Source organism: Mytilus edulis, chromosome 1 (genome assembly GCF_963676685.1).
Source record: "Mytilus edulis chromosome 1, xbMytEdul2.2, whole genome shotgun sequence".
In the NCBI taxonomy this organism is placed as follows: Eukaryota; Metazoa; Mollusca; class Bivalvia; order Mytilida; family Mytilidae; genus Mytilus; species Mytilus edulis.
In genome coordinates, this window is record NC_092344.1 from 100,485,868 (window position 1) to 100,557,956 (window position 72,089).

Below are 72,089 nucleotides of genomic sequence, written 5' to 3' on the forward strand. Positions count from 1 at the left end.
TGTATCTGTTATTTACATAAATATATCAGCTTTAAGCACCCATTTGAACACCACCACGTCTTCAGTTCATAGGTGCAATTTGCATCATTCACCGCAAACCTGTCGAGAAGACTGGAACATGCTAATACAAGTAGGAAACGTATTTTATAAACAGAATTCTGCTTATGTTTGGTAAATTATATATCAGTTTTATTAAATTGTACATGACCTATTAAATTAATTTACTTAATGCACATAATTAGCATACCTGTTGTTATAAATCATTTGTATCATAACATCAAATAAGCATTTTTTTATTATGTAACTCGGTAAAGGAGAAGTTCTTCGATAAATAAATAAGAAGAAAATTCATGTCGTGTTTTCTACGGAAGCGTATTAGTGCCACACATTTTTTATCTTCCTATCTATGCGTTATAATGCAAACCTTTGCGTTATAACGCAAACATTTTCGTTATAAACCTTTGCGATATAACGCCAACCTTTACATTTGCGTTACTACGCAAACCTTTTGCGTTATAACGAAAACATTTGCGAAATAACGCAAACATTTGTTTTATCTTATTTCTTATTTAAGATTCAAAGGAAAGAGCAGTTATTAATGGAGGAGGCTGTATATATTAAAATTTATCACCATTGTTGTCATTGCAAAGTAAAATGCTTGAATAATTAAAACATATTATTAAAGTCATAAGAAACGAGTGAGCGGTGAAAAATAATGTTCTTCCAATTTTTGAACCAATGCATACAAACATCATAAACTAAGTCTTCTGTGCTCGAATTTATCATTTTTTTCGTGTAAATTTCGAATAATTGTCAATTTTTTTTTCAATCGGTCAGTGTTGTTGTGAAAATATGGCAGGTAATTAAAGTTCGTGTTTTGAAGCCGAAGTTTAACGATTGTCACCTGTTTGTCAACAATTGACGTAAAATAAACAAAAAAGCATGGAAATTGAGCACGTGTTTAACATATAAAATCAGATAATAGTTTATTTTAAGGACATCCATGCGTATTGTGGTCACCGGATTTTTACGAGACGGGTCACACTGAGGTCACCTTGCATACGGAAAATATGTCGGGGGAATTGCTTGCTGGAAGGAAGCTATTCAAATAAAGTAAACTTCTGCTAAATGTGAATAAATTAAAGAATTTTCTTCAGAAAAAAGTATATGTATATAAGTTTTATAATGAAAACTATCCATTGAGTTATAAAATCATATGCATTATTTTTTTTTGATTTGAGGTTTCTTATGACTTTAACTAATAATGAGCAGAATAATATAAGAAGATGAGTGCCAATAAGAAAACTGTCGATCTAAGTCACTATTCGTAAAAGTAAACCATCATAGGCCAAAGTACGGTCTTCAACACAGAGCATTCGCTCACACGGAATAGCAAACTATAAAGGCCCCCAAAACGATATCCATGTTACTACTAGTATATATATAACAAAGAAAATTGAGTAAATTGAGGTTTTACCGAAGAAATAAAATCAACCCTGCTAATATAGCTGTAACCGAATATAAATATACTTGCGAATTAAGCTCTCGTTTGAGTACTGTGTAAAGTTGGTTAGATTCAAACAAGCTACCCTTTGGCAGTAAATGTATAGAATGAAGATATTTTATTAATAATTACATTAGATGTATGTTTCATTATAATACGTTATTATGATTGGCTAACTAGCAATCTCGTGATATTCCTTAATCAATTGCATTACACAATGCAACTTTTCATTCATGATGACACGAGGTCCCACAATAAAGTGCACAGGTAAATGAAATAAAAACTTGATAAAAGGCGTGTTTTCATGATCCTATAGGTAAAAATGTAATTATAAGTATTGAATGCTTTTTTTTGGTAACTTTATAGGGTTGTAAAAGCGTTGACCTTGCGCACATTTTTAGTATAAAGCGCGGAATACAAAATGTACTTCGGTCAACGCTTTAACACCCCAATAAATTTACAAAAAAGAGCATTCAATTCTTAAATAAAATTATGTTCTCTCCATTCAAATTGCTACCCAAGTATCTTCAAAATACTTCACTATATTGAAATGAAAATTCAATGACTTTCTATCAAAGAATCTTTATCATATTCTATGATTTAACTTTGTCTATTTGACTTTGAAGTTTCACATTTGTATCACATTATTTTTTATCGTTCAATTTAAAAGTATTCCATTATTCCTATGCATATTTATTATAATGATTTGGCTTGTATGTATGTTTTTTTATCTGCTAGTAAATCACAACCGAAATGAATGACAGACGGACATTTATACAAATCTTAATGAATAATTGAAATCAAGATATTTGCGTTGAATTATGCCTGTCAATATTTTTTTTAATTTATCAATTCAATGTAATCTAGACGGATTATGGCAATAAACCGCGATTCATAAAAATAAAATTACGCTAGGATTCCTATCAACTAGGAAATATGTAATCCAAGCTTATATGCATGCAGATTTAAATGTATATTTTGTATCTTTTATTTTAAGCTTAAGGTGATAGCTGCGAATAGTATAGCTCACTACTTCAAAAATGTATAAGATTCATATGAATACATCATTTAAAGATTAATGAGTCTAATCTTGAAAATAGATGAATATTAAACTACTAGTCCGCTGTTGGTACATGTAATCTTACTAAAATCTCACCCATTGCGCCGCAAGGAAACTTCAAAGTCAAATAGACAAAGTTAAATCATAGAATATGATAAAGATTCTTTGATAGAAAGTCATTGAATTTTCATTTCAATGAAAAGTTGCATTGTGTTTCTTCTTACTACCACCGTGATGGCATACACCTGACTAATCAGGGTACAATTCTTTTACCTAGGAACATAAACAGAGTTGTAAACATTTTCAACAGAACAACTATTTCTCAGTCCAATAATGAAAGTAATGAACAGCTTGGTAAAAGACAAACCATTGCAAATACATTCAATGGTATCTGCTTTAATTGTGGCTTTTATGGTCATCATTGTAAAGACTGTCACACACTTTAGGATAAATCTGATGTATTTCAATTTGTAGACAAATTATCAAATCATAGTAAATCATTACTACTTCATAACAATTTCGATATACTTCTCAATTTATGTCCAAATTGTAATACATCAAAATGTATATGTACTCAAAAATGTATGTCTGTAGCTAAAAATTTTGAAAACAAAAGTTCTAGAGAAAATTGTCATAAATCAAAAAATGGTATATGTGCTAATAGCCTCAGCTCAAAACCTAATTATAATAGAAACAAACATTATCAAAAAAACTGTCTTAATCTAAAATGTAAAGGTTTCAATGCTGTATGCCTTAATGTTCGACATATTCTATCTAAATTTGACGAGTTAAAAAATATGATTACTATAAACAACAAATATTTAGATGTATTTGGATTAGTTGAAACATTCTTAAAACCTGACATTAACAATGAACAATGTAAAGTGCCGGGATACAAAATTTTCAGAAAAGATCGCCAGTGTAAGGATGGTGGTGGCCTATTGGTTTACGTCAAAGATTCTATTGCAGTTAAAAATAGATCTGATTTATCAATTAATACATTAGAAACTTTATGGTTAGAGGTAGAATTTCCAAAATCTAAACCTTTCTTTATTTGTACTATTTATAGACCACCAAATTCCCCTAAGTCCTGGATAGATCTTTTTGAGGAAGAATTTAATGCAGCTCTTTCAGAAAACAAAGAGATAATTTTAATGGGGGACTTTAATATTGACTTGATAAAAATTGAGAATAAAAAATGGATCAATTTCATAAACAATTTTAATCTTCAACAACAAATTTGCACTGCAACACGTATTTGTGACAAATCTGAAACTCTAATTGATCATATTTACACTACTAATCCTGAAAATATTGTCCATTGTCATGTTCCGTCATATGCTTTAAGTGACCACTATCCTGTATGCTTAAATAGAAAAATCAATATAAAGATAAAAAAAGAAAGTCATATCGAAATAAAGTATAGGTGTTTCAAAAAATTTAATGAAGATGCCTTTTGTACAGACTTACATCAAACCCCTTTTGATATTGTTGAAATGGAAGATGATATTGACATTGCTGTCGACAAATGGTATGAACTTTTTAATCAAGTTATTAACAAACATGCACCAATGAAAACTAAAAGAGTAAAAACATTTAAACAAGCCAAATGGTTTAATGAAGAAATTAAAAATTCCATTCAATATAGGAATATGTATCATTCAAAAAAAGATTGGGTAAACTTTAAAAAGTGGCGTAATAAAACAACGTCGTTAATATTTAATGCAAAAAAGGAATATTACCAAAACGCCATAACTAGTTCCAAAAATAGTAAAGAACTTTGGAATCATACTAAAGAGTTAAATCCAAAAGAAGATAATATTTTCCCACCTAAAATGCAGTATGAAAATCAAACGGTTTATAACAACCAAGATATTGTAAATACTCTTAATGTTCATTTTTCATCCGTAGCTGAAAAACTTATTGGAAATAATACTTCAGATATGGATTTTTCTATGCTACAAAATTTTACTAGTGAAAAATTAAAGAAAACTGAAAATTTTCATTTAAAACTCATTTCCGTTGGAGAGGTGTGTTCTCAACTAAAACATCTTAATATTAATAAATCCGCAGGTTTAGATGGAATTGGTCCCAAATTTTTAAAGCTAAGTGCAGAAATAATATCCCCATCATTAACTTTTTTAATAAACAAAAGTATAACTTCAAATCGTTTTCCGCAAAAATTAAAACTTGCAAGAGTAACTGCTATACATAAAGGAGGACCAAGAGATATTCCCTCAAACTATCGTCCAATTTCTATTTTGAATACCATATCTAAAATTTTCGAAAGACATGTATGTACACAGTTATATGAATTCCTAAACAATAATAAATTGTTACATATCGCCCAGTCAGGTTTCAGACAAGGTAATTCCTGCCAAACAGCGCTAACTAAACTAATTGACGAATGGTTAAAATATTTAGATAATGGAGAAATAGTTGGTACAGTGTTTTTAGATTTCAGTAAGGCTTTTGACCTTATTAACCATGCCATACTTTTAGAAAAGTTAAAATTTTATCATATCGGAAAACATATAATAGATTGGATAAAATCATATTTGTCTGACAGACAACAAGAAGTCCAATACGCTAACATTAAATCTGATAAATCGTTTGTAAAGTATGGAGTGCCTCAAGGTTCTATTTTAGGTCCGCTGTTATTTTTAATATATATAAATGATTTACCACTTCATGTTAAACAATCCAATATGGATTTATATGCTGATGATTCAACATTGCATTTTCATGATAAAAACATTGAAAAAATAAACAGCATATTACAAAATGATTTAAATGCTATACAATCTTGGTGTAACAATAACAGTATGAAAATCAATGCACAAAAAACTAAGTGTATGAAATTGGGTTCAAAACCAAAACTTAAACAACTATCAGAATTATGCATTACCGTCAACGAAACATGTATTGAGAATGTCCATTCTTTCAAATTACTTGGAATTGACATTGATGAAAATTTAAGCTGGGAAGATCATGTTGATCGTGTATGTAAAATAATCTCTTCTAAAGTATCACTTTTATATAAAATTAAAGTATATTTGCCAATACACACAAGGCAACTATTTTATAATGCATATATTCTACCATATATAGACTATTGTAGTTCAGTTTGGGGAAATTTATTACAAAAAGATTCAGATAGAATCATAAAACTTCAAAAAAGAGTAGCAAGAATTATACTGGAATGCGATATTTCTATTCCATCTAATTTCATGTTTTCTTCTTTAAAATGGCTATCTTTTACCAAAAGAATAAAATACCAACAATCAATTTTAATGTATAAAATTGTAAATGGACTAACACCTGATTACTTAGCAATTCTAAATATTGATGATGTGCAACGCCACAACCTACGATCTGTCTCTAATAATGATCTTTTTGTTCCAAGGCCAAATACAAATTTTTATAAAAAATCTTTTCATTACTCTGCAACCAAAGTATGGAATAATTTACCACTCGAAATAAAAAAATGTCCTAATGTGGAATTATTCAAGAAACATAGTTATAATCATTTTCTTGAAAATTATATGCAAGTCAAATAATTTGTTTTTCTCTATGCCCGCGTCACACTGTCCCGATTTTTATATACGATGGACTCCCGAATGCGAAAACTGTAAGTTCGTACGAAGTTGGTCCCGATCTCGTTAAAATACCAAAAAGTGACCGAAGCAAGTACGATGAATAACGAAGTCTATACGATGGTGCCGAAATTATATACGATAGCAAAAGATGGACATACGAAGGTTAACCGAAGACGGGTATTTAAACTTCATATCTCAGCCGAAGCCTACACGATGGATCACGAAGGCTACACGATGGATCACGAAGGCTACACGATGGATTACGATGATGGCGCGATGGCCATACGATGTATAAAAGATACGAACAGAATTTCGACAACATATCGTTTCTGTACAAGTCTGCCATGCATGGCGGGAACTCGATCTTTTTGTTTAATTCTTATAAAACTTAGTTTATTATCCCCTCGCCTACTACATGTAAGTTGCGTGTAGATAAAATTGTTATCGACACTCTAGAACCAAAATGCTCAAAACTTGGTATGGTGTTACTCGTTAAGAATATCTTAAGCGCTATTGACTTTAAAGTTCAAAGGTCAAGGTCACAGTGGCAGTTGTAATACAAGGCAATATCACCCTTGTGGACACTCTAAAACCAATATGCTTCAAAAGATTTTAACCACATTTGGTATATTGTTCCTCCTTGTAATGATCTGACATTTTTTACGTTCAAGGCCAAAGGTCAAGGTCATGCAGATGGAGTTGTTTTTTTCTCCTTGAAATAGAATAATACACAGAATTTGGTTGCTTATTTTTTTACCTGCTGGTTCTATAGACAATATTAAAGGTATTTCCAGTTACTGAATGTTTTGGTTGATTTCTAACAAATATAGTATGTATCAAATATGCATATTCAATTTACCATTTTCTGCATGTGTCATATACAAATAGTGTCCATATTTGTCCCCAATATGTTACATACGAGGGGATGCCACGCTCGGCATTGCCTTGTTTGAACTGTAAAATGTGTGCACTAGTCTGAATAATCACCCATAAGTATGCCCATGTTTACTGATCTATCTTAAAGGTAAGATGATGGGTTCGTTGATCCCTTTTATTCAAAAAGAGCTCTTTCCAGGAGAATATCATAATAATATAGACAAAAGGAAGGATGTGGGGAAATGCAAAATGCGGCAAAATATGACATATAGAAAACAAAATGGTTATGGAGTAAACATTCGTGTGACAACAACTCAGACGATACATAAAAAATGAGAATAAAGTGGAAAAAGTTGGTTTCCCTATATACGTGTACCTGCAGTGTTGGTGTACGAGGCGCGTTTATGATTTTCATTATGTTACTTGATATGAAAAATTGAAAAAAATAATATTTTACTTGTAAAAGTAAATCCTGAGCCTGTAATAGCTGCTCTTGTTCCATTTGAATTAATAAAAACAATGCTGTCGCCTTTCTTGTTCTCATAGAATCATATGATACGAGCTCCATGTTTTGTGAACGTCTTTCTTAACTGTCGTATTGAATTACCAGTGCATATCGCGCATGGCACTTTAAATGTATTTTAGCGAGAAAATTAACTTACATTTAGCTGGATTTATTGCCGTCGTAGTTCCATCTTGTCGCCTTCGTACTTTTATTCGATGGCAACACGACGGGATTACGAGGTCTTCACGAAGTCGTGTTGCCGTCGTAACACCTTCGGGTAGCTTCGTGATTCATTCGTGTAGACATCGTAATGTCAAAACTGCCAGATGGAAACGATGGAAACACGAATGCAATACGGTGTGCAAAGATGCATTCCCGGTGTCATTACGATGGTGAGGATGGTGATACGAACTCAATACGAACCCTCAACATCGGACGCACCTTCGGGGATTTTTTAACATGTTAAAAAATTTAGAACCCTTCCCGACGTTGTCCCCGAAGGCTGGAAAAAGTGGTCGATGGTTCTACGATGGTTAAAGATGGTACTACGAATAGCCCGATCTGGATACGATCAGTCCCGATTTTGAACATTTCCATTATCGTGTTGCCATCGGCGTAAAAATCGGGACAGTGTGACGCGGGCACTAACAAAACTATATCAAATATTGTCATTTATTACCCTTTGTATATTTTAGTGATTGAATTGTTGTATATACTAGTAATATATATTGTAATTTAATGTATCAATGTTAACTGTATGCATGTATTTTGTTTGAGGGCCTCAATGAAAATTAGAATTTTTCTAATTGAGTTACCCTCTTTAAATAAAGAATTTATTATTATTATTATTATTATTATAAGGTTCGTCAAGGGTATAGAAATATACCTACATATGTTCACCCTTCTAGTATTACATCACACATGATAAAGTTGTGGTCTTTTGACTGCACAATACGTCACTCTACTACAAAATGAAGGTTTTGAATCCGATGCCTGTAGTAAGCTGAGTAAGTAACTTTTTCTGAATATTAATGAACCTTACTTTTAAGATGTTCGTTTAATGTTGGCAAATTATTGTCATTTTTTTTTACATTTGTTCAATAACATAGATGTGAACTGCTATATGAGACATCGGATTTATCTTTTCCATTCAGAATAGATGTGACTGTTTTTTTCACACGAAAAGTCAAACTTATGTAAAATAACAAAAATACTGAACTCCCGAGGATAATTCTAAACGGAGAGTCCATTATCAAATGGCAAAATCAACAGCTGAAACATATCAACTATATGATGCATTGGCTTTGACGAATATTTACTATACGAGGCATAGGATTTGACGTCCCAATTCAGACTAGAGGGGACTGTTTTTATTTTGTCACGCAAAGCCAAACGAACGCCTCTTATATTCAATAGTAGGTTTACTGCTGGACGGAAGAAGTCCAGGCGACCTGATTATGCAATAGTGCAAGTGATGTAAGTTTATATAAAATTATTTTCAGAATATTTTTTTTAACTTTCTCAATCCGAAAGATATTTTAGTACTGATTATCAACGATGCAATTACCGACCATTTGATTTTTACAAAATACTTTTAAGACTTAAAGATTATATAATTCAGTAACATGTTATTTTAAAAATAATAATGAATAACAATTTTCCAGTAGACGCATGGTCCACTTTTTTTTTATTTGAAATGTTTCTATGTACTTTGAAGTGAGTAAGTTACATAAACGTTTAATATCTACAAATCTTCATTGCAACTTATTATTATAGTGTATTTACACGACAAATCAGCATGTAGTACATTCGTGTATGTAATAAAAATGATTTGTATAGAAATCCTTAGAAATAATTAGAACGTAATACTACATAAACATCAAGGAAGTGTGCATATATATGTAAACATGTCCTTTTATTAGAGTATATTTTAACCTTGTAAACAAGTCAAAATAATAATACACATATTTGTGCTGAAACATAAAGACTTAATATATATCGGTTGTACAATTATTTTTTTTATTAAAAATTGTGTCTTACTCCGTTAAATTATGAATAAAACATGTGACACCTTGTTTTTTCAATGTGTTGAAAATTGTTATAAAAAAAAAACCAGATCAGTATTTTTTTCATTGTCATTTATTTGTTATAATTAATCTCATTTCATGTACTTTCAACAGAGGTTTTGAACAGTTGAGCGTTCGTCGATAAGTTAGTGGCATCCAAATCCACTGTAATACCATCATTGAAATTAAAGAAACCATTTAAAAAAGATGGGAACGCTTTGAGTTTAAATTTGACACCTCGTCCACCCATATATGGTAAGTAATCATTAAATTTTACTATTGTCGAGTCTCAAGTAGACGAAACCCGATTTAGGCGGACACAATTGCAATCCTAGTTTCTGTGATGAGTTTAAATACTTGGTCGATACACGTGCTGCTGTTAGAGTTTTACCACAAGGGCATCGACAGGCCAGTAGTCCGCAATCATGAGTTGAAATGCATAATCATTGATATGGTAATATTTATAAGAACGCATTGTAAGAAACAAGTCAATGAGTGAACGAGGTATCGTATTTTTGATGTACAAGAATCTATTCTGTTCCTTAAACTATGATTTTTCGAAATTATAAGGATGCTCTATCCCAGGAATAGATTACCTTACCTGCGTTTAGTCTAAACTTTTAGAAATTTTCGGTTCTCAATACTCTTCAACTTCGTACTTTACTTAGCCTTTTCTACTTTTTTATTTAGTCATTGGTGAGTCTTTTAATAGACGAAACGCGCGACTGACATACAAAATTTTAATCCTGGTAATTATGATGAGTATATTGACACTTATTTTGACAAATGCCTACATACACGTATTTCTGAGAAGATCAAAAAAAGTCTTTTTGAAAAAAGTAAAAACAAAAATAAAAATACCGAACTGCGGGGAAATTCAAAACGGAAAGTCCTTCATCAAATGGAATAATCAAAAGCTCAGACACATCAAACGAATGGATAACAACTACTAATTCCTGACTTGGAAGACACATTATCAATGTAGAAAATCGTGGTTTGAACCTTGTTGTATAGCTAGCTTAACCTCTCACTTGTACGACAGTCGTATACATTTCCCTTACATTGCCAAGTATTTGAAATGACTGTTAGAATTAGTGTTGATTTGTTCTTTGTCATTGCCTTTATTTATCTTACAATGCATTCACAATCATCAAATTACTCAAAATTATTCCAGCAAACTATTGATAGTAGGATTATAAAATGCATGATCAAAAATATATTGGTAATAGTAAAAATGTCTTGTTAAAAGTTTAAGCAATACAATGTAAACACTTCAGTCACTTTACATTTTTTCATGGCAACATAAAAAAATGCTGTCATATTTATTTAAATGTTATTCACGATAGAAAAAAAATAATTTTAAGTATATTCCATAAAAGTGGCTACTTTGTCTGTCTGAAACAAATTATTTGAGAAGATTAATTCGATTTACTTTGTAAAAGAACGTCATAATTACAATTTCCAATCGAAGTATTGAAAGATGCAAATATTACATACACATATATATATATATATTATAGTTTACACTAATACCCCAGTCCCACTAGACCACGATCGCACTACGATCTGTGAAAAAAATGAAAATTTTGACGAGCGTAGTGCGATCGTGTAGATCGCAGTGAGGTCGTAATACGGTCGTGGTAAGGTCTTGGAGATCGTGATGAGCGTGGCCAACTTTGAACATGTTCAAAACAAGCGTGGTGTGGTCGTGGCGAAATCAGGTCGTAGTAGAAGCGTAGTGAGAGCGCACTAAGGTCGTGGTAAGATCGCAAAGGTCGCTGTATCATCGTAGCGAGAGCGTGATTCTATTCGGGGAGACTACGCTACGATCTCACAGCGACGTTATCACGACCTCTCTACGATCATCACGTTCTCACCGTGACCCAACTACGTTCCCACTACGACCATACCACGTTTACACCACGCTGTTCAAGACCATAGTACGATTCTAGCACGCTCATGCCGTCCTCATCACGCTCTTCTTACGACTATTTCGAGTTCTTGTCATGCTCATTATCATTGTCACATAAATGTATAAAAGCTCTCCAGTTTTTGTTTGAAACATCAATTTCAATTGAACCATGGAAACACAAGACCATGTGCATGTAGTAATGCTTCTTCAATCAATAACTCAGATACAAAATCTTAACGACCAAGCCATGATGTTGTTATTGAGAGAGCGAAGAAGAAGGATTTGAAGAACATTTAGACGGCGTACGGTAGGTCCTTTTGGATTCGTCCTTGGTTAGCAACGGATAGGAGACTCCAGTTTGGTCATTATGATCAGTTGATGAACGAGTTAAGAATTGAGGATGAACCTTCCTTCTTCAATTTTTTAAGAATGCCTCCAGTGATGTTCGATGAACTTCTTAACCGAGTTGGTCCAAGAATTAAGAAGATGGATACGCTATTTAGAAGAGACCTATCGCCCGGTCTTAAACTTGACGTCACTTGAAGACATTTAGCTACTGGTGACAAGTATTCGACCTTGCAGTATGACTTCAGAGTTGCTCGCAATTCTATAAGTAAATTTTTACCCGAGGTTTGCCGAGCAATAGTTGACGAATATAAAGATGAGGTGATTTCATGTCCAACTGACCCAAATGATTGGAGGGCTATAGCAGACGAATTTCAGAAGAGATGGAATGTTCGACATGCGTGTGGTGCATTAGATGGCAAACATGTTGCTATTAGATGCCCACCTTAAACTGGATCCCTTTACCACAATTACAAGGGTTTTTTCTCACTGGTACTCCTTGCCTTGGTTGATGTTGACTACACGTTTTTATGGATTGATTAAGGAATGAAACAGTAATAATATGGAGTTCGGTGCTGACATTATTGTTTAGAGCTAGCGTAGTAAGATCGCGGTATGAGCGTGGTATGGTCGTAGTAAGATCGTGGGACGAGCGTGCTATAATCGCAGTAGAAGCGTGGTAAGATCGTGTTGTAATCGCATAAATCGTGGTATGGTCGTAGTGAGAACGTGAAGAGCGTAGAAAGGTCTTGATAAGCGTAGTGAGGTCGCAGAATAAGCGTGGTGAGAACGTGGTATAATCGTAGCGGGATCGTTACATAGAAGCGTAATGAGGACGTAGTAGCATCGTGAAAGCAACGAAAATTTACATTTTCATGCCGCTCATACCGCGACCTCACCACGATCTGATTTTATTTTAGATCGTGGTGAGCGTAGTGCGATCGTGGTCTAGTGGGACTGGGGCTTAAGCTGGGTATAACCGTTATCATATTAATCAATTCAAATTGAAATGGTTTAGAAGTCTAATATGTTTGTCCTTAGTCCCTGTCATTCAACCTTGCAGAAGCTGTTGTATTGTTAGAAGTTTTACTTGTCCCAAATACTCATGAAATAATTGACACCAGGCATTAAAAAAGCAACGACATCAACAATGACAGTTAAAATTGTCCCGTCCTACAGCCCGGTCCACCTACAGTGCAGACACCACCTACTGAAATATTACTTAATTTGTTCTTTTCTGAATAGGTCCTTTATAGCTTGCTGCTCGGTGTGAGCCAAGACACCGTGTTGAAGACCGTACTTTGACCTATAATGGTTTACTTTCACATATTGTGACTTTAATGTAGAGTTGTATCATTGGCACTCGTACCACATCTTCTTATATCTTTAAGATTTTTGCTGCTGAAAGTTACGCAAGCAAACATCATTAAATCATAAAGACTCAACCTCTGTGTTCTCTTTCCGACTTTAAAAACCTTTTTAAAATACAATGTATTTGATGATTTGTAAATTAAGAATTATATGAAAGTAAAAATGATCTTACTCGAGGCAATTGCGGACAATACTATTGGCTGAAGATACGAAAAGATAATCAAGTGATGTCCGAGTAGTCTCGAGGTAAACTGCTCCTGGTCATTTTTTGATAGTTTGCTTTAAAAACTCACAGATTGGTCGTATTCGATGTTAAATCTTTCAATGCAAGAAACAGAGGGTATTGGGGTTTCGATGAATGGACCAATTCTGAAATAAAAGGATTTTTTTTTTTAGATAATATTAAATTTGAACCGTAGTTCGTTAAACACTTCTCATTCTGCTTAAAAGTACAGACTTTCTAACGACTTTTGTTGCTGCCATAAAAAAAAAACATACTACATTTTTTTCCGACCATACCTCGGTCCGACAAACTACATCATCATGTACAAAATACGTTAATATGCAATGATGACAGTTTGGCCGTACTGACACGAACTAGAGTGCCCGAGTTAGAGTTGATAGTATTTTGAATAAATACAAAGCTTTTTTGAAAGATAAAAAAAATGCCTGAAGTATCATCAACCCAAATATACCAATGTATTATTTACGTGTACAGAAAAACCTATAGAAGATTATGAATGAAGTTTAAAACATTTGCAGAAATAATTTCAATTCTCAATTTTATTTATATTACTCAGCTTGCATCACAAAGTGTGTGCTGAGAAATGTAAAATTAGAAATCGAAAACCACAAAGTTGGAACAGGATATATTAAAATAGATGAGGGACGATTGGTAGGATTGCCAATGAGACAACTCTCCACAAGAAACTAAATGTCAAAGAACTTAACAGCTATAGGTCACCGTACGGACTTTGGTACAATAATAAGAAAATCGTTCACGACTTTTAATCTTGGTTAATCATTGAATATGCATTACGCATATGGGTTTAAAAGTCCTGTAAAAACTTGGCATAATCATGGGGTTTGTATGTGCTCCATATAACGGGCTGGTCAGATTGTTCAAAAGCTTATCCGATCAGGAGTTTCACAAAATTGAGAATGGGACATTCATTCCACGATTTAAATTATCTGGGTGTTTATCTCCTAGTATTGGGAAGTAAGATTCATTCAAAAAGAAGCAGACAATGTTTACAATAATACGGCCATCAGAGATGGTAAGGATACGTTCCAGTCAATAGCCAGGCTGCGTTTCGGGATTTCCTTCAAATTAATAACCTTTAAAGCAACTCGATCTCAAGCAGCTGTTTGAACCAAAGTGTATCATGTCAAAAAATAGGAAACAGTAGTTCAATAGTCATTAATCGATTGAGTGAATTCAAATTCGGGTTCACAAACTAAAACCTAGGGAAGCACATCAATTATAAGGAGACTGGAAAATGTGCAAACAAAAGAAATAAACTGGCTTTAATCTGGTTTATCTTGATCCTGGTATCTATGATTACACAAAAGAAGATGTGGTATGATTGCCAATGGGGGCAACTCTCCAAAAGAGATCAAAATGACACAGAATTAAACTTAAGGTTGAGGTTTCCCCACCGAGAGTAGCACATGCCAAGTTGTTAGCACTTCTGTTTACAATAACACAATGAAGGGATTTATAAGTACAGAGCCACATCATAGATGTATAAAAAAAAACATAAAAAGTCATCTAGAAAAAGCATATTAGCAAAAATGAAAGACAATGCAAAAATGTTTTACAATAGCACAGTAACGGGATGTATAAGTATAGAGAAACAGAATAAACAGTAAAAATAATATTTAATAATTAAGATAAATAAAAGAGTAGTAAAACACGTTATTAAAACGTCAGTACCCGGAATCTCTACTTCGAGACCATCGTGTATTATGTGTGAAGTTGATACGTGATATTTATCAAGAAGGTCTTGGTACTTTCCGTTGAACTTTAATAGAAAAATGAGACGGTTCTTTGACATACCCCATGTTCATCAACGTTCTGCTCAAACAATGAAGTTTTACAAAGTCTTGGGTAGGAGCTGCAAACTTTTAAATACCGAAATAAGTTTGGAAATGTTTATCCCATATGCAGGTGAAGTTGGTATATTGTTACAAGCTGAGTGAAATTGATCATTTCAAAATCAAAATCGTCTCGTTTAACTAAGTTTATGGTACTGAGATGACCGTGTATGTCAAATTTGAGGTATAGGCATTAAAATGAGGCAGAGAAGCCGTGTATGTTGTTTCTTTTATTTCAAGTTTTTGGGGATATATCAATGGAATTCAATCAGAAACAAATAATTTTTAACGGAAAGAAGATCATCGATATGTCTGTAAGTAAAAATAAGTTACCTGGCTTCTATGATCTTCTTGTTTTTGATATGTGTCTGAATGAACTCCGACTCATTTGAAAATAAGAAGAGTTCGGCAAGAGAGGCGCACAGTTCGTTTTCATAGGAATGCCGACAATTTGTTGAAAAAGTCTAGCTACAAATTCAACAAATATGTTGTCAATAAAAAAAACTCCAGCATACTGATCACTTGTTCCTCTGTGTAGCATCTTTTACCTTTCTGTTCACTATTAACAAAATATGCCGTAGGTTGTCCAAAAGTAATAAATTTATAGCGTATAGTATGCTACCGTTTTTGTGTTGAAAAGTATTGCGGATATTTCTTTTAGACGATATTTCAATTTCACATTGAGAATGGTTGTAAACACGGTTAACAAAAAATCAAAAGTTTCAATAGAACTTATTTCAGAAAAAGATCGATATTTAAAAAAAATTGAAAACAACACGTTTAATGATTTCTAGCGTTTAAAATTATCTAGGAGTTCTTTAGAGTTTTTTTAGAATCCACGTATGGTTAATACCACTACGCGAGTAAACATTTTCACAGTATTTCTGAAAACCCTCTTTGAAGCATTTATTTAGAATTTTCTCTTTAACGACCGGACAAAATGAAATCTACATATTTCCCCTTTCGTGTGTTGGGTAAGTGTTATTACAAATATGTTTTAGGCCTGAATGTCACTCGCATTAACATACTAGATCTATTTGCAAAACTAGAATGTGTCCATAGTACACAGATGCTCCCTCCGCACTATCATTTCCTATGTTCAGTGAACTGTAAAAATGGGGTAAAATCTCCAATTTGGCATTACAATTAGAAAGCTCATATCATAGGGAACATGTGTACTTAGTTTCAAATTGATAGGACTTCAATTTCTTCAAAAACTTTAACCTCAAGCGGGACAGACGGAAGGACCAAATGGACGGAAGGACGAACAAACAAATGAACGCACAGACCATAAAACATAATGCCCATAAATGGGACATAAAAATAAGATAGACTTAGAATGAAAGGATACATATCTTTTCAGCAAAAGTAAAATTGATATACCTAGCACACTAGTGGTAAAACAAAATCCTGTTGAAGTCGACCTGATTATTAAGTGATTACATGAGGTATACAAAGGCGACGATTTTGCAGCACAATACTTTGTTGTGATGATATTTTGATACTTTAACAGATGTTTTTTCACTGTCCGTACATAACTACCCCCCCCCCTTTTTTTTTAGTAGATACAATGCAGTTCCATTATGTTGAAGAGTGGAAATAAACAAATTAAATAATTTTGTACTTATGTATCTTCTGTCACCGTACAGTTTCAGCGGCACATGTGGATTATATTTGTCAATGCTTCCTTTATAGAAATGAACAATTTTGTAACCTTTGTTAGCTTGGGTGTATTCTACAACTATGTGTTGTGTATGCCTAAAAAATATAAAACTTTATGCGTAAGCTTGCATAAAAATAAATAGGGAATGGGACACAGATGATGTCCCCGCTTGCATAATAATAAAACGGAACAGTAAAAGTGACACTACCCAAATGTCTACTTGATCTGAGTTGTGTGGTAATTCTGCAATTTTTCTACATGTATTTGTAAAGGAGCATAACAGTAAAAGTGAGGCCACCAAAATTAAAACTTGTATTTTGGGGTAATAAGCAAATAAGGGTCATTACATCTGGTTGAGGCAAACTAATTTTAAAGACGGAAACAAAAAAATCAGCATTTCTTTCATCTCTAAAGGGGCATAACTCTAGAACTATAAAAGTGACGCTACCAAACTTCCTTACCTATGTAATAAGCATTGTGTATAAGTTTCATAACATTTGGTTGAAGCAAACTAAACGGAAATCAATTTTGGGACGCACGGGCGGACAAGGGTAAAACTTTTAATGTCTCCTCCGCTACGGCGGGACAGAAAAAAAGTTGTAATCCGTGTATTCTTCCCATACGGCAGTAAAACCCATCCGTAAATACGGAATCGGTTTTGTTTTGTGGGATGTATAAATACACAGCCACGACCGTTCAAAAACGGGAATATCGATTAACAGATTCTCTAGATCTGCATATTGATATTGTTAAATATTAGTTTTAAGTCACAATATGAAGCTTTTTGCGGAGTGAGCATTGCGAACAAGTTCAGAAAGGCTTCATATTGACTGTGTCTAGCAGTTAATATTTTACAGTATAAATATGATGAAAATCAGATAATCTACTTATCGGATTGTATTTTGCATGACAGAAACTAGTCTTTTTGAATGTTTTACTAGCAAATCGGGATATGACTTGAGAAGTCCGGGTCAATGTTATTTTGGCCGGGTTAACGTATTTGACATCACCAAGCCATGATATAAAATTTTATGAAGAGCTTAGCAGAGTGATAGGTATTGACTATCGGGTTTTCTACACATTGATATCGTAAAATATCAGTCGCGAGCTAAAATGTGAACCTTTCGGCAGTGATATAAGTAATATTTTTCTGTAATATCGGCAATGAATATAAAATCATATTACTTGCAATCAGCTACATGTAACTGAACCCTATAGTCATGTTGTTTAAGATAAAAAAAAAAAAAAAAAAAAAAAAAAAGAAGATTGCCAATGAGACAACTCTCCACAAGAGACTAACGGCCTAATTTATGTACAAAAAATTTATCGAAAAACAAATATGTAACACATCAACCAGAGAAGACGTGGCTGGGTACTTGTATATCCCAACAACAAACAGACAAGAACAGATATGAGAGTACTCGCAGTTACTGACTGCAAGTTCAAAGCCGCTAACAACTTTAAAAAATAAATCATGCATCTAAGACTAAGTTATCAAACAGTACACATCCAACATCCAATGGATTAAGAGTTCATTTCACAGATACTAAGTGGCCTTTTATTATATCACTTAATTGATGCATATACAATGTAGATAATTGAAACAATTTCGACAGTATGACTAAATGCGAGAAAACTTAAAGGAACGATGTACATTGTATAATTAGTTCTTATAAGAAGTCAGTTTGTTTGTCGAAAGAACCTTAAAAACTTTGCCGTCACATTATTGACATGCAAGGCATCATTTAGGTTAATTACAATGTTATCTTTGTTAGAGATGATTGTGCATTAACTCGGCAAGTTCAGTTACTAAAAGAATTTCGGCTAAGGATTCACCAGGAAGACCAATAAGTTCACTGATTCGACAGGCAAAATCTTTGTTCTGTACGTAAGAATGAGGATCAAATCAGTCAACGTATTGGTCCATCGGTTGAATCCATAGTTTCACATTTAAAGATTACTGATAAAACAATGATGTAAATATTTAGAAAAAAAAATATATGAAATTAAAATCTTTTTTTTTTACTATTGTTCGTGATGTTTACTTTTTTTTTTTTTTTTATCGTGGTCTGATGTCTATTGGCGATCTTCGGAGGTCACATCCGTAATATTTATGACGATGCTTTTTTGATTCCATGAACTGTCTGTTGTTTTATGGGTCTTTTGTAATCATAATACCTGTTAGATATGCTATAGATAAAGTTTAAGAGATTGAGTCAATTATTTATATATAAATTCGGCAGATATTGCCCCTTTGAAAACCGAGATCAATGCATAAACGACAAACGAAAAAAAAAAAAAAAAAACAGGGTCGTGCAAAACTACGGAATTGCTTGAGTTAAACAAAAATGACCACCATGAATATGGTTTTAACTGTGTTATTGTTGAAATAAATAATAATAGATGTTTGTTTAAAGTCCAGGGGACAACATTTCATGCATATTCAGGACTATCGAGAAATTGTCTTTAAAATGCCTACACTACTTAAAGATTGTCAATGTCGATTAGAATTAGATGAAACCCGACTGTTCTTAACCATAAATCAGATTTTAACATATCATTTATTGATAAATTTGCTATATATAATGAACAATTTTAATATTCTTGTTCAATTTCAGGAGCAAATTAAAGCTTTAATTTGTAGAATACTTCTTTTTAAAATAATACTCCAAACTAAAAAAAAACACGAGCTAACATAGAATATCAAATGCTGAGATTACTGTAGATATCAGGTACACGAAAAAATTGTCTTGGTACTGTATTTTTTCTATTGGCGAGTTTTTGAAAGGCATGCACTAAATAATATTTATTTGAAGTTTTAATCACCTTAAAACGTGTATTTGTTGCTTGCATTTCGATACCACCAGACAACATTCACGGTGGGTATGGTTGTCCTGCGAGAGAACGTTCTGTGCTGGTGATTTGGTCCTGTCAGGTGCTGGTGGGTCCTGATTCTGTGCTGGTGGGTTTGTTTACATTGTATCAGAACGGCAATAAAACGACTGTTTTGTTGCTTAATTTTTCTCTGATGCGTCATAAGTACCATGCAAAGTATATTACAACAATATTATATTGCAAAAGTCGTGCAAGTTCGTTAAACGGAATTGTCCTGACGATGTGCTGGTGATAAGAAAAACGGTCCTGGTTCTGTGCTCCTATGTCCTGGTTCTGTGCCTTTATATTTTAGTTAAAAGTGGCATATATTCAAGATCATTGATGCTGTACTGTTATTGACTAATTAACTGTTGTCTGCTTTCTTGAAATTGACATTGTTGTGAATCTGTTTACTGTTATTATGAGAGTAAAAATACCCCATTTTTTTTTTTTTTTTTTTAAATTAACTGTAATCTTATTTACTGGCCTGATAATGCAACCCTTCTTGCCCCCTTTTAAGATAAGAAAATATGTTTACGATTTTCGGGATTACGATCATTTTGCAAGATCACCAAAATACGTTGTAATTTATACAATACTTATATAAAGTAGATGATGTGGTATGTTTGTTGTCAATGGACAAATTTCCATAAGAAACCAAAGGAAGTATGTGTGTACGGTACGACCTTCAACAATAACCCATAAAATAAAAATGTAAAAGGTTTTGCATAAAAATAGAGAGCCAAAATATAGAACAAAGGACTTTCTGAGCGTTTGAATCATATGTCTTTAGCAGCTTAAAACACATTTGTTTGTGAACAATTTAGTGCTGACTATAAGAATGACAATAATATTGCGGGTTTGTTTGTTTGGTGGGTTTTTTTTTTTTTTTTTTGGGGGGGGGGGGGGGGATAAGTTAGAGCGAGGCTACAGTGAAAGTTTTAAGCTTGGAATAGTTTCCCGCAAGATTTAAAATGTATCTTATAGCTATAAGACTCACTTGCTGTATCTGTAAAAATTTCAACATATTTTTTTTGTCTGAACGGTTATCAGGTATTTTTTTTTCGAAAGTTCGATAGAACACTAAAAAATCACTATTTTATGAAAGGGCAGACTAGAATATGTCAATTTCAAAAATTAAAATATTTCGTAGCTTCATACTACCAATTGAGTATAAAACAAGTATATAATTTTAAAAAAGAAATTCTTAGATTAAATACCTACATTTAACTTTAAAAGGTCATAACAGTTTAAAACAATAATAATATGGTATACATTATGACTTCATACACGGTAGCCGATTATTTTCACTTTTTTTTCTGGCTAAGGATCTATTACAGACTATATACGAAGAGTCTTTACATGTAACATTTGAGCGAACTCAATGGACTTGTGATTCTTTAATGGAGAATTTAAAGTATAATCTTCAAAAGTTCCGCGGGTGCCATCACGACTTGGTATGTCATTGGTAGTTCAAAACACTATAAAGCACCTGTCTCACAAAAGTACACGTTCGTGGGGGGTGTGCTGATCACCGGGTTTTAAACTCTCATGAGCACCAATAGAGTCATAGCAAAGCCTTTCTGTGACATGGAAATTCCCGTTTTTTGCAGAGTTTCGTGTTGCTTAGTTTTTATTGTGTTATGAACTTTCTGTTTCTTTTGTTAACTTTTTTTGTTTACGTTTTCTATCCAATTCCTACTAATATTATGTCTGCATGTCTCGACTCTATCTTTCTGTACAATATACGATACTTCCTAATTTCCCCTCAACTACAATCCATATTTTATTTTAAATGTCATTTTGTGAAAATTGATAGGTATGAACGTTTTGAGGGGGTCATTATTAATCGCATATATTGAATATTGCACTTAAACAAGTCTCCATGAAATGGGAAATCAATATTTATACATACAGAAATTACGAGGAAAATGTATACAATTACGCATGTTGAAAATTGTTTTGGTTTATTTAAGAACCATAACTATAGCCATTAACTTTTGATTCTGTTTCAAACAGGTGAATGTGTACTGAAATAATGATTCCATTATCCCAAATGAGCCTTGAAAAGTAATAACAAATATAATGGACATACAGCTGTACTGATATTTTTTACACTGGGGTCAAACAGAGGATAAATCGACGGTCCATGCATACAGACAACAGTTATCACCAGTGGCCGGAATTGACCTTCGTGTCATCCATCCATTTCAAATCGAAATCGATACGCAAGTTTCTATGACTACACGATCATAATAATTGCATTAAAGTACTGTGTAGCCATGCATGTTCCTTTTATCTTTATAGATTATTATATCAATTTTGCTTTGATATTTCTGTAAAGAATTTAATGTTTTTATGTTTTAGAAGACAACATTTCAAACGCGACTATAAATTCGCGAATCTATTTACTTTCTTGATCAAGACTACGTTGTCAGTTATCGATTTATATGTTGTTGTGAAGGGAAAAAATACGGTCAATTATCCAAGGCCATGTATATTTTTAGTTACAATATGTGTAATGTTGCATAATAATATGAATCGTAACACTTGTACGCACAATATTTGTTCATCTAATGAAGGTCATGTGATAACCGATAATACATGTTCTTATGTTTGGATACCGCAAGTCCAGTAAGATGAGGACTTGTGTCCGTACATATACTAGTAATGATGATTTCTAAAAAAAATTCTAGTATTTAAATTACGTAAATTTAAGGATTTGTATAGTAAATTCTTGGTAATATGTATAAAAACATGATATCTGTATCGTGTGATGTGTTATTTAATCTCTGACTTCTGTTGTGGATTTGAATATTGCCAATTTCATTTAAATTATTGACAGTTACTCAGATTGGTTGTCCAAATTCGTATCTTTTTTCTCTCTCTCTCTCTCTCCACACAAATATTTTATGTATGACTCGACGAATTATTTAAATTACCAGCACAGTACACAAGTTTTTAATTCGGCGTATTGTTGTTTAAATAGGATATGATAAATGACCTAAGTCAACGTATTTCATGGTGTCATTTCCTTATCTGGAGTAATATGTGTACATTTGTGAAGAAAGCATTAAAGCAAAACCTAAAAGAGAAAGAAAAAAGTTATCTTCTTTTTTTATTTTATTATATAAACAATCCTGTAAAAGTTTCAACATGAATGAACCTGCTAATAATACATACTTCCAACTGAATAACAAATATGACGTATCCAATAGCCTTGACAATTTATAGTGTGGTATGACACAGAAAATGATAATACAATCAATACAAGTATGTTTTATTGCAAAACAATCGATCCTTTCGACCAACATTTTAACTTCTTGACGCAAAATGCCCGAAATAAATGTTATATAATCGGTATTACCATGTTATTACAAAACAAAATATCATGCATGCACTTCATTTTTTTTCAACGCGCCCATTATATAATATTTGTGCGCACGCATATGCTTTTTAAGGTCAAGTATTACACTGAAGTCATGGCTTCAGTTTGCCGATGAACATGCTGCATGGTATGTGACAAGCGATTTGATCAATGGCAGAGTTGGTCTGCCTAAACCAGTACAAGGTATATTTAACATACTGACCGGTAAATCACCGATGACCGTTCGGTTTCGTCTGCAGTAAATTTACTTCGGTTCCGCTTTGTTGTTAGCTTCAAAATCGCCAGGTCATATCAGTTCAAGCCTCCACGTGATAAACTAATCTTTCTCTATGTTTTGTTTATTACATAATTTTATTTTGCAGTTTCTACCTCAAATGTGAAAAGCAACATTTCAAGTGTTATCTTTCAAACTCAGGGATTAGTTTGTTTTTTCAATGTATTGGACAAAACTATTGATTTGAAATACGGGGTAAGTTTTCATTTGATATGTATTTTTCTATTTTTTTCTTTGTCAACAAAATTTTCGCACAATTTGATATAGACCTTTGACCGACATTTAAGAATACGGATTTTGAAATTACAGGTAAAGTATATTACACAACACGTACTATTTTAGTCAATACACAACGTAATCTATGAGTGTGGTGTAGGTCATGTAATGTTAATAAGGTTGGCCTCAAATGAACCCTAGCGAGAATGATTATTCGTTTGAATTATTCACAGCAAGGGAGTTTTTATTACACAATATGCACAAGGTCATGCGTACAAATGAATCACGTGTGCTATACGTAATAATGTTTACAACATTGCAATACATAATGACTGAATGTTTAACGTCTTGCGTAACTCATTTCTGTGAAAGAAATCGACCAAGATGCCGGTTTTAATGTACCAACAAGGACTTCAGGAATTTTATTCAATGTTACCTAATGAATTTGGAAGGTATGATACAACTACTTTAATATAACGAACTTTAATATAATTGATATATTTTTTTCTAAAGTTTTGTATATAATTCGGTGATGAGAAGTCATATTTAATAACTTAATTTAACTATTTTCTTATTTAAATCGAACAGTTAGTATATCTATATATTCTTTATTTTAATATTTGTATTGGGTTTTTTTCCTTTTGAGTTTCGTACTTAATTCGGTGATTAATAATTTAATCAAACAAAGTTCTAATTTAAATCGAACTATAATTATTCTATCTATATGTTCAATATCTTATTTATTTTTTCTTATTGTGTTTTTGTTTTTTAATTTTCTATTGTTGAAAATTGATTTATTGATGGTTGCTTAACATCCAGTGGCGAATATTTCATGCATGTTTAGGACGAGAAAACAATAGTTACTAGGTCATGTAGTAGAGGCCGCCCGGGATGGAGGTCAGGGAAGTTTTGGTAGTGAAAATATTAATGACTGAAAGAAACTATATACGGATATATATCTATTATATAATCGTTTGTTGCTGTTGGCCATAAATTTAACATGAATGTGGTGTGTCAGAAGTAATGGACTATATTCACCTCAAATAGGAACACTCAAACCCCAAAATGTGAAAGTCAAAGTATATGAATATTTTAGGAGCTATTTGACCAACAGCAGATTTAAACGAACATTAAACAAAGATTTTACAATCCTCTTCAAAAAATAAACCTATATTTTTCTGAAGAAGTATTTATGAAAAGCATGTTACAACTTAGTTCTTGCTACTGAGCTAATGATATCGGCCTAACATCATGAGCATCTTATGAATTGTTACGTATTATGTCATACAAGGCCATTTTAGAGCTTCCTTTACGCTTTTTGTAGGCTACATACGGTGACGTGTACATATGTAGTTGTTTACATCTAGATAGTAAATTATAATGGTCTCATTATCAATAATATCAGATCATCTGAATTGATATACATGCAACGAAACAACAAATGAACCGCACATTAGAAGAAGCGAAAAAAGACAGATTTAAAAAAATTTAACACTGGACTGTTTGTGACCTACTTTCTTTCACCTTGAATCGATTGATTACGTTTCAGTATGTAAATCAACTTGCATTTCTTGAATTACAACGGTATGCTTTCGGCTCAATTACCTGTGGATAATTTGTGTTATTTTACTGTCTCTATCCTTTTTCCAGAATTTTTTCCTCTCTATTCCAAATTTTTTAATTCGGTCATGCATTAGGCATTGTTAGGGTTAGAAAATCATCGAAACTGATTGGTCATTGTACTGTTTTCCTTTCTTTGACATATGTATAATTGTCCCCATGATGTTTTCTCTCCTTTTGAAAAAACAGTCTTTTCTTATTGTCACAGTTTTGCAGCTGTGTGAATCATTGATCAAGACGTCACTAAATATTCTTCAATAATGATGCGATTGAAATTCCGTGCTATTGAGTGACCATTTCTCTAACATGAAAAAATATCATAGTGAAACCTAAATGACTCCTAAATGTATTGGTTCATATAAGTTATCTTTTAGACGTGATTTGTAAAAGTTTGTCATGATATCCAAAAACATTGTATTAAAAAAACAATTTATGCACCTTCGCATAGATATTTGTTTAAGACAGCAATTTTGTGCATTCATATAATGATGTACATACATTTTTTGTATTCGTGCTTCTATATGAGGTTTTGATATTTATCTATTTTATAGTTGTATGGTTTTGGAAGAGCCGTCATCGTTTTTAGTGATTTTGACTACGTTTGACTACGTTAAGTTTTTTATCGGTTGTTTTCTTAAATTTTGTTTTGAAAAAAAATAACGACAGACGAATGTCGACGGACGCCTAGTGCTGACATTGCCTGGTACTTTAAGCCAAATGATCGAAAAGAACAATATCATTAGCATGTTATGTATTACTTACCTTTGTACAGATATTCTATTTTTATATTTATAAGTTAAGTGTTATTGTTTTTTTAATTTGCAAACATTTTTTTTGTATTAGACTATCTCGATGTGCGCGAAGCTATACACTTTTACAATGTTTGTTTCCTGAAGAATAACATAGCAAGAGAATGTTACTATTTTTAAGGGGATTGATAAATATTTCCTTTTACGTGCAAGTTACGTATTTAAAAGTAATTGATAACAAAAGCTGGTCCTCATTAATAAAATATATATTCCAAGCCTCGATCTCGACATGAATTTCTCTATGATCGATTTTCATTCATTAAAACCAAGCAGTTGTGACACAATCGTTGCACACGTACGAACATGTTGCAACTTAATATATTAGTCAGAGTAATTTGGTCGTTAAACCGTTTTGAAAAAAATAAAGAACAAAACGTGAACAATTTGTTGAAATTCACGTACTACAAACGTAAAGAAAACCCCAAATGAAATTAAGTTTTCTATATTATATTAATTCTTAACAATGATTGTTTCGATATTAGCTCATTTTCATAGCATTAGTTTTTATTCGTATATTGAACCCTTGTACACGCAACAGCTTGCTTAAGTCAATCAATATCTTTTAAGGCATGAAACAGGATCGTTGTTTCATTTACTTGTTTTTATCACTGATTGTATAAAGGTTAGAACTGCGGCCGTATTATTGTATATTTCTGTAGTCGTGCACTGGGAAGGCACTTCATTATTCTGTGGTCGACTTTGGGATTGGTTTCAATTGATTCTGAAAAACTTGTACCACTACGGTGATGGTCTTGCATGGGAGGTCGGTACATAAATTCCCCTAAAAAATAAGATACCAATATCTGTATCTCCTCAAAGCACATCAAGAATATTTAAGACAATTCGCCCTCATTATGTTGTAAATATTTGTCCGATGACGATATTAAGCGTCTTTCGTGTCCTAAAACGGGGGTTTTGTTTATTGTCACGTGGAGAGTTTAGTATTTATAGATTTCGATTTTTCGTATAATTTGATTCGATAATACATTTGAAGGCGACCTCTTCTAAGGAAAAGGGTCATTAGATATAGGAAGATGTGGTGTGAGTGCCAATGAGACAACTCTCCATCCAAATAACAATTTATAAAAGTAAACCATTATAGGTCAATGTACGGCCTTCAACACGGAGCCTTGGCTCACACCGAACAATAAGCTATAAAGGGCCACACGATTACTAGTGTACAACCATTCAAACCGGAAAACCAACGGTCTAATCTATATAAAAAACGAGAAACACGTATAAATTACATAAACAAACGAAAACGACAAGTACTGTACATCAGATTGCATGAATTTTTATTAATGATATTATTGGTCAAGATTGATAACTTTTGGTCAGATCCCATGTGAAATTTAGTGATTTTATATCAAATTTTTAACCATTATTTCGCTTTAAGATTTCAATTAAAATGATAAAATATTTAATTAAGTGACTGTTTATATACAAGGAATACTACTTCCAGATTTATATTTATTTTATATTGAAAGCTGAGGACAGTAAGATTCGACTCTGGCTTTAGACTATTTATATTGAAAGCTGAGGACAGTTAGATTCGACTCTGGCTTAAGAATATCTCCTTCTGACTCTCAGTTTTGAAGTGACAAAAGGGATCGTCAACTATTGTTTAACCAATATTTTTTTTAACATTTTGGCGATTGCTTAAGCCCTGTGGACCAACAACATCGTGTATCATTTTTCATCCCACACTATTAAGAGTCCGACAGTTTGTCTGTGCGTCCGACATATATTTTCGTAAACATTTTCCAGAAACAGCTTAATTGACAGACTTATTTATCAGCAGAGTCGACTGTGATAAAATGTAACGTAAGAGCTTTTAAGATTTTCGATATTTTGAACTTTTTAATAAGTCACAAATTTCTTTGAACTATACAGACCAATATAACATTAAGCTTGGTCAGCAGCTGAACAATTATAAGTTGTAATGTATGTGCGCTTTTAGGATCTGTCAGATACCTACTTCCCGTTCACTGATACTTTTAGTTACCAGTTGGGTATCCATAGCACGACAATGCATGTATACTTGTTACGTATCTACTGCTATGTATTCTTCATTAGTTACATGCCATCAACTACAATAAGTCGGGCTGAAAAGGGTATATGTATTGTTAATACGTAAATATATAGAATGCTCTAGAATGATTTAAGGTTTATTTGTGCTTTCAGATTTAGTTACCAAACATTGAAGCTAATTGAGAACATTATGTTGGCTGCAATTGCTTTTAAGTTATTTGTCACTATTTGGTATATGTTAAAAAATATTACAGTAGCAACCATTTGTGTATGATGAATAATATTAATCTTTTGTGAGATGACTGAAACATTCACATGGTAAAGTGAAAAAAGTGCTCCTTATTTACCCGGTCAACCCGTTTGATAATTATAATCCCTTAAGCAGGTGTGAAATGTTAAGGTCTTCTTTATCTGTTTATATCGATTTTTATCATCATTATTAAAATACAGCAGACAGAAAAATTTATTTTTTGTTCTGCGTTTTTGTTTAGCTATGGACAATAAAGGTCATGTCCTGGTCTTGACATCCTCGACATTAGGTGAACCCGATCAGGCACAAAGAATGCTAACCTGGAATGAACCTTGACGTCCTGCATAAATAAATCTGCATATTCACGGCATATCTTATTCTTTAAATAACAGTTAAACCGTAACTAATTTCATTTTTGAACGCTCATTAATTTAAATGATTGCTGGTGGAATTAATATGCATGTGGGTTGTTCAAGTACTATAAGATCAGACGAATAGGACCATCTTTAGTCATGTTTTATGTTTTAAACCATGTCAAATATGACAGCTGTCCAAACGTTTAAACTAAATCCAAAATCGTACAAAATATGTAATTTTCACACTTTCTTAAGACTTCCAGAGTGTCTTAGTTTTTATGCCATGCCGCGCTGCCATGACAGAGGGGTGCATAAAAAGTACAATTATCCGTCTTTATGTCCGTCAATACGTTCGTCCGTGTACATAAATGTGTGTACGTCCAAAAATTAGTGTCCGTTCTCTTACTTTAGTTTCATTTAACCAAATAATATGAAACGTATATAATTAACATCAAACACAGATCTTGTTTGAATTTATAAATAGAAAAAAAATGAAAACTTAGTTTCCGCACTCTCACTTTACCTATTTGCCTGAACCAAATGTTATGAAACTTATATACAATGCCAGGGACGTTAGTTATACGTCCTTGACAATGCCTATAAGCACAAAACATGTACTTACCTCGTACAAACAACATGATAATGTTCTCCTTACGCACGAGCAAGACTTTTATTTTGCCATCAGGAAAACAAAAAAAAATATTAAAAAGTTTAAAAAGCAACTAGATCCCAAATAACCTCCCCATGGTGTAAGGTGTGAGCTGCAACCTCTGTCTTAAATTAATATTTAAAAAAAAGTATCGTGGATGTCATTACCAAAGTACTGGATTGAAAAGGGAGAAATGGTATAGATATAAAAAAAAATCAACCAAGGTCAATGTCACAATTGTTTTAGAAGATTGATTTTTTTCTTTTCTTGTCCTGGATTTTAGATGTTTATAAGATAAATACATGGCGAAAAAAAAGTTGCTTAGATTAATGAGCCAATCGCTTTTTAACTATTCATAACACGTTTGTTTAATAAATGAGATTTTAAAGGTATGATAATTGTAGACTTAATTTAGAAAAAAATATTATTCTTTACCTATATGTATAATTGTATGCAAATAAAAACAGAAATGATCTGAAATTGATGCATTTTTAGTTGTAAACAAGTCTTTGTACTACACGAAAATAAGTTACGAAATTATATATATGAGCATAACAATTGCAAACAGAGGTCATTATCTGACTAAAAATTCTATAAATTAAAATTGAAAATATATATATAATTGCAAAATATTACATAGAAAATTTTACGCGCACTGTCCTACTATGATTACACAGTTCCCTATAAAAATAGAATTACACATGATCAGTAAATTTTGCCATAGATTAACATGGGAAATAATAACAGCTTTGCGTCACTTTCTCACTCACATTAACATATTTTACGATAGAAAATGTTTTAAAGCTCACGTCTTAGCGTGTATTGAAGATACTTGATCTTGTAAACAGTTAATTATTTTCATTAAAAGGATCAGACGGATTATTTGTGGAAAACAATTCTGAAGTTCCAGCGTTTTATAAGACCTTTTACTAGTTTCCAGTTTCTAACGATTCTTTAGTTATTGATCATTTTGTAAATTCCAAATACGGGGTATAACCTAAATCTTAAGTAAGAGACCCTCCTTGATGTGTCTATCTCCTGGCATGAAAACAACCAACAAAATTTATTAAACGTAGAGGCTCATGGAGCCTGCCGATGATGATGATGGATATTTTCAAACCCTATCCAAACTCCACCTAATTACTGTAGCATTTATAATTCATTGCCCTCTGTAGTGAGTTCGACCATATCCCAGTTTCATTTGTTCTCTTATTCATTATCTTGATGTTGCCTATTTGTGCTACTGGTGCTGTTAAAAATGTTTTTGTTTTATATAGATTGAACCGTTTGGTTTTCCCGTTTGAATGGTTTTACACTAGTAACTGTTGGGGCCTTTTATAGCTTGCTGTTCTGTGTGAGTCAAGGCTCCGTGTTTAAGACCGTACCTTGACCTATAATGGTTTGCTTTTATAAATTGTTACTTGGATAGAGAGTTGTTTCATTGGCACTCATGCCACATCTTCCAATATCTATTTAGTATATTCTATCAACCATATTCTTATTTTTTCCAGTTCTCCATCTTATCCAGCAGAGTCTATGGATATCGAGTCAGATAATTCCGATACGGGTCCACTCAAACGTAAGAGACGTGACGATGACCAAAGTTCTAACGATTCATCAAATATTGGCATACCAACATGTATAGTCACTCCTACCTCAAACGGTAAAAGCGATGATGAAGATGATGAGGCAAGATTTATTCCTAGCAGAAAACGCAGGGAATTTATCCCAGAAACTAATAAGGATCAATGTTACTGGGAAAAAAGACGCAAAAACAATGAAGCAGCTAGAAGATCTCGAGAGAAAAGACGTATACAAGATGTTGTCTTAGAAAATCGCATTATAGAGCTTAGTCGCGATAATCTTGGGTTAAGAAACGAGTTGTACGCCATCAAGAAAAAGTTTGGAATACCCCTCAACGAAACATTTCAACTGGATGAAAATGAGAAGGAGAGTCATTCCGAGAAGGCTAGATTGTATTCTTTAAATTCTCCAATGGCACCACAAATGCCAGGATATATGAATTCCCAAATACCAAACTCTCGCTGTGCACCAGTAATGCCTTTATCATCTCAGTTATCTGTAAGACTGCCTCCAGTTCAAGATAGTTATCCTCCAAAAACATTACCGTATTTATTTGCTCCTACCTCTGATCAGTATGTGACCAATTCGATAGCATCTACAAACTCATCAATTAATTCCAGATCTGAAAAAGACGTTTCTGAATACAGTCCCAAACAAGCAGCGTACAATCACCCGGAACTAAATGAAGAAATGATGCGAAAGCAGATGAAAATGAATTATGAACATATCATGGCAAACAAACCTTCAGAATATGAATCGGATGTTCGCAACACAGCTGACAAAAATGAATCAATGTTCCGATATCATGACTCAGGAAACAGCCTGCCTCCTCAGGAAAAACCATCTCACTCATTTTCAACCAATCCTACCTCATTACAAATGTCTATGGCAGCCTACTGTCAGTCTCGTGATAGATCAAATAGTTTAACTTCACGCGCATCAGGGCTGCAGCACGAGTCTCGTGATAGATCAAATAGTTTAACCTCTCGCACATCAGGGCTGCAACACGAAGACCTTTCAGATGACTACTCTCAGGATCAACCATTATCTCTCACTGTTAGACGTCGAACTAACAGTTTCTCAGGAAATGACAGCTCAAATTCCATATCCTCACCAGGAAGTCCAGTTTCAAACAGTCCCCCAGCCATGGCTTTACCTCATAAACTACGACACAAGCTACCTACAGATACTAAAAACCATTCTCCTTTCAAAGACTACGGAAGTAACTACTATCTCAGTGGACTAACACAGCTCTCCGAGATTGCGCTTGCTCAGTCAAACCCTCTACCTCTTGTAAAACGACCATCTCAAGATGACGAACGAAACGATACAAATTCTTCAGGGAGTGGAAATAACAGTAATCCTAGAGCTTTAATTGATCCCAGGTATGTCGAAAGACGTAAACGAAATAATGAAGCAGCAAGAAAATGCAGGGAAAACAGAAAAACACTCACACAGCTGCGTGAGGTGAAGTCCAGTTATCTAGAAAATGAAAACGGGAAACTTAGAGAAGAACTTGATGTATTACAGGACGAAATGAAAAGGCTACGAGATCTCGTTGAGAAAAAGAGAGGTATCAGGTCTGACCATAAGGATGGTAGCAGCAGTCAGTCTAGTCCCGAAAGCGAGTCTCAACAGGGAAATTGAAACCGTGAACAGAATAATGCTGAACGCTAAGAGAAACTGTAGCCAGAACGTTTTCAGGTATATCAACATTCATAATGAAAGAGTAATATTTTTAGAGGTATCAAAGAAACTTGTTTGATTTATTTACCTCGACGATTTTGTGCATCCCTATAAACGTATTTAATTGAATTATATATCCATTTGTACATAAGCATATACTATATTTAGACCTTGTGAATTTTATTTCTATCTTCAGATTAGTTTTTTCTGCATTGTTTCTTTATTCCGTTTTGTATACAATATTCGGAGAATGACTTGATTCTGATGTTGATCGGGTTTTAACTTTACGGGTGTAGAAGTTCAAGAAGATATTCATATATCACTGTTTGATATTTACATTATATATTAAAAGAGAGGCGGATTATATATATATAATTTTTTTTTATCTGTAATGTGTTTTTTTTAAACACATTATTTATTGTTTTATGACGGGTGAAATCAGGGAAATATTAAATATGTTTATTACAATTCAAATGATTATATTTGAATGTAAAATAAAAACAAGTATTTGAGGTGGAATTGATGGGAACATATAGCCCAATATCTAGTGTCGACCACTTGATTGAAACTCCTGTCATTTTATATTTTAATACGAGCCACAGCCTTACCAGACCTTGGCTACGAAATCTCTAGAAATAGTAATGTCAGAGTAAATTTTTCAGGGATAACCCTTTGCTCATATCTAATTTTGCGAAACCCAAATGTAATGAGTACAATGTCAAATATATAAATTGTTTTAACTTTATGACATCAAAGTGACATAACAACTGACATTTTTGCTCTTAAGAGTCAAGATTGTAGCATTCCATTTTTTTTTTTCAAAATAAAAAATGAAACTGACTTTGACAGGATCTTACCATACCTCATCCTGAACTGTAAGAATACCTCTATATTTGGGCATTTAATATTTTCGTGATTTGTAAATAGTTTATCTGTAAAATGGGTTGTTGTTTAGTCTATTTATAATAGCAGCTTTATAGCTTTGTTGTTGCAAGAAAAAGCACAACAGTTCATTTGATTATTAAATAGCGGCTTTTAGTTCCTTGTTTATGAAAAAGTCCATAACAATGCGGCCACTCTTAAAATAAAAATGTAGTCTTCATACTTGTTCAAGCGAAATGGTATTTGAAAATTCTAGGTTATCATATTATTTTCTTTTTTGCATGTATACTAAACGTGAAAATTGTGCCATAAATGTAGGTGAGACATGCAAGATGTTATTCAATAAAATAAAAGCCGATCAAAATAATTTGATCTAAACAAGAATTTCTGTACGATTCGTCCCATCTTGAAAACGTTTGTATAGAAAGTTCCTTCAGTGTGAACACGGAAGATTTGTAACATCAAATAGTAGTACAAAGTAGAAATGTATAACCTAAGGGTATTCCAGAAATAACAAAATCCGATGAACTTTACTGCCAAAAATATGTTACGGGAGTTCTTAAGGGAGATTTGAGGGGCTTACAGTGAAAGGTATTCAATATCGTTACCTTTAAACAATTTTCTACTGAGACATTTACTCCAACGAAATTATTTTTGTCGTGTATTTGAATAAAGTGTTAAGTGAGATATATGTCAATAAGACAAAAACATCAAAAGATAAGAAATTGTCATAATTATAGAAAATACATAAAATGTTGGCATATCTGGTTTTAATGTATCATGGTCTGCATATCTGTTATTCAGGAGATCATTCTAATAGTATATTCTTCCACGTTTCCGTTATTCTTGTATGTCTCACTTAAAATTGTAATTTATTTGAATTTTTACATATGTAGTGTATATGTATTTAATGTGAGTATGTGTTTTGTGAGTCAAAGTTTTGTTACAGGAAAACGAATTAATTTACATATTTTTTACTAGTGCTAAATTGTCTTAATGTGATTATCATTTTCATTCATGAAACTGAAAAATCTATCAATATGTCGTCACTGCTGAATAATTTGGCAAAATTCTTCGAATAGAAAAAAAATGTTTTGGCGCGTTAAATATTTTAATTTAATAATCAAACTAGCAATTTGACTGTTTTAAAAAAAATGTTAGTTTTAAACGGCTATGTTTGTTTTTACCTTTAAGTTCAATCTCCAAGATTTAAAATTTTCAATGTTCGAAAAATGAACTTTGTTTGATCATGAGTTTGTATATTTTTGTTTTAAGTAAATATGTTTTATTTTATTCAGACATATATATTTGTCATTGAAATTTCATGTGCCATATATTCTGACGTTGCCATATATACATAAACATTATTTATTTTTATACAAATGTCATGTCAAAGACCTTTAGTAAAATTGGTATGAACTCGACTCGTATGTACATTTATTTCACTGGGTTTGATAACTTAACTAAATTGAAATTTATTTTCTTTACTGCTACACAAGAAACAAACAAACTTGCTTAGTAGCAAATGACATTTAACGATGATTCTTGTATAGCTTGTTAATTATCTGACTGTAACTGACTAACTTTAATTAAACATGAGTTATTTTTTAACTTTTGAAAACAATTCATGGGTAACGTTTTCCTTTTTTGTTTCGTATATAATAGAATGAGAGTATGTTGAGGTATTTTGGTGATGTTGTATATTTCGTTTGATTGCAAAATGACTTGGCATTATAATATGTCTTCTTGCATGTCTTTATATTATCGCTTTTGTTTGACTGAAACTTAATACATAATAACGGTAATTATTGCTATGTTGGGCATTTTTCCTTTGATCTTTTTTTGTGAAAATTTGGTCCTTAATGCTCTTCAATTTCGTACTTTATTTGGCCTTTTTAACCTTTTTGGATTCGAGCGTCACTGATGAGTCTTTTGAAGACGAAGCGCGCGTCTGGCGTATATACAAAAATTTAGTCCTGTTATCTGTGATGAGTTTATTTTTATATCATGCTACTCGCTTGAGATGGAAAATTATCTCTAGAAACTAAGGAGCCACGTGGCGTTGCTAATGAAATTGACATGGAATTGACAACATCGTCATAGGTAAAATAGCGATAAACAGATTATCATTGGTCATGATCATCTCAACTCGATTGCTTTTCTCGTTGAGATAACCATCGATAATCTATGAATATCAGATCAATGGGATAACCACGGTTCTTTTCCCCTCAAAGAATAGCAGACCCGAGTTACAAAATCTCATTTTATGAGTTTTCTTGTGTTTTTTTTTCTCTATTTTAGTTACTTTTTTCAATTTGAAAGAATCGGTGACGCTTATATGTTATCTATGGTAAGAGTTTTAGTCCTATCTTTACAGAAAAATGGGGAGTGAAAGCTATTTCTAAATTTTAGAATATTGTCTTGTTACTTTACAATACAATATTAATTTTAATGGTATAGTTATTTTAAATTTGAACAATATTGTCTTTTTACATACTGTTAAACGTATGGGATTTATTGTGTTGTTTTTTGTTGTTGACTGTATGTAAGGTTTTAGGAAAGTCATAGGCATGCTAATCTGGGTTATCGATGGGGTAGTTCAAATGAACAAAATTATATATTCCCGAAGAAATAAGATTCAACGAAGGTCTGGCGTTTCTGGGTGGACATTTGGTATTGGCTAGATTATTAATTTATATATTGGACGCGTTAGTTCTATTGCAGAGTAAAAGATAAACTGAGTTCTTGTAAAAGACATGGTCAATTGCTCATGACACAAGTATTTTTGGTCACCTAAGGTCTATAAGATTGTTGTTAATTTTTTCGATCAATTATTTTAATCAAGTTTATGAAAATAACAAAGATTTGATGCTTCTCAATTCCTATCAGTTATTTGGTATCAATTTATGTCTATGACAGCACTACAAGAGAAACATGAGATGAACCCTCATTTTCTTGGTTCAGCTATCTTTTATCAAATATATATAATTGCAATGTAACCTTATAAGTTTGATTTGTGCGACAACGTTTAAAGTTTAAAGTTATTCTCGGTTGTAATCAGGCGAGACATTTCTTGATGTCCACTTTTTCGGATATGTATTTTATTTTACAACAAATTCAAGAAAAATCTTTTTTTTTTTTTTTTTTTTAAGTAAATTAAATGCTACGTCAACGTTCGAATACCTTAATGTTTATTCCATAAGTCAACAATTATTATATAAAGAAGAATTGCAATCAGTTATGTGTTATCTTCCATGTAAGATTTTCAAAAAAGTTTTTTACTCACTTTTGGTTATTTAGAAATGGTCCATAATTATGTGGCCATAAAACATATGGGTCAGTCACCGTTTCCCCCCCCAAGACAAGAACCTCCATTTTATTTGCCATAACTATTTCAGTCAATCGTTTAGTTATTTCAATATACAGTAATGAAAAACAGCTTTTACTAGAATTATGATGATATAAAACTTCATTGCATGTAAGGTTTTAGGCAATATAAAAAAAAATTAGTTTATTTGCAAGCGACATTCTAATTATAGCGCTTAGATTGTGTGACAAGTGTACAAATGCCTTATAGTAAAAGTAGCATTATTTCAACATAAAAGAACGTGACCGTATATTACCTTCAAAAAAACATATTTTGGAAAGACTTGTTCTTTTTGTTTTTAATTTGCTGCCAGAAAAGTTTATCTACTACCTCTTGTTTGTATATATCCTAATATTAAGTTTTGATCAGGATTCTTGAATATGTTGTTTAAATCTTTCTGAAACTACCTCAATTTGTGGACGAATAAATCAGTGCTGTGCTTACATGTGTCATATGAAATAAAGCTAAAAAGTATGTTGTGTTTACTTTTATTTATGTATTTCTTCACTACAGGATGGCATTGTCTATCTTAGAATAAAACATAAACAGCTAATTTGTTATAGAATTATACTGTTTATTTTGCTCATTGAGATAACTAAAATGCAATTATTCTGACCACTGGAAATAAATTATTACTCCAAATCTAAATAATACCGTGTTTTATGTAACTTGTCAACTAAAAAGTCAAAAACATTGGAAAAATATCAGCTTTTTAGCTCACCTAGCCTAAAAGGCCATGTGAGCTTTTCTCATCACTTGGCGTCCGTCGTCGTCGTCGTCTGTCGTCGTTAACAATTTTTCAAACATCTTCTCTGAAACTACTGAATGGATTTGAATGAAACTTAGCATGATTGTTCCTTAGATTATCCTGCACAAAGTGTGTGCTTCGATTTTTGATCCGTCAAAAAACACGGCCGCCGTTACTTAAAATAGAACATAGGGGTCAAATGCAGTTTTTGGCTTATATCTCAAAAACGAAAGCATTTAGAGCAAATCTGACATGGGATAAAAATGTTCATTAGGTCAAGATCTATCAGCCCTGATATTTTCAGATGAATCAAACAAACCATTGTTGGGTTGCTGCCACTTAATTGGTAATTTTAAGGAAATTTTGCAGTTTTTTGTCATTATCTTGAATATTATTATAGATAAAGATAAACTGTAAACAGCAAAAATGATCAGCAAAGTAAGATCTACAAATAAGTTAATATGACCAAAATTGTCAATTGACCCCTTAAGGGGTTATTGTCCTTTAATGACAATTTTTTACAATTTGTTCATCACATTTGCTAACTTTAAAAAAAATCTTCTCCTCTGAAACTACTGAATGGATTTGGATGAAACTTAGCATAATTGTTCCTTAGATTATCCTGCAATGTGTGTGCTTCGATTTTTGATCCGTCAAAAAACATGGCCGCCGTTACTTAAAATAGAACATAGGGGTCAAATGCAGTTTTTGGCTTATATCTCAAAAACGAAAGCATTTAGAGCAAATCTGACTGGGGTAAAAATGTTCATTAGGTCAAGATCTATCAGCCCTGAAATTTTCAGATGAATCAAACAAACCATTGTTTGGTTGCTGCCACTTAATTGGTAATTTTAAGGAAATTTTGCAGTTTTTGGTCATTATCTTGAATATTATTATAGATAAAGATAAACTGTAAACAGCAAAAATGATTAGCAAAGTAAGATCTACAAATAAGTTAATATGACCAAAATTGTCAATTGACCCCTTAAGGGGTTATTGTCCTTTAATGACAATTTTTCACAATTTGTTCATCATATTTGCTAACTTTAAAAAATCTTCTCCTCTAAAACTACTAAACCAAATTTAACCAAACTTCCACTGAATGATCAGTAGGGTGTATAATATAAAGTTTGTGCTTTATTTTTTATTTCGTCAAAAAACATGGCCGTCATGGCTAAAAATAGAACACAGGGTAAAATACAGTTTTTGGCTTATATCTCAAAAACTCCAGCATTTAGAGCAAATAAGACAAGAAGTTAAAGTATTTATTAGGTCAAGGTCTACCTGTCCTGAAATTTTCAGCCGAATTGGGTAACTGGTTTTTCAGGTATAATGCCCCTGAATTGATGATATTAAAGAAATTTTGCAGTTTTTGGTTATTATCTTGAATATTATTATAGATACAGATAAACTGTTAATAGCAAAAATGTTCAGCAAAGTAAGATCTACAAATAAGTCAATTTGACCAAAATTGTCAATTGACCCCTTAAGGAGTTATTGCCCTTTAAAGACTTTTTTCACAATTTGTTCATCATGTTGACTTACTTTAAAAAATCTTCTCCTTTGAAACTGCTGTATCAATTTCAGCCAAACTTAGGCTAAATGAGTTTCAGAATATCTAGTATAAATTTTATATTTCATTTCCTTGTATGTCAGAAACATAGCTCCTATGGCTAAAATAGAACATAGGAGAAAATGATTTTTTTTTTGCTTTTGAAGAAAATAGGACGATTCAAAGAACATTTAAATAAATTTGAAAAGCCAAAATAATCATTGATGAGAGATTTAACCAAAACAAATAAGGTGTGCGATTCAGGCTCTTGAGGGCCTCTTGTTTTTTTATAATCTATGAATTTTGATCGGTAAGGAATTTATCCTATATATTCAAATAGTTGTAAGTACACATACTAAAAAGTAAACATCAGATTGTGACATTTAGCCTAGAACAAATGAACATATATACAAAAACTGAAAAAGATCATCACAAAGAGAAATGCATAATGCCTACTGGAATTACATTGGAAAAATGATATGTGATCTACCAGTAGAAGAAGCAGATGACAACATCAGACGACAAAACAACTAAAGAACTTATAAACATACATTAAAAACATAAAGAATGACAACACATACATCTCTGCACTAAGGAAAGATAATAAACTAACAGACATTACATCAGAAAAAGCTAAAATCTTAAACAGTCATTTTCAGATCCCGTCATTATGTTATTGTTCTATTATAAATTTGATAATTATACTTTAAACGACAAACGACAAAATTATTTACTCGCGAAGTGGTATTAACCATATATGGACTTCTTGATAATTTTAAATCTCAGTCTGTTTCTGAAATTAATTCTAACATAACTTTTGATTTTTTAACCTTGCACACCACCATTCCCCATGTGAAATTATAATTGTTTTGAATATACATTAAACGACAACATTTCTTTCTATGTGACGTTTACATTTTCTGACGCCAAACACGCGGAACAATGAATGTATTTTTTTAATTTTATAGATACATTTTGTGCTTTTTTTGTAAATGTTTGTTTTGAGATTGTAACACGGAGAGGACTGCTGTAACCATATTTTGACTTTTTGAAGCGACTGTCATACAAGTGAGAGGTTTAGCTTTATCCTATTTTCTACATTTGAAAATGCCTGTACAAAGGCAGGAATTTGACAGTTGTCCATTTGTTTGATGTGTTTTATCATTTGATTTTGCCATTTGATTAGGGACTTTCCGTTTTGAATTTTCCTCGAAGTTCAGTATTTTTGTGATTTTACTTTTTTTTCAAAAAGCGTTCTCCAAAGAAACATCAAGTGAAATAATACCGGATATATGATCACCATTATATACAAAAGTGAAAAACATCTTCATTTCAAATTTAGCGGTGTCACAAAATTATTGAACAAGATCAATCCTCTCAAAGCAACTGGCCCAGATGAAAACTGCGGATAAGTACTAAAAGAGCTAAGTAATGACATCATGATATTTCATAAATCACTATACACAGGGAAATATCACAGACGACTGGAAACAAATGTTTGTCCTGTATTTAAAAAAAGGCGATAACACAATGCAATAAATTATAGACCTACATCACTCACCTTCATACTTTGTAAAATCACGGAACATATTATAGACAGTAGTATGATGGATCATTTGGAAAATAATAAAAATCTTAAACGACCTTCAACATGACCATCCTAGCATCAAGACCATGGGACACTCAGTTGATTTCATTAAAAAAACCAACGACAATTAGATCAAAACTGACATAATTGTGATTGCCTCAGTTTGCTTAAGTTTTTGACAAAGTTCCTCACAAAATACTTCTCTCCAAACTTGAATATTATGGCATCGAATACAACACATTAAAATGGATAGAAGATTTTCTTACATATCCCGCACAGTCAATATGATGGTGTACAATCAGACAAAATTAATGTGACATCTAACGTTCTTTAGATCCTATCCTGTTCCTTGTGTACATTAATGACGTCCATGAATATATAAAGCAATGTACCCAAAGATTATTAGCAGATGACAGCATAATTTACAAAACAATAAGAAACAAAGACACTCTAAAACTACAAGATGAATTATTATCAGCAGTAAAATGGGAGAAGGACTGGCTCATGTCATTCCATCCAGACAAGTGAGCAGTCCATCAGATAACAACAAACCTAATAAAATTTGATAACCCTCCGCACCAACATATACGGCAAAACGAAAAATCCACAAAATATCAAACAAACTTCAAATGCTTACAGTTCAGTCACACAAAAGCTTATTTTTATGAAGAGAAATTTTAAGGGCAACTCCAAATTAGTAAAACGAAGAGTTCATACATCACTGACTAGACCTAAGCTTGAATACAGGCCGCACATACCAAATCTCAAACACACCAACTTAAAACGGTCAAGCGCAGCGCAGCTAGGTAAACTTATACAGATACCACAATACCGGCTCCGTCACTGAAATGTTACAAACTTTCAACTGGACAATTCTAGAATAAAGGCAAAGAAGAACACGCATCTTTTTCTACAAAATAATACACCATCTTGTAGCTATTAATACAACACCCTGTTCATCCAATTTGACAAAAGAACAAGACAACATTCACACAATTATTCCTACAGACCAATACAAACATCTAAAGACTCGTACCGATACTCATTTTATCCAAGAACACTATTACAATGGAACCTTCTACCTGCAGCTACAGTAAAAAGTACCAAACTAGACTGTTTCTGAGAGAAAAAAATGTATACAGTACAAAACAGAAGAAAAAAATACTTTGAACTTTTGTACGAACATATTTCACTAAATATAATGTATATATCCAACACACGCGCGGCATAGTGACATCAACTATAATGAAGAAGACCTGAACAGGATAAAATAAATACAATGTTTATCAAACAGATATTTTTACTCGTGTTTCATTTTGGTGAGTTAGTATTACTTTTAAAGTAACTAATTATCAAAATTATGGAAATATGAATGGTAAAAATGCGGATAAGGAACATCTTAACAAAGGCCAGTGAAAATAAAATTAAATTTAAAAATGGTAAAGAACGTGTATAGAAAGCAAGGTTGACAAGAGAAAGCCACTGCATGTGTTGACAATATCAAAACTATAATTTATTATGGACAGTAAAAGTAAAACAAACCAGAGTGTTTGGTAGAAGTTTGGGTAGGCATAGCAGAGTAAGAACAGGTACAAGGATACCTATGAAGGTTGCATCAAAAGGAAACACTCCAATCAAGATACAGAAATATTTTAGGTCTTAAGGTCTTTATGTCTTAAGGTTAAGCTCGCGTGATGATGGCAGAGTGTCAAGGAAATTAAAAAAAAAAATTAAATAATGGTCACTGGCAATGGCCCATCACATTTGAATTAGCTCACATTCAATTCACCTGGTCTATCTCAGCCTACCTTTACATTGATTGAAGTTGACATTGACAAACGGTAGCATTCAATATTAGAACAGGAGATGATGCTAGAAGGTCAAGAAGAAAGTCGTTTGAAAACAGGAAGGAATGATTACTATCACGAATCTCCAGCTATTATAGTGCTCAATGAAGGCAAAAGGTCAAAGCGGACTCACAAACATTCTTACAACGCTGCAGGTGGGGTAGCAATTATTATTGGAAAAGCTACCAAGTTTCAAATGGGTGTTAGGAATAGGTTATATTTGTGTTTGCAGTCAGAATGACAATAAAGAATGTCAGTCCATTGAGAATGATTTCATTTTAGAAAGTTTTCAACAGGCAGAAGAGAAACATGGTTTGCGGCACAGGCCATTAGAGTTGTTGGCGATGGAGACTCGTAGCTTTTTGCAAATATCAGGGAAGAAGTTAGTCACAGGCTGGGTAGGAGAGTTTAGAAAGGAGGAATGCACAAAAAACGTATGCAAATGCTACATGTCCAACTTAAAAAAGATGGTAAATGAGAACCCCCTCTACAAAGGGAGACACCATTTATAAAAAAACACCACGAATGCGTCTGGTTAACGTGTGAAGATATACCATCTGCTTTATGTCCAATGAACTGAATGAACAAACAGTAGATAGTTCATGCAACTGCAATTAAAAAACTGCGCCATGACATTATAAACTCTGTCAACCATCTTTTTGGTCAACACGACAACTGTTCTGATTTCTGCCGCGCGATATATAATCAAACAAACAAACACATCTGCTGGTATTAATATTTCATCGAATTCTGATCCTTCATCAGCATCCTCAAACAAACTCAGATGAACAAGATCTTTTAGAAACCAGACAAGTTTCTGGTAAGAATTGTCGTCACTGGCATCCCAGGAAACCCCTTCTGTAGCAAAGATATCATTGAACAGATGCTGTTTAACATTACTGTTAAACTTTTTTTGACCCCTGTTGTAGCCATGTGAACTACCAAATTTTCTGCAATAGTATCAAAACAGTAAAGATAATGAATAATAGAGATGGGCCATTGTGTACATATACCAAGGAAAAGCTTTGTGCAAAGCATTATTATCTATTGTTATATTGCATTTAATAGAACAGAGGGAATTTGTGGCAAGTAAAACCAAAATTTTTGTAGAAAATCGACAGACTTCCACTTGTACAATCATATCTGGCAATTTGGTGTCTGATAAAAATTTAAGTATCGACCACTCCGAGTACACCTTTTTGCGCTCGACTTAAGAGACTCAGCACAATGTTTTTTGGAATTAACAGGTTGTTAAGGATTATGTACCCTTGTGTTCATTCAATGCTAAACATATGGAAATTTTATAGAAAATCCACAGCATTTATCCTTGTACCCTCATATTTGGCAATTCATGACTGATAAATATAAGATTATTGCATGCAGTGCTAGAACTGATTTCCTTAAAACGAGTTTAATATCAATGTAGCAATTGGTTAAAACAAATTAAAATATTGATGAAATTAAGTACACTTTTTAGGGTGCGCTCGACTTTTATAGTGACTCGGCACGAGGTATTTTTGAATTTACAGGTTGCTTATAACTTTTGGTAAAAAATTAACACTAGCACATCATTATAAAGCAAGTGGGTAATTTATGTTTCAAATTTTATAACAAATATCTCTGTATTAAAGGCTGTGAATTTTCTATAAAAATCTTTGTTTATTTTCCACAAAGTACTCTTTTTCTATTAAATGCAATGAAACAATAAATGATAAGGCTTTGCATCAAGTTTCCCCTTGGTATATGTACAAAATGGCCTATTTCTATTATTCATTACATCTGTAGTTTTGATACAATTGAAGTTTGAAAAAATTCGTACAAAAATGGCTACAGAAGGGGCCATAAACCTTAAGGATTGTGTACCCTTGTGTTGATTCAATGCTAAATATATGGAAATTTTATAGAAAATCTACAGCATTTATCTTTGTTCTCTCATATTTAACAATATTATAAATGATAGATATAGGATTATTGCATGCAGTGTTAGCATTGATTTCCTTAAAACAAGTTTATTAATGTAGTTATTGGTTAAAAAAAATAAAAATATTGACTTAATCAAGTACACCTTTTAGGGTGCGCTCGACTTTAGTGACTCAGCACGAGGTATTTTAGAATTTACAGGTTGCTTAGAACTTTTGGTAAAAAATAAACACTAGCACATCATAGAAACTCATTAATTTGTTTGTTTTTGTAATGTGTTTATTGGCAAAGAAATACATGTATATTAACAATAGTAAATAAGTTCATAGTACATCAGCAAAATCGAGACAAGTACATAAAGTTGATATTTTGAATCCTTCTATAAACATATAATATTATTAATAATAATTTGAAAAAAAAATAGAAAATCTTAATCTGAGGTAGCATGGATTGGGTAGATATTTTTATTACGTGAAAGTTAACTTATAAAATCATTCTATTAGTTGGAGCCAGGGGTTCCAGCAGGTGTACGCTCTTTGCAGTGGTTTATTTTTATAAAATATTATTTTTTCAATAAACAAATTTTCTTTAAGATAATTTTTTAAGGCTATACTATTTACTTGTCCACATTGCATTTTTGTTTTGTATATATAGTATTTAGTTAATAGTATTATGAGATTTCTTATGTAGTTTTTTTCTGATTTTTTTCTAATATCCCAAATAAGACAATATCTAAATTAAGTGGTAGTTCAATTTGGACTTTTGAATATATCCATTTATTAAGTTCTTCCCAAACATCAAAAACTTTTGGACATGTCCAGAATATGTGTTCAATAGTTTCTATTGAGTCCGAACAGAAAGTGCATTTATTGTTTTGTGAGACTTTAATTTTGTAGAGTAATTTATTAGTTCCCAAAATTCTGTGATTAATCCTGTATTGGAGCCACTGTAATTTTGAGTTTTTAGTAATGTAAAACGGAAGTCTGTATATTTTATTCCAAATAATATTATGTCTATTTAAGATTAAGGACCACTTTTCCTGTGATGTGATATTTGTTATTTTTTCATTTAAAACATTGTACATGTCTTTTGATCCTTTTGTAGATTTCATAAAAATAGAAATAGTAGTTGGTATAATTGGCCCATAAGGCTTGATAAGCTGATTACTTTTAATATTAAGACTTTTCATCTAGGAATAAACAGCTGACATTACTCCTTGAAATATAAGAAAGTTGGTATCAATATCATATGTTTTTTTAAATTCCTGCCAATTCATTAAATGTCTATCATTATCAATTAAATCATTTATTAGCCAGACGCCCTTTTCAGTCCATTTTTTATACAGAGGGATTTGATTCCCAATTTTAATTTCTTTATTATTCCAAAGATTAGATGTGATAAAATCGTATTCGTTTTTAATAGCTATTTTGGTTTGTAGTTCAGTCCAAGCATTAAAAACCTCCTGCCAAAAAGGATTTCTTACTTGTGTTCTTGGACCTACCAAGAATAATTCATTTAATTCATTTTTTTCAGTACAAGTTAGTAACTTACAATAATTATTAGTTTGTTTGATTATTCTTCTTATCCAAGTTAGTTTTAATCCTTTGATGTATTGTTTTAGATTTAACATGTTTAGTCCACCCAGTTCATATATTTGAGCAATTGTTTCTCTTTTAATTTTGTCTGGTTTACCATCCCAAATAAAATCAAATAATTTTTTTATGAATTGATTTAGTAATCCATTATTAAGATTTGGTAAAATTAGAAATAAGTGATTGAGCTTTGAAATTATAAGACTTTTAATTATAGTATTTTTTCCAATTGGGGATAAGTATTTGTTAGACCAGCTTTTCATTGTTCTTTCTATCTCTTTAAATTTGGGTTCAAAATTTAGTGTTTCCATTTCTTGTAAGTCTACTGAATATTTAATACCCAAGAGCGTAAATCTGTTGGAACCCCACTCCAATCCCCACTTTAAACACATTGTATCTTGGCTATATTTCTTTTTCTTGAGACCAGACCATTCAGCATATAGTTCTAAAACACAAAGAGATGCATCTAAGGACTCTGGTGAACCATCTAAAATAAGTGTGGTGTCATCAGCATATTGTGATATCAAAAATTCTGAGTCTTCAATAGTAATACCTTTTATATTTTCGTTTTTTTCTAAGTAATATTCCTAAAATTTCTGCACATAACAAGAAAATGTAAGGGGATAAAGGATCCCCTTGTCTGCAACCTCTTTTAATTGTAAAAAAATCTGACAGAAAATTATTCTGCGTTATTGCTGATTTGGTATTTGTAAAAAAAAGTTTTAACCCAATGTTTTATCGAATATCCAAAGTTGAAAAAATCAAGAACTTGTTCTAAGAAAATCCAGGATATTGTATCAAAAGCTTTTTCAAAGTCAATGAGGAGGAGAATGCCTGGGATATAATTTTCTTCAGTGTAGTGTAGTAAATCGTATATTAGTCTGGTGTTTTCACCTATAAATCTACCAGGTATAAATCAAGTCTGGTCATTATTAATTAAGATTGTTAAAACTGACTTTATCCTTTCTGCAATACAACTTGATGCTAATTTATAAATATTATTTAAAAGACTAATTGGCCGCCAATTCATGTATTGTTTTGGTTTGTTACCTTTTGGTATGCAAGTTATAATACCTTGTTTTTGGGTAATAGACATTTCCCCTTGATTATAGCCATATTTAATTGATCTATGTATGAATTGACCTATATCAATCCAAAATATTTTTAGGAATTCATTTGTGTATCCATCCGATTCAGGGCTTTTCTCATTTTTCATTCTTTTAATTGCATCAGTCAATTCTATAAATGAAATTTCCCCTTCTAACGACTCTTTCATATTTTCAGATAATTTTGGTATATCTTTATGGGGTAAAGCATTGCTCAGATTAATAGATTTTATTGTCTCATTTTTGGAATATAGATTTTTGTAATAATTTTTTGCTTCGTTTATAATTTGTTTTTGGTTTTCAATTATATTTCCTGTTTTATCAATTAATTTAGGAATTGTTTTATTTACGTAATTTTTTGTCTCTAAATTTATGAAATATTTTGAAGGTTTCTCTCCTTCTTCTATCCATTGTGTTTTTGACCTTATGTATTGACCTCTCATTTTATTTTGTCTGAGAATTCTAAGATCTGTTTTCTTTTTTTCTATCTGTTCCAAAATTTCATCTGTTTGGGTTATTTCTTCCAACTTGTTTATATCTTCAGATAGCAAATTTTCTGATTTATTTGTTTCTTTCTTTTTAAATGAAGCATATGATATTGTTTTCCCCCTTATTTCAGTTAACAATGTTTCTAAAAATAATTGATCACTAATTGTGAACTCAATTTCACTAGAGTCTATTAAGTTTAGGTTTTCTCGATTATATACAAGAGAAGCATATTGCTCTTTAGTTTTATTTATTACCTCTTTAACAATATGGACATAATTTGGATCATATAGAAGATAGTTGTTAAATTTCCATAAACCCCTCCCAATTCTGAAGTTATTAAGTTTTATTTGTAAAATAATATGTGAGTGATCTGATCTATAACTATTTTGTATCTTTAAGTCATGTACATTTGGATAAAAGCTCTGTGAAACTAAAAAAAAAATCTAGTCTGGCCTGTTTTATAGGGTTTGGTTTCCTCCAAGTATATCTTTTACTTTCTGGATATAGTTCTCTAAAGGGATCAGTTAAGTTGTAAATTTCCTTTATATCTAAAACTTTTTCCTTGGCTTTTGGATTATGTATAACCTATACGCTCATATCTATTATAAGGCATGAATGAATACAATATATATAGTATTGCCGATAGCCCAGCAAGCATAGTGGACAACGGAATTTATTAATTTATTTACACACATGTATCTTAATAAATATATATATATATATATAAACATCTGAAAACAACAATAACCACAATGACTTCTAATAACAAAAAACCTTGAAATATCCTGTTAGGTACAACTTAGCTAGAAAAAGTAAACCTTGTACCAACGAGAGCTAAAATATAGCCGACATGAATGTAAACATGTAACTAAATACATACATAAATAACTCGATCATCAACGACCTCGCCAGCCAGGAACAACCAAACAAAACCCATTAATGGGATAAACTGGAAACCTGGGTCCGACCTCATGCGACAAGTCGTCTCACGAGACATACTCAGACGAATATATTGTTTTGAAAAATATATGTAAATGCATGTATCAAATTATATACATAATTTTATTGGAACTTGAATGTTGCCCTGTCTGCGGCGGGCTAGAAAGTGATAATATCAGGGAAAAAATTTCCCGCTATAAAATAAGTCACGTGTCTTATACCTAGTGACTTAAACTTATAAAATTACTACGCTAGTACCGTATATACAATAATTTCTCCCTATACTACGAAACGTGAGAAATTATACGTATAACCTATACGCTCATATCTATTATAAGGCATGAATGAATACAATATATATAGTATTGCCGATAGCCCAGCAAGCATAGAAATACCAAAGAAAGGGTTGGAGTGTAGTAAAAATAATAAATATATATATATATATATATATCAAAGACCCAATTTTTGTGAGACTGAAATTCTCTTTTCTAAAGTATCTTCGATATAACCATCTTTGGAAAAATCTGTCTTCCACCTCCCATGTCGCTTTATGCATCTTTCATTTACATTAGACTTAGCAGCTGCAGTTGCACCACCCGATCGTAAAGAATGAAGACCAAGATTTAGACTTGGGGCTACCAGCTTTAGTCTCTTTACAATGTGTTCTTTAGCTGCAGTGTAGCTAATAGGTTTATTCTTATATATAAGTTTGGCTACGCCTTTGGATCTAAATATAGGTTTAAAAATGAATTGTTCGGATTGTGCGTCTAAACCAGCTAAAGACAAATATCTTAAATACATGTTAACTGGACAAGCGATAGTAATACCTTTAGAAATAAGAATTTCATTCCCTTGTCTGTATTGATCCGTTTTGCTATGAGAAATAAAAAGTTTTAAATGATCTTCGAAAATACTAACATCTTTGCATCTTAATTTACTAATCTCATCGAACCTAAGAAAACCCGAATAAGACAACAAAATCATAGTGAGATCCCTAACTATAAGTAAATCTGAACAATCTGTGTACATAGAACATAAATCAATCAACATGTCATTGTTAACTGGATCCTTTTGTTTACAGGCCTTCCATTACGTCTTTTGGCGGATTCTAAAAGATATTTTACAAATGAATTTTCTGTCGGATCATTAAAACCGTTAATATCATGGGCCCATTTGATTGAATATACAGCTGAATTTACAACACTTGGAGAACATTGTTCATCTATCAATTTTGTAATGTAAAGTGCTATATGAACAGGCTTGGCAGGCAATTCATTTAAACTGTTTTCGATTGCGAATTTCTTCCATCTATTAAAACTTGAATAGTACTTTTTACAGGTATTCTCACTTCTCGAATCAACAAGGAATGTAGTCATCTTTCCAGCTAAGTTGTAAATGTTACAGTCCTCTGAAACGCCACTCTCTACTAAAGCAGCTTCAACGTTTCGTCTAAGGTTCACACCTGCAAATAACAATTGTATTATTAAAAATCTATTTTCAAAGCTAGCATTCTAAATTTCATTGGCAATTTTACGAATACTCCGTTTTTGCCTGCTCCTTTTACTATCACCCTTTTTCCAGACAAATATTCTATGTCTTGTATATAATGTGCTATACCTTTTGATGTGTAAATCAGCGGCCAAAAAGGGGCCGATTTCCATTCAGGAATAACTAAGGTACATGCAGCCTTGTCATGCTGAATTTTTTGTAAAACCATAGGAACAAGAGATGGTGGTGGAACTAACCAGTTTGTGTCTTTACCCCAATTTTGAGAGAATGCGTCTATGCCTTCTGAACCTGGACACCAATGCTTTGAGTTGAAACGTGTGCAGTGTGTATTATAATGAGTAGCGAACCTGTCAATGTTATATGGTCCCAATGTACCATTGAAATAATTAAACAATTCGCCATGAATACCCCAATCATCGTTATCAGTGTTTCTGCTCAATTTGTCTGCATATTGATTGTCTGCCCTTGGTAGCCATTTAGAATTTAAAGTAATGTTTTTTTCTGAACAAATATTGTGAATATCTACTGCTATGTTTTGAAGTATGCTTTTCTTACTGCCGACCTTTAGTATATGTGGAACGTTTTTATTGTCCGAATTAATGCTAACCGACTTGTTATCTAAGCTAAATTTACTTTCATAAGTACATAATACTCGTCTTGCGCATTCTAATTCGCGCCACGTTGAACTTTCCAACTTTTCATCACTTGTCCAATTACCTGACATTTCACTGTTGTCAACACAAGTAACAACGCTAAACTGAGTGGATAAATAACCACCGAAGCCTACATCTGAGGCGTCACAAAAAATGTCAAAATCTGACACAAAATCATGATCAACTCTACAAATGTCAACACCCTGCTCATTTAATTTTCTGAGCGAGCTTTCCCAGAATAAAATTTCTGTAAGAGCATCTGGGTTCATCTTTACAGGAGCATCCCAACTTGCTCGTCCCATGATACAATCATACAAGTATCTGGTGTGCAATCTCACCTTGTCACCAATAACAATCATCATGGAAATGATTTGACCCAAAATACAGGCTAAAAATCTAGCACTGAATAACAATCTACCGTTTGTAGCTTCTCTGCATAATTTGCGAATACTATTTTCGGCTTTCTCAATTCTTTCTTCCTTAATAAAAACTCTACCTATTTTGGTATCCCATGTGTAACCTAACCAATCCATACTCTGACTAGGTAACCAATGACATTTTTCATGAGCTATTAAAAATCCTAATCTTTCGAGTGTATTTTTAACTTCAAAACTACTATTCATACAATTTTCAAAATCATTGTCCCCTCCGAGACCGTCATCTAAAAACATGATGACACGTTTACCTTCTGCCCTCATGTGTTTGACAACTTCTCTTAGCACTTTGGTAAATATATACCCAGCTGTTGCAATACCAAATGGCAATACGTTAAACACAAAATAACGCATTATACCGTCAAAAACAAATGCAAAACCAAGAAAAGACCTGTGTATTTCTGTGATCTCAATATGGTGATATGCCGATTTCAAATCATAGCTAAATAGAATATCACCCTTTTTAAAAAGGTCTCGTGCGTTTTCTGTATCTTCGTACTTAAATCTAAATTTAAATAGATGTGGGTTCAAATGCCGACAATCTAAAACCAGCCTAGGTTTGTTCTTATTGTAAGCAACTGTAAGAGGGTTTACAACAAAAGGTCTTTCTTTTACTTCTGAAATACATTTTTTCTCGATTAATTTTCTTATTTCATCTTTAACAAATTTTGGATTATCAAGTGAAGATCTGTTATTCTTCAACAATTCTGATTTTGGTTCTGTCTTGAAAGGTATCTTGTATCCGTTTTCGATAACATCCAAAATATGTGTATTGCTTGTAATTGATTTCCATTCAGGTAATTTAGATTTTAACTGACCAACAGGTGAGAAAATACCTGATGGCTGATCAACCGTGACATTTAACGGCGATTTAAAACTGACCTTATTATTGCAATAAACTGTCATGTGACCATCAGTTTCTATTGAACTATGTTCAGTATCATTTAAATTTGAACAAATACTATTAGTCAAAATTGGCAAATTAAATAAAGTTTTAAAAGTACTTATCTTCTTCTTATCCGGACAATTGTCCGTCCAATGGCCTCTCAATCCACAGTTGAAGCACCTGCCAGGTTTCCAAGAAGAGTTGGTATTCTCTGCCTTCTCTCTTGTGTATGGTGCTTTTCTTGTGACAATTTTCTTAGATTTCTCTGCTTTCTGTTTTCTTTCTGCTCTGTTTTGTGCCCTGATTATTTTCTTCTCATCTTCCGAATCGTCGGCGATAGGATTTGTCACATATTCACTCACAACCTTCCAACCCAGTTCCGAGGAATCTGCCATTTTAATCAGTTTCTGTCTTTCTCTCACTAATTCCATACCTTCTACTATCTTGGCTTTAGCTGTTTGTACGGAATCGACGCTCAAATCTGGCCCTTCTAAGTTCACGTCTGCTTCTTTCAGCTTGGAAAGTACCCTGGATTCATGTTTGAACTGGTTCTCATTGCCTTTTCTCTTGAATGAGAAATTGTCAGTAACGGTCTGCTCGATGTTGTAAATTTGAGACTGTGAAATGTCCTGTTGAGATTGTCTTATGTTGGATTGGAAAGACGATAATCTGGAATCCATGATAGTAGAAATATTATTCAATATGTCTTGTTGAAGGTTAGAAACGGCATTCTTCACTTCAAGCGAAATGGCGTCTTTAATTGAACTAGATATTCCGGTGTCCATACTTGAATGTTGCCCTGTCTGCGGCGGGCTAGAAAGTGATAATATCAGGGAAAAAATTTCCCGCTATAAAATAAGTCACGTGTCTTATACCTAGTGACTCAAACTTATAAAATTACTACGCTAGTACCGTATATACAATAATTTCTCCCTATACTACGAAACGTGAGAAATTATACTTATATTTAAGTAATTAAAAGTATCAAGGTCTTGATTTTGCACTAAGTTATAATCTCCTGTCACAATGACGGTATGATTATCAAATTCTTCAATTATTTCACTAACTTTATCATAAAAATCAGGGCTGTCACTGTTTGGACCATATAATGTAATTAAAGTAATATTGCTATCTTCAATTTTAATATTCAATCCTAATAGATTACCATTTTGATCTTTTTTACTTTGTAAAATCTTATATTCAAAATTATTATTAAATAAAATGGCCACTCCTCTTTGATTTGAAGAAAAGGAACTAAAGACACATTCTCCACCCCATTGATTCTTAACAACTTTATAAATGATAGATATAGGATTATTGCATGCAGTGTTAGCATTGATTTCCTTAAAACAAGTTTATTAATATAGTTATTGGTTAAAACAAAATAAAAATATGGACTTAATCAAGTACACCTTTTAGGGTGCGCTCGACTTTAGTGACTCAGCACGAGGTATTTTGGAATTTACAGGTTGCTTAGAACTTTTGGTAAAAAAATAAACACTAGCACATCATAGAAACTCATTAATATGTTGGTCATAAATGGATATTGCACATGACAGACAGTTTCTGTTTTGAACCTCCACACAGTGTCTTTTGTTTTAGACACATTTACTTGTTTTTAGCGCACCAATAACTAATAGGTTCTAATATAGAATCGAGTGTCTGATTTCCTAACAATTTTTCAATCTCAGAAATCATTCCATCCTCACAAAAAAATCTGAATTCCATCCTCACAAAAAGATCGGAATCACTATATTGATAACCTACGAACCAAAACTGACCCTTGATGTACGTATTCTGATACACTCGAAAAGATAGTTGGAATGTAACCGATCTGATGTGTATTCGCCAAATATAAAGTAAAACAATAATTTAAAGAATAATAGATATAAGAAGATGTGGTACGAGTGCAAACGAAAAAACTCTTCATCCAAGTAACAATTTGTAAAAAGTAAATTATTATAGGTCAAGAAGTCTTTAACACGGAGCCTTGGCTCACACCGAACAGCAAGCTATAAAGGGCCTCCAAAAAAACTAGTGTAAAACCATTCAAACGGGAAACTCAACGGTCTAATCTATATATAATAAAGAATCACTTATGAACCATGGCCTTTTAAACTCTTTTTTTATTCGAGCGTCACTGATGAGTCTTTTATAGACGAAACGCACTTCTTGCCTCATTCAATATAAAATTTAATCCTGGTATCTATGATGAGCTTATATAAAGCAATTAGGTCTTTGATACAACGTAGATTCCACAAGTTGAAATATTGTGTAAATGTTATATCTAAGTCCGTATTCAGAAAAAATTAAGAAGCTCTTAATACATGTTTATAATCACGACAAATATGTTGCTGTTCTTCCTGAAAAGCTTCAAACAACATTGTGTTTGTATGTATATCCTAATACTACCAGTGTTATATCTGAATTATGAATAGTTAAAATATCGGTTAATCCTACTGTTGATAAGGAAGGGATATTGACATATCATATTTTCTGTATTGCCTCATTACATATTCCATTGAGCAAAAAAAATAAGTACTTATCGTGTTTGTCTTTGATACCAAAAACTTAATTCACAACACTCCGTACGAACAATGGTACATTGCCGACTCATTTACATGTTCAACTACGGACCTGTAAGTTAGATTAACCAAAATGTTGCCGCAGTGAACACATGGATTACATATGACAATTTGTATCCATTCCTTTGATGTGTTTGAGCATTTGATTTTGCCATTTGCCCTTTGACTTTCCAATTAAGGCTTCTTCGAAGTTCGGTATTTTTGTTATTTTATGTTTTTCAGATTTTTTACCCTTTACACCACCATGTACCAAATAAAAAGGGTAGCTACAAATTTACTGTTTGAGATACATTCGTAAAATATATTTAAATAAATGTATCTGAGAATAAAACCTGTGACACCAAGAACAAGTTATAAGTATGCTGGTGTAAATCAATGACAACATACTTGTTATGTTTTTTGTGAAATTTTGAGTTATAATTTTACAGGCGGTGTTTGCAATTTCTATGTGCGCCACTCCTTGTCAACTCTTTTCAATTTCATATGAATCGGAATTCTTTAAGAATTGTAAATCAAAAAGATTAAAGCAGCTAGATAATTCAATTTTCAAAAAACAGGTACATAATTATATGATATTCTTTCTATTAACGATAAACAAAATCTAATTGGGTCCAATTGATGTATCGTCCTGAACTCGAGATAAAAGTAGCCATAGACACAGATTTCTTATCCTCCATTTTGTACTAGTCATATCAGTACTAGAATCTTTGACAAACGAAACTATTTCAATTTGCATATTATAAAAAGTAAAATGACTAAAAATACCGAACTTCAAGAAAAAGTCAAATGGTAAAATATATAGCCCAACTAAATGAAACGAATGAAAAATAACTGTCATAGCCTTGACTTGGTATATGTATTTTCGTATGTACAAAATGCCGGATTAAAACTGGTTTAATAGCTAGTAATATTGGCAACACTCTGAGCAAAACGAACACATAAAAAAGAGTCCGGGGGACAACAGTCAACATTGGTCATGACGATAAAAGCATTCTTCCAACTTCACTCGCGTATTGAGTATAGATTTCTTAACAATTTTTATAGCCAAGATCCTGCACCTCATTCTTAGACGTTATAAAAGGTCATCAGTGGTTATTTATTTTGTTGTATTTTCTAAACAAAAAATGAATGAGCCAGGGTTTAGAAAACCTCCCGTCTTTTAAGAAATTCTTCCAAAAGTACCAAGACATAAATGATAAATATTGTCTACTTCTCAAATAGCACAAGATGATGCCGAGTTAAAGATTCCAGGTGCTAACGTTGTTTATAATGTTATTTACTTTACAGTTTTCAATTTCTTTGTCTATGTATTACTGTATCTCTTGGTTGTATTTGGTTTTGACGATTTCTTAGCTTTTGAGTTTTTTGTGTTCCTGGTGTCAACCGCAGCGGAAGAATGAGGTTTTCAATTTTGCTGTTTTCATTTAGTAAATTGTTATATTTGTATTTTACCTAATCTGTACTCTTTATCTGGGGAAGTGTTTTTGTCAATCTGGTGCATTATAGATACTTGCCAACCTCTGACAATGACAAATCATGTCATGGCATGACATGTAAAAATGCGTGCAAAAAAATCTGAATTCCATCCTCACAAAAAAATCTGAATTCCATCCTCACAAAAAAATCTGAATTCCATCCTCACAAAAAAATCTGAATTCCATCCTCACAAAAAGATCGGAATCACTATATTGATAACCTACGAACCAAAACTGACCCTTGATGTACGTATTCTGATACACTCGAAAAGATAGTTGGAATGTAACCGATCTGATGTGTATTCGCCAAATATAAAGTAAACCAATAATTTAAAGAATAATAGATATAAGAAGATGTGATACGAGTGCAAACGAGAAAACTCTCCATCGAAGTCACAATTTGTAAAAAGTAAATTATTATAGGTCAAGAAGTCTTCAACACGGAGCCTTGGCTCACACCGAACAGCAAGCTATAAAGGGCCTCCAAAATAACTAGTGTAAAACCATTCAAACGGGAAACTCAACGGTCTAATCTATATATAATAAAGAATCACTTAATAACCATGGCCTTTTTAACTCTTTTTTTATTCGAGCGTCACTGATGAGTCTTTTATAGACGAAACGCACTTCTTGCTTCATTCAATATAAAATTTAATCCTGGTATCTATGATGAGCTTATATAAAGCAATTAGGTCTTTGATACAACGTAGATTCCACAAGTTGAAATATTGTGTAAATGTTATATCTAAGTCCGTATTCAGAAAAAATTAAGAAGCTCTTAATACATGTTTATAATCACGACAAATATGTTGCTGTTCTTTCTGAAAAGCTTCAAACAACATTGTGTTTGTATGTATATCCTAATACTACCAGTGTTATATCTGAATTATGAATAGTTAAAATATCGGTTAATCCTACTGTTGATAAGGAAGGGATATTGACATATCATATTTTCTGTATTGCCTCATTACATATTCCATTGAGCAAAAAAAAATAAGTACTTATCGTGTTTGTCTTTGATACCAAAAACTTAATTCACAACACTCCGTACGAACAATGGTACATTGCCGACTCATTTACATGTTCAACTACGGACCTGTAAGTTAGATTAACCAAAATGTTGCCGCAGTGAACACATGGATTACATATGACAATTTGTATCCATTCCTTTGATGTGTTTGAGCATTTGATTTTGCCATTTGCCCTTTGACTTTCCAATTAAGGCTTCTTCGAAGTTCGGTATTTTTGTTATTTTATGTTTTTCAGATTTTTTACCCTTTACACCACCATGTACCAAATAAAAAGGGTAGCTACAAATTTACTGTTTGAGATACATTCGTAAAATATATTTAAATAAATGTATCTGAGAATAAAACCTGTGACACCAAGAACAAGTTATAAGTATGCTGGTGTAAATCAATGACAACATACTTGTTATGTTTTTGTTAAATTTTGAGTTATAATTTTACAGGCGGTGTTTGCAATTTCTATGTGCGCCATTCCTTGTCAATCCTTTTCAATTTCATATGAAAAAGTCCCTTATCAAATGGTAAAATATAAAGCCCAACCAAATGAAACGAATGGAAAATAACTGTCATAGCCTTGACTTGGTATATGTATTTCCGTATGTACAAAATGCCGGATTAAAACTGGTTTAATAGCTAGTAAAACTTTTCGCCTGTATGACAGTCTCATATAATTCAATTATATTGGCAACAATCTGTGAGCAAAACGAACACATAAAAAAGAGACAGGGGACAACAGTCAAAATTGGTCATGACGATAACAGCAATCTTCCAACTTCACTCGCGTATTGAGTATAGATTTCTTAACAATTTTTATAGCCAAGATCCTGCACCTCATTCTTAGACGTTATTAAAGTTCATCAGTGGTTATTTATTTATGTTTATTTTCTAAACAAAAAATGAATGAGCCAGGGTTTAGAAGAACCTCCCGTTTTTTTAAGAAATTCTTCCAAAAGTACGAAGACATAACTGATAAATATTGTCTACCTCTCAAATAGCACAAGATGATGCCGAGTTATAGATTCCAGGTGCTGACGTTGTTTATAATGTTATTTACTTTACAGTTTTCAATTTCTGTGTCTTTGTATTACTGTATCTCTTGGTTGTATTTGGTCTTGACGATGCCTTAGCTTTTGAGTTTTTTGTGTTCCTGGTGCCAACCGCAGCAGAGGAATGAGGTTTTCAATTTTGCTGTTTTCATTTAGTAAATTGTTATATTTGTATTTTACCTAATCTGTACTCTTTATCTGGGGAAGTGTTTATGTCACTCTGGTGCATACTTGCCAACCTCTGAAAATGACAAATCATGTCATGGCATGACATGTAAAAAAAGCGTGCCGTAGATGCGTTCTTTTTAATATGAACAAATTGTGACACGGATGGAGAGTTGTCTCATTTGCACTCATACCACATCTTCTTATATCTATAATACATTTTTTTTCAATGTAAAAAAAAACCCAATAATCTACTGTAAACTTTTATTCTATCCAATAGTGACACAACTAGGCACACACTCAAAGCAACTGCCAGTTTGCATGACTGTGCATTGCAATGCACATAATGTGTCGTTGTTAAGTTCAGATAGAAATTCTGTGTATATCTACTTCATTATAGAAAAGGCTTATTCACAATCAGCAATACTTTTTGGCAAAACTAGAAATGCTTTAGCAAGCTTTGAAAGTATATTGAAACGTTTTTTGTCATTGAAAATGTCATCTACATTTGCCATTGCTCCTCATAATTTTGAAATTTCCTGGTCAAAGCTGGATAGTTCATCAGGAGAAGACAGTTGGTACTCTGATAACTGAGCTAGTAGTTCTGTTGTATTTCCATCCCCTATGGCCTGTGGAAACCTGTTTGCTAGATTTGAAACTGAAAAAGAAAGAATAATGATAATTTGAATACCTTGAAAACATTATCAAATAGCTAGTTCTCCTCTCACACCAGTCGTTTTGATTGCAACTTTGATTCTTTGTAACTAATATGTCATGTATGGCCAGTTGATTAGAAAAAAATAAATATATTTGATTTGATTTATTACGTCGTAACTAGTATGATATGTTCCTCATGCCGTAACTACAATACCCTTCTCTCTTCACGAATGTGACCTACCGAATTAGACTATTTACCGGATTTATAATAACATAAGCAACACGATCGACGGGTGCCACATGTGGAGCAGGATCTGCTTACCGTTTCGGAGCACCTGGGCACATGTTGCTTAGTCTGTATTTTTTTCTATGTTGTGTCTTTTGTACTAATATTTGTCTGTTTGTCTTTTTATTTTTAGCCAGAGCTATGTCAGTTTATTTTCAATTTATGAGTTTGACTATCCAGCTGGTATCTTTCGTCCCTCTTTAAGTAAAAATGTAGTAAGTTCATGTGTGTGCAGATTTCCACCAGGGAAAATATTAATTTCTTGATAATTTATAATAAGACTCACAGAGTCAGATATTATCTTGCATTTCATCTTAGGGTTGATAAAGGCACTGTCCTGTAAGGTGGTGTCTGAGAATTGAACTAGTCAACCATCTTAGAAACAAGGCTGTTCTGAAAAATATAAATATAAATGTGTGTAATTGATCATGTACACTTAACATATGACAGTTTGCATCTTTTAATATACCTACATAAGTACACAATACAACAACAAAACAACACCTGAAACTAAGAAGTAATACCAACATGTACAATTTTTTTCTGTTTCAACAACAACTTCATCTTGGTGGTCTGCAAGGTAACATTTGCATGGCAGTCCCACAACAAGTTTATTGTCAGGAAGGAAATTGGCGCCAACTTTATATGGAACTAGTGTTACGTCTGTGTGTGCAACAATGACTGACGTCTTCGCAAATCTTTTCATGAAGATTCTCAGCAACCTTTTGACCTGATCATGGAGCAACCCAATCTTTGATGAATCATCCTTGAATTAATATGTATACATTAATATATATATCACAAAGCTGATAGAAATGATATTATTGTTATAAATTCGTGTCCATAATTTTATTTGTTATCTGAAATGCTGTGTTAAAGTCGTTCATTGATTCCAATATATCATTCAGAAAAAGAAGATACATTTTCATTTCTGGGGTGTCTAGCAGTTTTGCAAACCGTTTAATTTGGCTTTCCTTTTCAAAATCCTTGTGACTTTTAAAGTAGTATAAAAGTGCTGGCCAGTGGTGTAAAGTACAATCTATACATCGCAAAAGAAAGAAAATAATAATTTGAATACCTTGAATAATAATAATAATAATAAAATTCTTTATTATACGAAGGTAACACATTTAACAACTACATGTTAATCTTCCATGAGGCCTTCAAAAACTATTAATACAAATAGAAAACAGAAAAAAATACATACAAAATAAAAAAAAAAATACAGTTAAATATAGCAGCTTAAATATTGAATAAGTACATATGCATTCAGTAAAAGAAGAACAAATATATTAGTTTCGTGCATCTTTATTCTGTTCAGTTAGAAAATAGTTTGAAGAGTTGGTCTTAAATGTATCTAAATTATCTTTTTCTTTAATATTATTTGGAAAATTATTTCAGGTAATAAGACCAGAATATTCAAATGTTCTTTTTAAAAAATCAGAATTAGGTCTTGGTACATGAAGCAGTCCTGTGATGTTGTCGACCTCAGACAATAATTATAAAGTTCAGCACAAGCATTGAATTTAATAGATAGATAATCAGGTGCTAGACCATTCATACATTTAAACATTTACACAGCTTGAAAATAGTGTATCCTCGTAAATATAGTCATCCATGCAAGTTTTTTTTAAACATTACTGTTGATGGAAAATCAAAAGAAACAGATAAAACTAATCTTGCAGCACGTTTTTGGAGCTTATGTATCCTCTCCAGATTAATATGTGTGGTAAGACCCCATACTGTACAACAGTAGTCAATAATGGGAAATATATATATAGCTATTGTAAAAAAAGAATAAGACCCTTTAATGGTAAATAACGTTTCAACCTTTTTCACAAATATATTCTGGTTGAAATAGTTTCGCATATTTTATCAATTTGAATTGACCATGATAGGTTTTTATCAATATGAATTCCGAGAAGATTTCAACTTCAACATTATCTAAAGCGATATTATCTTGTGATAAAACACCTTAACATTTATTACAGTTTACCAGTTTTCTGTCTGATCCAACAAGCATATATTTTGGTTTCTTGCTATTTATCGTCATATCAATTTCTTTACACCATTTAATAACATTGTCTAAGTCTTTCTTCAAACATATATTTAAATTTACAATAGATTTAAATGATAAATGTAAAGTTGTATCATCAGCATATAGATCAGATTCTGTATATTCTAAGGTTAATGGTAAGTCATTTATATAAATTAGGAACAATAAAGGTCCAAGTATGGAGCCTTGAGGAACTCCAAAAGTTACAGTTTTATATTCTGATTCAGTGGTTTCCAACTTAACTTTTTGCATTCTCTGAGAGAGGTACGATGAAAACCATTTTACAGAGTGGTCATCGCATTTGTATAATTTGAGTTTTGATAAAAAGAAGTATATTGTGATTTACCGTATCAAAAGCCTTCTTAAAATCTAACTAGAGGCTCTCAAGAGCCTGTGTCGCTCACCTGTTAATGTGTTTACTGATGTCGGCCATCTTTGTTGGTAGGCGGGGTCATTAGACACTCTTTTTAAAAATAGATACCCTAGTATTATGATTGTGGCTAAGTTTGGTTAAATTTGGCCAAGTAGTTTTAGAAAAGATTTTTATACAAGTTACAAAAATGAGGAAAAGTTGTTTAATATTGACTCTAAAGGGCAATAACTCCTTAGGGTGTCCTCTAACAATTTTGATCATGCTGACTTATTTGTAGATCTTACTTTGGTGAACATTATTGCTGTTTACAGTTTATCTCTATCTATAATAGTATTCAAGATAATAACCAAAAGAGAATAGCAGTAAAATTTCCATTGTCCAATTCTTCTAACCATTTATCAATTATTTGAATGAGTGCTGTGTGACAAGAATGTTTTTCTCTAAATCCAGACTGCTGTTGTATTAATAATTTGTGTGTGGTTAAGAATAAATATAGTTGTTTAGAGACAGTGTTTTCAAATAACTTGGACACAGTTGGTAAAATTGAAATGGGTCTTTAATTGTTTGGGTCTTTTTTTATCCCCTCCTTTAAATATGGGAGCAACTTAAGCAGATTTTAATATATTAGGAAATATTCCTGTACCTAAACTAAGGTTTATTATGTGAGCAAGGGGGCTTGCTACAATCGACCTTGATAGTTTTAAAATTCTTGGTCCAAATCCATCAGTTCCAGTTGATTTAGTTATGTCTGGATTTTTTAGACCTTGTAGAACCTCGTCATTTGTGACAGTTAATTATGAGAATTTAGAATACATTATCAAATAGCTAGTTCTCCTCTCACACATGTCGTTTTGATAGCAACTTTCATTCTTTGTAACTAATATGTCATTTATGATTAGAAAAAAATAAAAATATTTGATTTAATTTATTACGTCATAACTAGTATGATATGTTCCTTAGTCGTAACTACAATACCCTTCCCTCTTCACATCGGAAATTGATGAGACTGTCATTAAAGTCAGAGGGTTAGCGCTATAGAACCAGGTTTAATCCACCATTTTCTACATTTGAAAATGCCTGTACCAAGTCAGAAATATGACAGTTCTTGTCCATTCGTTTTTGATGCGTTTTGTTATTTGATTTTGCCATGTGATTATGGACTTTCCCAATTGATCTTCCTCGAAGTTCAGTATTTTTGTGATTTTACTTTTCACAATGTGACCTACCGAATTAGACTATTTACCGGATTTATAATAACATAAGCAACACGACGGGTGCCTCATGTGGAGCAGGATCTGCTTACCGTTTCGGAGCATCTGGGCACATGTTGCTTAGTCTGTATTTTTTTCTATATTGTGTCTTCTGTACTAATATTTATCTCTTTGTCTTTTTTTTTTTAGCCAGAGCGTTGTCAGTTTATTTTCAATTTATGAGTTTGACTATCCAGCTGGTATCTTCATCCCTCTTTTAGTAAACATTTAGTAAGTTCATGTGTGTGCGGATTTCCACCAGGGAAAATATCAATTTCTTGATAATTTATAGAAAGACTGACAGAGTCAGATATTATCTTGCATTTCATCTTAGGGTTGATAAAGGCACTGTCCTGTAAGATGGTGTCTGAGAATTGAAACTAGTCAACCATCTTAGAAACAAGGCTGTTCTGAAAAATATAAATATAAATTTGTGTGATTGATCATGTACACTTAACATATGACAGTTTGCATCTTTTAATATACCTACATAAATACACAATACAACAACAAAACATCAATTGAAACTAAGAAGTAATACAAACCTGTACAATTTCTTTTCTGTTTCAACACCAACTTGATCTTGTTGGTCTGCAAGGTAACATCTGCATGGCAGTCCCACAACAAGTGTATTGTCAGGAAGAAATTGGCGCCAACATTATATGGAACTAGTGTTACGTCTGTGTGTGCAACAATGACTGACGTCTTCGCAAATCTTTTCATGAAGATTCTCAGCAACCTTTTGACCTGATCATGGAGCAACCCAATCTTTGATGAATCATCCTTGAATTAATATGTATACATTAATATATATATCACAAAGCTGATAGAAATGATATTGTTGGTATAAACTCGTGTCCATAATTTTATTTGTTATCTGAAATGCTGTGTTAAAGTCGTTCATTGATTCCAATATATCATTCAGAAAAAGAAGATACATTTTCATTTCTGGGGTGTCTAGCAGTTTTGCAAACCGTTTAATTTGGCTTTCCTTTTCAACATCCTTGTGACTTTTAAAGTAGTATAAAAGTGCTGGCCAGTGGTGTAAAGTACGGTCTATACATCGCTTAAGAGAGAGCCATCGTGTACCTACATGTTTAATTATCTTTAATGGATCTATGTCTTGGAATTCTCAAAATGCCTTAAACTCCTCCTCTCTTTTAGATCTTTGGTTGAAATGGCAATATATATCTAAGATAACGTCCTCAACATACAGTGGGATCAGATTCACAGCTGCCCCTACACAAAAATTTGCCAGGTAACAAATACAACCCATGTCCATTACTTGTAGTTGTCTTTCTCTACAACGAAATATTACTGTTCATACCTCCCAGTTTCCAGTCTAACATCTAAATTTTGCAAAGGCGCTTCTTTCACAAAAAGGCAACAACTTAATCCTGCTTAAAAATATTATGTTCTCAATTTATTACGCCCATTTCCCCGTCTGTAAGAGGTTGAATTAACAATTCTTTTCCATTCTTCAATATAATTATCAAACATTATATGTAATATAAAAGATCTTTGGATTTTAGTATCAAAATCTTATTCACGCCACCTCTAGAATATGTAGTTTCGTTTGTTGATTTATAGTAGATTGTTTCTGACAAATTTTATGGACGTCTCCCTGTTTGAATTTACATTGGAGTTCGTTCTTTTAACAGAAGCAGTACCATGTCTACTTAAAACCGCAGTCGACACAATTTAAATGCCCCGATTGAAAGATAATTTTTTTTTTTGATTTCAATAGTCGACGCCTCTAATTTTTGTTATTAGGGGGCTTTCGCTCTTTTCAGCAAAACATTACACTAATTAACAGCGACACCTATATTTTGGTAATGCGGTAGTACTTCGATTTGTTGGATTGATTGAATGGTTTGCTTATAGGTTTTTTTATAACCATCTGGGAATTTTGATGTTGGAAATTTATCTGTTTATTTAAATTCATTCTTAAGGGGTCGTCCTGGAATATTCTGATTTCCATTGGAAAATGACGGTTTATTAGGTAGGGACTGACATTTTGGCTTTCAACTGGTCACATACGGAACCTTAAAAGGGTTGCTGCATTTGGTTCCTTCTATGCAAAAACCGAGATACCCTCTTCACACGAGACATCGAATTTAACGTCCCCATTCTGGATGTGTTATTCTACATCATGCACGGCAAAACGTTCGTGTACTAGTACATCCCGCATATCAAAACAAGCGCCATGTATTATACACCCCGCTCAGCTAAACGGACGCTTCACTTTGGGTTTAAACCATAGGTCGGTAGACATAAGCGACAATTTTTAATTTTATTCCCTAGTCACCATTTGTTGCCGCGGGAGACCAAAGCATTAATGTAAAGACTAATAACGCCAATGACATAACGGTACACAATGACGCCAGTTACATTACATATGACCTTAGATTGATTTAATTTGTTCGTGGAAAAAGGAATCTAGACAATAAGTCAAAACAATGCAATTAACGAAAGAAAATAAAAATATCTCAACAATTTTCTTTTAGTCCATTATTCAAAAAAACTTCGAAAATCGTATTTTTTTGTCAACGATCAACAGAACTGATAAGGACCAATCTATTACCATTAAAGATCGCTCAAATGAAAAGTTTGCCCATCGTGGTATCATTACAAGGTTGTGTAAGTGTATGACAAGTGCTTGTACATTACAGCCAGTGCATCGAGACTAATATCACTGATCTTTAAAAAGATTTAGATTAATTTAACAAATATGGTCGTTTGGCGTGTTGAACGTCCAATACATCGACTAAATGCTCTACGTCAGACGATTCAACAATGTAAGTGTACATGAACTAGATTTATTTATATATAACCTAATCAAACAGATGATGGAAGATGACGATCCTGGACTCTTTAGTCAATTGTGAAAAAGTTTTCGACACAGTCGATTGGACTTTCATATTTAGAGGCATTGTAGTTATATTGCTTTGATCACACATTTAAAAGTTGGATAAAGGAATGTTTCTGTGATGCATTTAGTGCAGTGTTAAATAACTGATATTTCAGAATTTACTTATCTTGAAAAGGGGGTTCTGTCAAGGGGATCATCCGTCTCAATATGTATTTATTTTGGTGCTTGAATCGCTCAGTGCAGTTATAAAAAGTGACTCTGATGTTGCCAACCATGTAATCTGTATGACATTGTGCCTGTTCGAAGACTGGAGCAACTCTAGTTCAGCCTCTTGTCGTTAGTTCATGCCGTTCATATTTGTTCTTAGTAAATTGTATTGTTATGAATTAACCCGTTAATTATCTCCATTGAATTATTTTACATTTTTCATGTCGGGGCCTCTTGTAGCGAATCTTATTCGTTGTTCTCCTCTGATATTTATGCGTTTCCCTCAGTTTTAGTTTGTTACCCCGATTTTGTTTTTTGTCCATGGATTTATAAGTTTGAACAGCGGTATACTACTGTTGCCTTTATTCCTCATCTCCTCAATTTTATTAAAGTTGAATTATGTTAAAAAATATAGACAATTTTCAAAATATTTAGTACTGATATTGTGGCTTCTTACAGTGGCGGATCCAGGGGGGGGGGGTTCCGGGGGTGCGCACCCCCCCCCCCCCCCTTATTTTTGCCGATCAATGCATTTGTATCGGGACATATGTTTTGCACCCCCCCCCCCTTTGCCCTGGGTTCCCTGGGTTAGCACCCCCCTTTCGAAAATTCCTGCATCCGCCCCTGTCTTAAATCTGACAATTTGTAAAACCGACAGATCATTCAGAATAGAAAACAGCTGTTTTGACTAAAATAATTAACAAACAAAAAGTTTCATTCCTAGTAATTCATTCCGGGATTTGCTTTATAATAGATGAGTGATTGTGTGTATTTTTATACTTTTTCGTTATAAAAGGTGTCCTCAGTTCCGACCGGTATCGCATTGTACTATATAACATATAAACACACTACGTGACAACGAACAAATCGTCACTTTCCCCTGTATGAACATCGTGCCTACCACACAGTGCTTAACACGCGGTTTATGTAATGTTACTATATTTTTTTACATGAGCAAAAATAATCATCGTTCATACCATAGTTGGTCTATTTTCAGGCGTTCCATCAAAATAAGATACAAAAAAAAACAACTAATGTCATGTTATCAATAGGTAATGATTGATATACTGTACATGTCTTGTATTTAGGGAATGAAGTGAGTATGAGAAATTGCATGTAATATTATAATCGTGGAAGTCAAGGAAAGATAAGGAATTAAACATTCAATAAGGTGGTATGACGACATATCCGATTGGAATTACATACACAATTAAGATAAAATATGGCATCCAGGATCTCTCCCATGAGGCAGTAAAACATATGCTATAAAGGCAATATATGGTCGGAATATACATATCTTATTTGAAGACAAAACCTTCAGGAGGGATTGGAAACGTTAAATCTGATAGCATTTAATGTTTTGTCAGATTATATACATATTCCGTTGCATTGCTGATAAAATTGACTGAGCTACGAATTTGAGTTTCCTTGTTTTACATTGTCCAAAAAAGTGTCTATTTCTTTTTCTGGAAATCTTGGCTTCTTTGCTTTTTTTCTCTCCACATTAACTGGTTTTTTTTTTTTATCAATGACGACATTATTTCTATCAGAAAGTGAATAATTGATTGATTGATTGAATAATACTTTAAGGTACATGGAATTGTGATGTCATGTAGTGTTTAAATGCATAACGTATACTTTTTTCACATCTTTTGTTAAAAAAAGGGGGACGAAAGATACCAGAGGGACAGTCAAACCTATAGATTGAAAATAAACTGAAAAATAAAAGTACAGAAGACACAACATAGAAAACAAAAAAATAAGCAACACGAACCCCGTTACTAGCATATATTGAACATTAAAAGTTATATATTAATTAAACTTCCGTACATGACGGTACCTTTACGGGCGCTTTGAGAATACGACGTGAACGTTGCGAATTAAATAAAGAATAAAATGGTAAATAATCCGTCAATTTTCACCAACTGAAAATTATACGAAACGTTCGTGATTAAGGTTCATTGTGTAAGGAGAGTGCACACCTTCATAAATGTTAAGGAAAACTTACTACAAAGGCCTCTATCATACAAACCCTCTTTCCCACTGACATTCTCAATTTCCAATTCCTCACCCCGTACAACCTAACTTACACATTGTATTCATTTTGAATTTCTTTAAGCCCTAAAATCTTACACATCGACGGAACTGTTCTATTCTCTGTTATTTTCCGTGCGACGCAGATTATGGTATAAAATTGTAAATAAATCATTTTAAATTTATTTCTTGTATATTGGTTGCGTAGAAAGCTAGAAAAGAGGGACAAAAGATACCAGAGGAACAGTCAAACTCATAGACTGAAAATAAACTGAAAACGCCATGGCTAAAAATTAAAAAAACAAACAGACAAATAATAGTATAGAAGACACAACATATGAAACTACAAAGACTAAGCAAAACGAACCCCACCAGAAACTCCATGCTTTGAAAAAACTCGTATTGCAAATCTGTTCATGTTGAGATTCACTTGACCTTAACGATTATTAAAGCCTCTATTATTATTTATATGTCGATTCTCAATTCATTGATGAGGGAAACAATGTTTTAGGATGGCACTATGTTTATTCAATCGTTAATTGTCATTAGCAACCAAATGAAAACATTTTGACACGTAGATTGGATCAGTCTTAAATTTGTACATCATCGTCGAAACCCTTGTGGTAGATTTATTACCCTTTATGTTTAAGCCTCATTATGGGTCGCTTGAAAACAATGCAAATGCTTTCATTTTAGTTGTTATAGCTTACAAAAAAGAAAACCAAATATAAGTAGAAATGGAAAATAGTTGCAAATTAAGCTTTGTTCCAAACTACTACTTTGAATGCGGATAGGAATAAATAATAACTAAATACGTACGCGTACAATGTGAAAAACGTCTAGAGTAACTTTGAAACTGTTGAAAAAATCCATGCTGAAAAAGGCTGTTATAATGAAAATAGTGAACAACATAGACAGTTTCTACTGTACACTATGCAAGTTTCAAAATAATAAAAAATATATGAATAAATGTAATTTTCGAGTGGAGAAGAAGGCAAAAGCTAATTTCTCAGTCAATACTGTTGTACTACGCAACACGTGTTTTACAATTGACCCATATATTATGTAAATAAAGTTATGTAACTAAACTTCCCTATGACCTTTATTTCCTAGTATCTAGATCATATGTATTCAGTTACGCTTACTCAGTTAAACAACTGCATCACGATGGTTAAACAAATGCATGACGATACATTTGTGTCAAATTTAGATAAGAATAACTTGGATTTTTTTTAAGTATATGAAAGAATTAATATATTCAGTTTGACTGAATTAAGTTAATAAACATACTAGCTCATGTCAAAATGGGTGGCTATGTAGCTTATTTTCATTAATCTGAATATTGTCTAATAAAATTAACGGTACCAATTTTCTTGCACCAGATGCGCATTTCGACAATACATGTCTCTTCAGTGATGCTCGTAGCCAAAATATTTGAAATCCAAAACTTATATAAAAGATGAAGAGCTATAATCCAAAATGTCCAAAAAGTATAGCCAAATCCGTGAAAGGAATCAGAGCTTTGCATGAGGGAGATACATTCCTTAATTTATATTAATTTCTAATATTTTGTAACATCAAATTTTAATAACACAAAACAATCCGTATTTTCATGCCAGTACCGAAGTACTGGCTACTGGGCTGGTGATACCCTCGGGGACTGATAGTCCACCAGCAGAGGCATCGACCCAGTGGTAGTAATAAAATTAACGGTACCAATTTTCTTGCACCAGATGCGCATTTCGACAATACATGTCTCTTCAGTGATGCTCGTAGCCAAAATATTTGAAATCCAAAACTTATACAAAAGATGAAGAGCTATAACCCAAAAGGTCCAAAAAGTATAGCCAAATCCGTGAAAGGAATTAGAGCTTTGCATGAGGGAGATACATTCCTTAATTTATATTAATTTCTAATATTTTGTAACAGCAAATTTTAATAACACAAAAAAATCCGTATTTTCATGCAAGTACCGAAGTACTGGCTACTGGGCTGGTGATACCCTCGGGGACTGATCTAACATATGTCATACGCTGAAACAGCAAAATTAAAAATAATAAAACCGAACGAAATTTAATTTCATGAAACCCGAATCAAGTCGTATAAAACATGTTTTAAACATCATGTGGTCAACGAAACTAGACACAATTTGATAATCGCGAGACGTACCATAATAATTACAGTGTTACAATACAGGTGCTAGCAAGAACATAACGTTCTCGAACAGAGAAATTAGAAATCTTCCTGCCTTTACTGAACTCAAGGTTGTTATTGTCACAAATCTATTGACATAACATGCATTTTTAAAAGCAGTTAATTCAGTACAACACCCTTTCAGAATAAAAATATTCAATAATTCGAACACGGCTTTAATTAATTAAGGAAACATTTAAACTTCAGTAATCCTGTCTGTAGTTTGCATTTCTTAAATGTCAAGTGCCTTATTTGAACTACAAATTATGTGTTTTACATCCAAGGATTTTTAAAATAATACATTGTATATTACTTTACACTTCCGTAGAATACACCTAACAATCCATTTTTATATATTTTGAAGAGGGAATCGATAAAAAGCACTTTGTATATACATAATAAAATATAATGTCTTATTTCAATTTACGTAAAGTAAGTTGATATCCAATAGTAAAATGAATGCCATGGTACACCTTCATTACGTGAATAATAGATGATCAATATCGACTTGTTTTTGTCCTGGAATCACATCAGTTTCTTTCGACGCAATTATATAACCACCATGAAAGAATGTGTAAACATGTTGTTTTCAACTTCGGTCAAGGCGATCATTTTAATCCGAGTTCGTTGTCCCCAACATATTATAGTAATCGAGGATTGTCCTGTTCATTTATTTTTTTATTGTATATTGGTGTGTTGCATAATAAATATGTTATGTAAAATCTCGTTGGATGTTGGATCTGTAATATTGTGCAAGTTAAACGAGTAATACCAATATCTAAAATGTTTATTTTCACCTACCTTCATGGCAAGTGCTGTTTTTACTGAATATGCTCACAATCTTCGCATTGAATAAAATGGAATTGTGGGGGACATCCTCAGCGGCATTTTCACGAGGTATCATGTACCCGTTTCGTAAAAGAGTATAACAAAAAGGACGAACTCGAATGCAAATTCAAAACGGGAAGTTTGACAGCAATCAAACTACATAGAAGGGGTTAACATTGCTTAATTGTTTTCGCCCAACGTTTATCAATATTTCAGAGAGCTTCATTCAACAATATAGGTTCCCACGCGATCTTCCGTATACTCATATTATTCAGTTGAACAATAAAGTGAATGCGCGTGATACGTACGCCTATGCAAGTGTCATGTATATATTTGATTAAACTGCAGTATGTTAACAGCCCTTTACAAATAGCGTCGTAGACATGATATACTTAATTCGATATTACATTTAAAATTAAAATTTGCAACGTGTAGAAGACAAATTTTTATAGGGTAAGAAGTATGCAATGTCTAAAGAAGAAAATTAAGAGAGTGAACTGAAGAAGCAGTTAGATATTTTACATAAAAAAGAGGTAAATGAAAAACTAAAGTAAGAAATATCTATAAACAATTAACTGATAGATTGATTCATTACATAAGAGATCAAAAGATATTGCTAAAGAGAAGAAATTAGCTAAAATTAGCGGAAAACCAACCAAAGATACTAATCCGTTAATATCTAATTGGATTGATGATGCTACAGAGCATTTATGGGTACTTTTAGAAAATGCTATGAGTAGTGACTATACTGATGAACCAACAATCTTTATGCCCGCGTCACACTGTC

General features: G+C 32.6%; 1 protein-coding gene across 2 annotated transcripts; it reads left to right on the forward strand.

The window, feature by feature from the left end:
* Positions 1–23,245: 23,245 nt before the first annotated feature.
* Positions 23,246–37,458, forward strand: LOC139516096 (transcription factor atf-2-like). 2 transcript variants are annotated; one of them, XM_071305956.1, is made up of 3 exons: positions 23,246–23,443; positions 23,623–23,729; positions 30,977–37,458. In XM_071305956.1, exon 3 carries the CDS (start codon positions 31,002–31,004, stop codon positions 32,694–32,696), a length of 1,695 nt encoding a protein of 564 aa, XP_071162057.1. In that variant the 5' UTR covers positions 23,246–23,443; positions 23,623–23,729; positions 30,977–31,001; the 3' UTR covers positions 32,697–37,458. The 2 variants fall into 2 exon arrangements, with proteins under 2 accessions (XP_071162057.1, XP_071162049.1); XM_071305948.1 differs by lacking the exons at positions 23,246–23,443; positions 23,623–23,729 and adding an exon at positions 23,851–24,202.
* Positions 37,459–72,089: the final 34,631 nt, after the last annotated feature.

Coding starts and splice junctions, on each gene's coding strand:
- LOC139516096 (XM_071305948.1), top strand. CDS start 24,135: ATGCCGGTTTTAATGTACCAACAAGGACTTCAGGAATTTTATTCAATG. Junction 24,203..30,976: donor TTACCTAATGAATTTGGAAG/GTATGATACAAC, acceptor TATTTTTTCCAG/TTCTCCATCTTATCCAGCAG.